This window comes from Perna viridis, chromosome 3 (genome assembly GCF_037379345.1).
Source record: "Perna viridis isolate PV_CMFRI_1.1 ecotype Kerala chromosome 3, ASM3737934v1, whole genome shotgun sequence".
NCBI lineage: Eukaryota > Metazoa > Mollusca > Bivalvia > Mytilida > Mytilidae > Perna > Perna viridis.
Window position 1 is genome coordinate 60,878,907 of NC_142447.1, and position 57,929 is coordinate 60,936,835.

Sequence of the window (57,929 nt, forward strand, 5' to 3'; positions counted from 1 at the left end):
ATGATGTTTCACCTACCATCAGTTATGGACCCAATTCTATAAAATCGGAAAACGATAAAAAAAAAATGAAACAAAACTTTTCTGTATATCACATTAAACATAACACACCATTTCAAACATCACATTTTATTGGTTCCGTGTAGGATCTAGAGTGAGTAAGGGCCGTATCTTCTCTGCTATTATGTTCCGTGTAAAATCTACAGTGAGTCAGAGCCGTATCTTCTCTCCTATTATGTTCCGGGTAGAATCTACAGTGAGACAGGGATGTATCATTGTGTTTCTTATAGCAATCGAGTAAGTAATGAGGAAATCAACATTGTCTCCATACTATTAACAGATTACACTTGCTTACAATATGATTGGTGTCGCTGGTGGAGGTTCATTCCCATTCATCCGACTTTTTGAATTTTCAGGTAATACAGGTAAAAAATAAAAGTTGGATAAATGAGATCAAAGGTCAAAGGTAATTAAGAACAAAGGGTTCTTAATTAGAGATTGGTTTAGGTGACTATTGAAATATTACTACTCTAAAATAAAGCCTGAATATTTGTCAGAATATTTTTTTCTGTACATGAAGTAACCATCGCGTGTGATTTTTGTTTCATATCGTAGATTTTTATAGTATTTTTAATACACGAGAGTACTAAATCTGTATGATAATATTATGCTGTTTTTGTAAAGTCATTTTATGGTAAAGTTATATTTTTTTTTCATTTCTTCAGGATTTTTTTCTGAGGGCCTATTTATACCGCTGTTCCATATGATGACACTTTGAGCGCTTGAATATATTGGTTTGGATGCTTGGAAGTGTAACGAAAGCCTTGATTTGTTATGTGTGATTATCACACAGAATCATTAAAAAATAATTGAAAGTGACCATTTTTCACATAAACATTAATTTCAATAAATATAATTAAAAAAATTAATTTCGCTCAATTCCTCATTTTATCATTAGTGGCATGATTACCGGTCAAAATTCAGATGGTGTGCGTTTTGTCACCGATGACACGGTGACACAATATGCTTTCTGCTCTATTTTGCATTTAAAACGTTTCTTCATATTGTCATGTGGTTTATAAGGATCGATAATAATTTTATCCTTTGTCCAAGTGTGTTCTATTTGGGTTGTTTAGCCTTTTTGGCGAAATTCATGAATATAACTATAACATTGTGATTAACTTGAAATTGTGCGCATGCGCATTTGTTAAGCGATGTGTCGTGGGTTATGGATCAGCGTGGATTTTCTTGACTTTATTATGATCCCCGTCTCGCTATCTTTTATTGAATTATATGATTGGGCCTATGTATATTTTAGATTTTGTTCACGTTATATAAATACTCTTTTTATTCTGTTTTGAGAACAATTATTTGGGTCTATATATCTATTGCACTGTAGTCATATGATTTGAAACGCCGGTTTAGTGCTGCTGACAGGTATCAAAAAGTGCTTGTTTTACGGTATACGGCTATATCATATATCAATGGAAAGATAAATCAATGTAGTTTTTGAATGCCTTACTTATCAAAGTGAAAAACGGTAAAGTTTTCTGCTATTTTGCATTAATTAGAGGAGGGGTCGAAGATCAATCCACCCAAATACACTTTGATTAGTAATTTAAGTAAAATCATTTATTGTAAGTACATGTATTAGGAAACAAGTAACATGTAAAGGTCACATATATAGAATTTAAAAAAATGTAAAAAAGAATTTTTCCATTTTATAATAAATTAGTTATCTGATTAACAATAGCAAATAATTCATTTTTTATAAAATATTGTACTCTTTAATTTTCATAAAATACTTAGTTTTTATTCCATTTTTTTTTAATGTCAAAAGGTTTGAAATTTTAGTTAATTTTATTAAAATTTAACAAGTTATTTTCTTATCAAATATTATATAAATGTTTTATACTTCAATTTTTATAAAATATTTAGTTTTTATTTCATTTTTTCTTTTAAAAAATCCCAAGAAGTATGAAATTTTAATCAATTTTACCATATTGTCCTATTTTGTGACAAAGTGACGGTGCAGACAGAAAGTAAGCCAGGCGATCAAGCAGTATCGTTAATATGTTTAATAAATTTATATAAATTGTTCAATAACTTTTTGTTTTTTAACAAGACATTAGTTCAGAAAACTTAAATGTGTTATGAGCTTTCAGATAATACCTTGGTAAAAGTCTTTTGCGTTTTTCGGTTAAATTTATACATTCAAATGTTTAGTGGTATTCGTCTCCTAATTTTTGACATGAGCACAGATGACAATGTCGGTATTCTCTATCTACATTTTGCCAGCTACCTTTTTCTATTGGTAATTAATCCATGGTTTGTAGTTCTGAACCTAAAAAAAAATATCGCGTCAATTTTAGGTAAAATTATGTCGGAATAATTTTTCTGAAGACACCTGTTCAGTGCTAAACAAACAACACCTTAATTAACCCAAAACTAAAATTGGATAAATGGGAATAGACAATTTTCAAAAGTTGGATAAATGGGAAGACACCCTGGTGGAGCAGGACATCCTTCCGGGGCACCTGATAACACCCCCTTTTTGTGAGAGTTCATATTTCTAGTGTTTACTTTTTTGTGTTACGTCTTGTTTTCCTTTAATTCAGTTTTTATATTTAGTCTATTTCCTTCGGGCCTCTACACTATGTATGTTTACCGTCTTTGTATATGTAGTCTATTTCCTTCGGTTCTCCACATTATGTATGTTTACCGTCTTTGTATATGTAGTCTATTTCCTTCGGTCCTCTACACTATGTATGTTTACCGTCTTTGTATATGTAGTCTATTTCCTTCGGTTCTCCACATTATGTATGTTTACCGTCTTTGTATATGTAGTCTATTTCCTTCGGTCCTCTACACTATGTATGTTTACCGTCTTTGTATATGTAGTCTATTTCCTTCGGTCCTCTACACTATGTACGTTTACCGTCTTTGTTTCATGTATTCACTATCTGGCTTGACGTATTTGAATAACCCCATTATTCACGCTTCCGTATTTTTGCCAAAATATAAAACAAACCAAGAGGGATACAATGGGACCTACTCTCACACATCCTATTACGCGACAAAAAGTAAATAATTATACAGTATACATCGTCAAAGTAATATGGATTTCCTGATTTAAAATCATTTTATTCAATAAATGAATTATGAAAACAAAACTTTGGTTGTAGTTGTAATTAATTATGACTTAGTACGTACAATCTAAATAAAAAATAGCTCGTGTATAAAATATAGGCGGGATCTGAGGGGGTTTCAGGGGACCCGGGCTTCCCTTTAGGTCGAAAAAAATATTAATTATATAGGAAATCACTGAGCCATGACAAAGCCGGACCCCTCTTTTGAGAATCTCTGAATCCGCCTCTGTGAATTGCTAGTATTAGTCACCCCTAATCACCGGGAGGGGTGGGCGAGGGGCTATATACCAGTATATACAGACGTGCCGTTGGAATGGGTCTGTACACTCTACACGTTGACGTACTCCCAAACAGAGTGGGGAAACGTTCTCGGACCCACGTGGGGTCTGGGAGTAGGCCAGAGCGTCAACACAACCAGTCGCTAGTAGGACATACTCTGACCGAGTTCTTCAGTCAGGTATCCCGAAGGCTGAGCTCCGCCACCAACACCAGTTGGTTCTACTAACCTACTAACATCGACCGTGAGAGGCATGTATTGGTATTCAAGGTCGTTAAAAACCCCCAATGATCACATGGGTCTGTTTTTCTAGAGTTGAAAAATATGTCATTTCTGAGGTATACTATATCAATGGTCTGTCATTTCTGAGGTATACTACATCAACGGGCTGTCATTTCTGAGGTATACTACATCAATGGGCTGCCATTTCTGAGGTATACTATATCAATGGGTCTTATTTCTACAATTTTAATGTATTAATGTATAAGACAAACTTTCCAATTGTCACCAATTAATCTTCAATTAGTGTCTGCTGTAGCTAATATCCATGGGGAAAACTTAGTAGATTATGTGACGAATTGATGAATTACAGATGAATAGGATTAGATCCAAAGATTTTGCAATTATATGCCCTTTCTGCAACCTCCTGGAAACCTTTGTTTTTATCTATGTTCTCTTAATTCAAGATGAATGTCAGATACACAGCAGTAGAATATTTGAAAAATATATAATTGGGATTCATTTTCTTGCAGACAAATATATGAATGGGGTGTTTTTCCAGCTCCAGCTGCACCCGTACCAAGTTTTAACCAAAGTGACCGCCGTGCTCCCAACACGCCGCCATGAGAGAGAAATGATCGTGAACAGATAACATCATCGTCATCGATAACATATATTTGAAGTATTGCATGCAGCTTGATCGTGAATAGAAGATGTTAAATATAGAGAACCACTATTTACCGAAGGGTCAAACGGAAGGCCAGTAACATTTTACTCGTATTGGATTACCCTTATTGTATTGAAAAAAAGGAACAGTGTCTGTCAAAATGTTGTTATATACACTACATTTTCAAATGACAGTTATTGTATGAAACCTCACAGTTTTCACAAATTCACTAAAGGCATCTGCAGCTGGTACCCCTGCGTGTTACAACACCAAAACAATGTAAACAAATCACATATTGTTCAGGGGTAAACGAAATATCAACACTTTACATATTCATTCATGACTTTCCCAATTTAATTATTACATCCATCCGTATATTGTATATTTGCAACTAAATTCCAAATATCTGACGTACTAATATAATTTTACTAAATATATTTATGTATTTACTTTCAGAAAATGAAATGAAGGGTCTAGAACAACACTAATTATGGAAATAGAAGGAATCAGTGGAAAAGTAAGAAACCCAAGCAAGCCAAACTATAGCGCAAACGACCAATTGCAAGACTAGTATTACGTGTACCAGTAAAAAATGACATGTACATGTATCTAGTATTTGACAATTATTCCAAATTCAATGCTCTAAACGAATACTTATATAAGAAAACAGAGATAAACATTACCAGACTTTGGTGACAGTCAATGCACTTCTCACGGAAATCGTAATCTCTCATAAATACGTTCAAGACGCCCTTTCATTACTAGAATCCATAAGAGGCAGTTGTAATAACAAAATGCTCTATATGGTGAAAGATGAAATTGCACTACAATTGTACATGCTTTTCAATTAGTCTCTAGGTTGGCAAATACAATAGCTTTCTATGGACAAAGGTTTAAATTTTTTACAAGACAATCTAGACTTTATTATCTTATATAAGAGAAATTTTAGAGAACACCTTATAAAGATATATATATATATATACAATGACAGTTATCTCAAATTAATCTATTTACAAAATAAAATGAAAAGAATAAATGATACCAGATACGTCATCTTAAATACTAATGCTCAATAAGTAATGAATTGTAAATTTTTAATTGCCTGAAAAACTGAGAGAAAAAAATGATAGAAATTTTGATAAGACGTGTTCTGTATTTGTAAATGTTGCAGATTTGCTGTATTTATTAAAAAGTAAAAAAAAAAAACAAAACATTTTTTAAACTGAGAAAACAGCTAATTGGTCTGTGATTTATGATCCTTAAAAGCCAGAGATTTCCGGCAAATTTTCACGATCAATCTGCAATACTTGACAAATTTATCGATCTGTTCCCGATCATTTCTATTGCTTGTAACGGTAATTGGTTTAGTTGGCAGGAGCTTTTAAAAATTGGTTGAAGGTACGAGAGCACGTCAGACCATTTTACCAATTTCAAAGTTAACGAAGTTGCATTCCCTAATATTTGTTAACCCTGTCAACTTCGCAAAACACATGAAAATTACCAGCGGTCATTATCCCATAGTCGTATTGGTCTTTACAATTTTCAGATCCATAATCTGGAATAACAAAGGTAAAATGTATATGGCATGATAACGAGACAAAACTCAGTAGTCCAAATTTCCTCTGAGTCTGACTCTACACTACAAGTTACATAACTGAAAACCCTTATGATCTATTTATTAGGATATTGATATGCCGGGTTGGCGTTGATGCAAAAACTTCATTGTCTATTGTTTGAATTTCTTTTGACCCTGGAAAAAATTTAGTTCAATCAGGACCAAAGTTTTTAGTCAAATTAGTACCATATTTTCACTACCTCAAACATAGCTTGAATGATTGACCTAAGGCAGTATTTTTTCCGGACATCCAGGCACTTCAATTTGAAGATCTAGGTGGTGTAGCTTCAAATGTGCCTTTGGTTAACATACGTAGAACCCTGTAAGCTATTTAAAAATCTGTAGCAGCTATCTTTTTGTTGATAAAAATTCTTCTTTTAAACGATCTTTTGCACAGATAATCCAAAGCATTTTTGATATTGATTTTTATATTCAAAGATATTTATGATTGAAAAATATGAATTTTTCCATCTTTGTATATGGACTTGGTGGTTCCAAATGGCTTTAGGTCAATTTAAATTCCTTCAATTGACCAATCAAATTTAAAGTAAGACGTCACACCGAAAATGAGAATTCAAGGACATAGAAGCTGCAAAATTTCTGTCCTCTCTTCATGAGAAATATGTTGTTATCCCTGTAGACAAAACCTGAAACAACATTGTTTTTGCATGTAAAGGGCTTTACTACAGATGCTAAAGTAAAGAGCTAGAAATAAAAGATAAATTTGGTAATCTTATATACATGTACACTACCGTCAACCAAAAATTTTTATTTCCCTCTCTTCACAGTGGAGTCACTCATGTCTTCCACTTTGACTACACCAGAGTAAAAACCATTAAATATACCTTGGTACATGTACATGTATAAAGACAGGAGAAGTTAAAGGAGAAGGTGCAAATCATAAATATCGAAACTAATCTGTTAAATGTTCATGAAAATTAAATTGAAACAAAATAATTTCCTTTTCTTAACTAATTAATTGTGATTTATAAATAGGAAATTTGAATTTCCTGCGCCTATGGGCGCCACCGTGATTGGTTGAGCTGTGAGTTCACAAAGTCGGTTTGTTAAGTGAAAGTAAATAGGTAATTGATTATGATGTCCAAAGAAATCACAAATTTGGGACTTTTCCCATATGATTTCAACCCAAAATAAACAGAAGAAGAGATTGAGGCAAACATGTAAGCAAATGTCAGACAACATTGACAAACAATGTGATTTGCAGCCAGAAGGCTAATATGTCTTGAGGAAAATCTAATGGCTACTTCCGAAGAATGTTCATGTTGCTGGTAAAAAAGACTTATAGAATATTTCTCTTTTATCATCTGTGTAATTGTAAGCTTGACAAGGCAGCATATTTTGGTGGTTAGATAAACAGGATCGTAGAAATATTTACGGAATATTCTTTGTTAACATATTATTTGCAGTACTTGTAACAGTATCAAACTGACTTTAATCACTTAATGACGTTATGAGCAAATTGGAAGCTATCGGTAAAAATAATGAAGTCTGCTTATGATTTTCCTTCAGATAGGAGAGTTCTGCAAGATGGCTATTCACATAGATTTCAAACTTTGCAAAACCTTTGAGCATTTTATAAAAGTGCATTTTGCATTAAAGTTATTTCTTTTTGTTTATGTGGGTATGATTTATAATAAGAGCCTAACTTAATGCAAAGGTGGTCTTTCCCTTTAATTACAAATATTTTTTGAAATGGTAACTCCACTGTGGAGAGTGGAGACACTCTAACTCTTTTCAAAATATCTCCACTGTGGAGAGTGGAGAAATTAAAATTTGTGTTGACAGTAGTGACAGTAGTGTACATATACAATACATTCAAAAAGGATGAAATCCTAGATAAGCGCAAGTCATTTATGACCTCATTAAATATTCCTTTAATTGAGAAATCTGACCTTATTTGTTTTGGATTCCAAAACTACATAAAAATATATTCAAGCAAAGATGCATGGCAGGATCATCTGCTTGTTCAACAAAAGAAATGTCTGTACTCTCCAAAATTTTGTCTGCAGTGCCTGCAATTAATATTTGAATGCAGTATAGTGTGAGGCACATTTATTAATCATTGAATGCAGTATAGTGTAAGGCACATTAATTAATCATTGAATGCAGTATAGTGTAAGGCACATTAATTAATCACTGAATGCAGTATAGTGTAAGGCACATTAATTAATCACTGAATGCAAGACAAGACAAGATTTTATTGATAGCCTCAGGCACAGTGGGTGTACAACAGGACAACAAAAAAACAAATACAAATATGTATATACATGTAAATAAGACAAATAAACAGACACAATACACAGAACAGTCAATATCATAAAATATGTGAATACAAACAGATTCACATTTATATTTTAACACATTCACTTTCATATGATATTAGCAATTTTTCGTAAAAAAGCACACACTCTTTTGTATAATTGAACATTACAGATAGTCAATAACCCACCAAATTTACTCATATTCGGTTGCCTTGAGTAGTAATCTGGGATGTAAAGAGATCTTAAATACTTAACCGTTGGATTGTTACACTGGAAGAATATGTGAAATTCATCTCCCACCCCTTCTTTACAAAGGTTACATATTCTTTGACTCCGTGGGACTCCAGACCACCTCCCAGTTTCTATTGGTAGTTTTAAGTTTTAGTTTTAATTTTGTCAAATGAATACATTCTGCTAGGGAGAATCTGAGAAGATATGGTTCAATTCTGAATTCATGTTTAAAAGTGGAATAGAATTCACCACGAGATGTGTTGTCCATTTGTAACAAACCAAGATTGATAGAATTGATCACATAATGTCTGTTTAACTGCGACCTTAAACCAGTTAATATTGACTTGAACCTGTTCGTTCCATAAGTAACTAAGACCCGTATCATCCAAGATAGATTTAATATAGTTAACCCATAAACCATAAAATTTGGAGCGCTGCTTCTCAGCTAAAGGATATTTTTACAAAATTTAAGATGCACCTTTTCAATGTTTTGCTTATTTTCAAAACCCCAGACCTCAGAGGAAGATAACAGTAATATCAAAGTATCAAATAACTTCAACTGTAAATCAATTGGTAGTGAAATATTTCTTAGTTTCCTATAGAGAGCAAAAAGAGCTTTTTGGGCTTGATCTATTAGATGCTTTCTTGCAATAGTGAAACTGCCGTTGTAATTGAAAACCATTCCTAGATATGTATATGACTACTTTTTCTATATTTTTGTTATATATTTGAAATTGAAAATGTTGTTTACACTTTCTTTCACTGAAGACAACAACTTTTGTCTTTTCAGTATTAACTTGTAAAAGATACTACAGACACTGTGAAGTCAGCCTCATATCTTGACCTACACTTAGAAATCGATGGTAAAGGAAAACTATTGACCAAACTTTACGACAAACGTGATGACTTTTCATTCAGAATTGTCAACTTTCCTTTCATCTGTGGCAACATCCCTTCGGCTCCTGCGTATGGAGTGTTCATATCACAACTCATTCGTTCTGCCAGAGCTTGCCGAAACTATGCAGACTTTTTGTATCGCACTAGAACTCTAACAAATAGGCTTCTGGAACAGGGTTATGTTGCTACAAGATTGAAGTCATCACTACAGAAGTTTTATGGTCGTCATCATGAACTCGTGGATTGTAATGGTGTATCCATCAGCACCATGAAAACTGATTTATTCAACGGGTCATAGTTTTCCTTTCCTCGTTTGTCTACACAGGACTTGACTTTTTATAAGCAACTTGGCAGGTGTTTCTAGAAAAGCAGAGGACGCTTACCCTGCTTGTGCACCTGGTCCATGCTCCCAGTTTTTAGTGGAGTCCAAGTTGCTCATCTCTGAATGCAGTATAGTGTAAGACACTCATTAATCACTGTAAGGCACATTAATTAGTCACTGAATGCAGTATATTGTAAGGCACAGTTATTAATCACAGAATGCAGTATATTGTAAGGCATATTAATAAATCTCTGAATGCAGTATATTGTAAGGCATATTAATCAGTCATTGAATGTAGTATAGTGTAGGCACTTTAATTAATTAATTAATATAGTATAATGTTAGGCACATTAATTAACCACTAAATGCAGTATAGTGTAAGACTCATTAATTGATTAATTGAGAATACAGTTTTATTGTTCCTTTAATATTTCATTTGTTTTTATGTCTTTAAGATTTGAGTGATGGCAAAAATACAATGGAAATTATTAGAATTTCCGTGTAGGTTGAAATCATCATGCTGGAGGACTATCCAGTGGATAAGGCTGTTAAGGAAGACATTGTTCTACAATCACTTTACATCCACTACAATAATCATAGAAACAGCAGCAGAACCAATGTTCTGGACAGTTGATAGATTTGCTAAATATCTAGGGCCAGTAAGTATGTCCATAGACCCATTCATGTTAACAGCAAGGTAGTTGATGAACATGATCAATATACACTTCAGTGAGGAAAATTCTTTTGTTCTAAGCCCTACCTTGATAAAGTTTAAGACATGAATAGTAATCCAAGTAAAAAAGGGGCACCCGGAAAAAATGAAGGCACGTCATATAATCATTAAACATCCATTCAATGATAATTGAATAAGAAGGATATGTCACATAAACCAATAAAAGATGGCAGGATGTCATCCCAACAAGCTGTTTGAAGGAAACACATTTTTTTTAAATATTTATGACAGCAGTTGTGTGTTTAGTATCCTCTGTGATTGTTTTATGTTTCAAATATTTATGACAGCAGTTGTGTGTTTAGTATCCTCTGTTTTTGTTGTATATTTCAGATATTTATGACAGCAGTTGTATGTTCAAGTATCCCCTGTGATTGTTGTATATTTCAGATATTTATGACAGCAGTTGTGTGTTTAGTATCCTCTGTGATTGTTGTATATTTCAGATATTTACGACAGCAGTTGTATGTTGAGTATCCTCTGTTTTTGTTGTATGTTTCATATATTTATGAGAGCAGTTGTGTGTTCAAGTATCCTCTGTGATTGTTGTATGTTTCAGATATTTATGACAGCAGTTGTGTGTTGAGTATCCTCTGTTTTTGTTGTATGTTTCAGATGTTTATGACAGCAGTTGTGTGTTCAAGTATCCTCTGTTTTTGTTGTACGTTTCAGATATTTATGACAGCATTTGTGTGTTGAGTATCCTCTGTTTTTGTTGTATGTTTCAGATATTTATGACAGCAGATGTGTGTTTAGTATCCTCTGTGATTGTTGTATGTTTCAGATATTTATGACAGCAGTTGTGTGTTGAGTATCCTCTGTTTTTGTTGTATGTTTCAGATGTTTATGACAGCAGTTGTGTGTTCAAGTATCCTCTGTTTTTGTTGTACGTTTCAGATATTTATGACAGCAGATGTGTGTTTAGTATCCTCTGTGATTGTTGTATGTTTCAGATATTTATGACAGCATTTGTGTGTTTAGTATCCTCTGTGATTGTTGTATATTTCAGATATTTATGACAGCAGTTGTGTGTTCAAGTAGCCTCAATGATTGGTGTATGTTTCAGATATTTATGACAGCAGTTTTTTGTTCAAGTATTCTCTGTGATTGTTGTATATTTCAGATATTTATGACAGCAGTTGTGTGTTTAGTATCCTCTGTGATCGTTGTTGCCTATACCTGTCTGTTACCTCAAGAGTTCAATAAAGGAGTTGAAAGATGTATCTTTCACTTGATCTTTGGTCACTGGCTGTTGGTGAATACAGTATTTAATTATGTTATGGCAGCATTTACAAATCCTGGAAACCCACCTTATGTAAGAATAATTATCAACAGTTACTGCAGTTTACAAAAAAATACCAAAAAGCTGAATATAAATATTGATCATCACTGCAGACATAAACATTGATGATAAAAAATACTGCATATTCACTCCCATTAACAACTAATGATACTAGCTAATTTTTTGTTATACAACTGCAAAATTTTTTTTAGTTGTACAATTGTATCACCCTGTCAGCATCGGCTTTGTGACATTGGCATCTGTTAACTTTGGTTTATTTACAATAACTTGAGTAAAACTTACCAGATCTTTTTGAAATTTGAACATATTGTTCCTAGGGACATGGCAGAGGGCCCTATATTTTGGAGGTTTTTGCCTCACCCCTTTTGGAAATAAGGGGCTAAGAGGAGGAAAATGGGTGTTATCATTAGAATTGATAGGAAGAGCTAATTGTTGATCCAATTTTTAGTTCACCTGGCCGCTGTTATTTAAAATAGAACAAAGGGGTTAGTCAGAAGTTTTTTTTCTCATGTATCTCCAAAACCATTAGGTTCAGGGTTGGGGCTAACATTTTCAAATGCAATCGATTACATCATGATTACATTGGGTAAAAAATATAATCGATTATGTCATGATTACTCATAATTTCAAATATTATTGTTTACATTTGATTACTTTTGTCAAAGTAACCATAATTACTTCATGATTACATATGATTACTTCAGATATTTCAAAACATGAATTGAAGAAAATAATTACGTCCTTGGTATAGGTAATGTAATGACATATTTAGCAAAATGATTTGTATAATTTTGAAGTAGAAGAAATAATTTGTGTATTATATACAATGTACATAATTTCAATTCTGTGATAAACACGACTTTTGAAAATTGTACATTGACAGTTGCATCGAAAATTTTTATTTTACTCTAATAAGTAGACCAAGTGTATTTCACTTTAATTAGTAGACTAAGTGTCTGTTTAAGTGAGGTGACTCTAGAGTCATTGTCCTTGAAAGGCAAAAGATTAACCAGATGAGCGATTCAGCCACATTGTAGCCTCATGTTTATTTTTGGTCCAATTAAAAACAAATTTTATACTTGATTTCTTATGAAAATCCCTGCCTCGGTGTGTTTTTCAATCCAGTTTCAGATATGTCTTATAAGTGATCAAACTAACCACACCCCAGGTGTTGAGTCCATAATGAACTGTAAGTGTTTCAAAAACTGATATTGTGTCCACACTTGCCCCAAGTGAACAGAGTTCAAAATTGTGTTGTCATATCAAGCTGCTGTAGGCGAAGCTCTTTACATCTAATATAGATGGAGTGTGAGTTCAAAGCTGTGTTTCAAATGTAATAAACCTTTTCAGAAGGAAATCTCTCATATTCTGGCTGGTTGAGAAATCAACCATAGCAGCATGATGATACATTATTAACAAAGTTATTATTTTGTGTTAAAATGAATGTGTTTTGACAAAAGTATCTGAACATCTATACAAAGAAGAAATGGGAAATATGTCTAAGACAATTACATGTACCAAACAATGAAAACAAATTAACATGTAATTCAACAGAGGATAAATCCGGTTTTGGTTGTGTGACTTACTACATGTATAAGCATGGGGTTCAATACAAAAGTCATCGTCAAAGCCTGAAATTATTTTATCTGGAATTATAGAATGGTTTTGTAATTATTTAGTTTAATCAAACACTCAGTATGATATTATATCAGTAATAAACAGTATAAGAATCTAACACTGTTGAGAATGCACGACAGAGAAATCTCAGACACCTACAGTAAAATTCTCTAACAAAGCTTTGCTGAGACATTGAAATCCTACCCGGAGAGTTTCTGAGATTTCCTAGTCTTGCGATGCTTTTTTTTTTCACTTTTTGTCCCCCGCCCCAATGCGGAAGGGGACATAGAAATACTGGTGTCTGTCTTTGCATCCATCTATTTGTCACACTTTGTGGACCCAATTCCTTGGAAACCTATTGACAGATTTTGTTCAAATTTTGTGGGATTGCTAGTCACCATGTGTTGTTGATCATATTATGTCAACATTTTGATTCAACAAATTTTACAGTAGTTATGGGACTTTGTTGAATTTACCATCCTACACTATTGAAACACATTGTGGACACAACTCCTCTGAAACCACTCATTTGATTTTGTTCAAATTTTGTTGGATTGTTAGTCACCATACGTAGTTGAGCATTTCGATTCAACGAATTTTACGGAAGTTATTGGCATGGTTAAATTTGAACATTCTATACTTTAGGGAGACTCTGTGGACACAACTCCACGGAAACTGTCCAACAGATATTGTTCCAATTTTTTAGTTGATCATATTGCGCTGTCATTTTGATTCCACAAATTTTAGAGAAGTAATGGGACTTTGTACATGTACATTCTACACTATAGGAGCACTTTGTGGATGCAACTCCATAGAAACTGCTCAATTGATTTTGTTCAAATTTTATATGGTTGTTTGTCACCATATTGTGTTGCCATTTCGATTGACAAATTATAGAGAAGTTATGGGGCTTTTACACTTCAACTATTTTTGCTGCAGATGGAGACATATGACTCAGGGTAGCAATATTGTTTTTATTTTGTGATTATTACACCAATTTAGAATGCTCTGTTTGCTGAAATTCCTTTGAACTAATGGGACGTCATGAAATATTTTATTGTGATGTCATAAACATTGCATGTTTTATCTCACCCATGGATGAGATCAGGGTATTTCACATGGCTAAAAATAGGAATATGCTTGTCTCTTTATAAGAAAATGTAGTCCATATTTTTCAATAAATATTACAATAATTTATTCAATTTTCGTACACTCATTGTTGAAGTTTACCAAATGCATATTACATACTAAAATGTTTGTAGTCAATATTTATGGTACACCAATAGGTTCAAAATTATTTTTTTTTTGCACATGCTACTAAACAATAATGGTATGCTTCAATATTGCTACATTTGATTTTACATAGGTTTTGTCCCCCATCACAATGCAGAAGGGGTATAAAAATACTAGTGTCTGTCTGCGTCCATTCATCACATCATACACACTATCTGGACCGAATTCCTCTGAAACCACTAGGTTTTGTTCAAACTTTGTGGGATTTTTAGTAACAATATGTATTTGATCATATTATGCCAACATTTTGATTAAAAAATTTTTACAGGAGTTATGGAACTTTGTTGAATTTGTACATACTACACTATAGGAACACTTTGTGGACGTAACTCCTTGGAAACTTCTCAACAGATATTGTTCAAATTTTATAGTTGATCTTATTGCACTGTCATTTTGATTCGACAAATTTTAAGAGAGTTATGTGACTTTGTACAATCTACACTCCTCAGAAACTGCTCAATGGATTTTGTTCAAATTTTATAGGGTTGTTAGTTACCATATGTAGTTGATCATATTGTGACAATTTTAGAGAAGTTATGGGGCTTTTACACTTCAGTTTATTTTTTTTGCTGCAGACGGAAACATATGGCTCAGGGTAGCAATATTGTTGAATTTATTTTGTGATTATTACACCAATTTAGAATGCTCTGCTTGCTGAAATTCCTTTGAACTAATGGGACATTATAGAATGATGTGATGTCACAAACATTGCATGTGTTATCTCACCCATTGATGAGATCAGGATATTTCACATGGCTGAAAATAGGAATATGCTTGTCTCTTTAGTGAGAAAATGTAGTCCATATTTTTCATTAAATATTACAATTATTTATACAGTTTTTGTAAAATCTTTGCATTGTTGTAGTTTACCAAATAAATATTACATATTCAAATGTTGGTAGTCAATATGTATGGTACACCAGGAGGTTCAAAAGTTGTTTTTTTGTTTTTTGCAAATGCTTCAAAACAATAAGCATATGCTTCAATATTGCAATATTGCAACATAAGCTACATTTTAAAGCATACACCCTATGTAACTGTACAATGCTGTTAGGTTAAAACATTATTTTAAAGCTTATGCTACAAGTCAAGCGTTGTTTAACATATGCTGTATATTTCAATAAGGCGTATCTTGTACTTAGTGTACTGAAATATTCGAATGTATTTTCAAAGCATATGTACTTTTTTGTCTATTCTAATGCCTATTCTTATATGATTTGAATAAGTTATACTTTGCTCTTCCCACCATAAATTAATAACCTTTTAGCAAGTTAAATGTAATGAACAGACTGACTGCCTATATAATGAACATTCATAACGCATGCTTTTGCCGCATATGCATGCATTTGGTACGTATAAAACTAGATGCATAAGTAACATACAGATACAACATAAGCTATAAATACAGCATATAGTATATGTTTAATATAGGGTATACTACTGTTTTTAAATGAACTGCTAAGCACATAAATATAACAAAACCGAGATATAGCATAAACTATAAAAATACATTACCAATGTTATGCAATAAAGCATATGCTACATTGTTTGTAGCATATGTTAAAATTTTTACAGCATATGCAAATAAAAGATATTTTTTAATCTCTTGGTACACCATAAATATGCGTATCTTTGAAGGGGGAGATAATTCCATCTCCCCTGCCACCTTTTTGCATTCTTCTGTCTTTACATCTGAACTGCATGCAATACTTTGAAGAATTCTAAATGATTGTCTTAAAGAAAGGATCCTGATTTCTTTTTTATTGCTTTTATTCTTTCAATTCCCTTATAACACCAAAATATGGGTACATTCCTATCATTTGCTTTGGTACAGCTGTTTTTTTCATTATATCAGAGATGAAGAGAAAATTTAATAACAACTTTTTGTATTGCAGGAAGTACCAGAAACTGTTTCTATATGTAAGAAATGTATCAGTCCAAAACCGCCTAGAACACATCATTGCAGTGTGTGTAATAAGTGTGTATTACAGATGGACCATCATTGTCGTATCCTTCTTAAATAACCATTAGTTCTGATACTATTGTCGCTTAAAGTCTACCATACTATAAAATAGAGAGATATTCATCTAAACCATACAATAAAATAGAGAGATATTCATACAAACCATTATTTAAAATAGAGTGATATTTATGTAAACCTTACTCTAAAATAGAGAGATATTCATATAAACCATACTATAAAATAGAGAGATATTCATCTAAACCATACAATAAAATAGAGAGATATTCATACAAACCATTATTTAAAATAGAGTGATATTTATGTAAACCTTACTCTAAAATAGAGAGATATTCATGTAAACTTTACTATAAAATAGAGATATTCATCTAAACCATACTATAAAATTCATACAAACTATTATTTAAAATAGAGAGATATTAGAGAGAAAAACAGGTTATTTTTCTTGACTTGGTATCAGCATGGATTAATAATTGTGTAGGTTTTTACAATCATAGATATTTTTTACTGTTTTTATCTTATTTGTTTGTTGGTGCTGTCTATGTGTGTACAGTAGGCTATGAGGCATTCAGACAACATTTCTATGGAGATTTGGTATGTATTAAATATCATAAGTGCCTTCTCTTGAGTCTATTGTCTGAGGGAAGTTGTCTTCCAAAGGACTGGTGAAGAACTATGAATAACAAGAAGGAAATAAATAAACTGTACATAAAACATTAAAAACTTGAATACAGTTTGTACTTTTTTTTTGCAGAGGTAGAAACTAATTTGTACTCCCACTCTTAGGATGTAAATAAAAATAACCCTGTCTGTGCGCATAAATTTGTATTGTGTAAGTGCAACTCCTCTATGTAAGGGACATTTTATAGGGATTTAAGGCATCATATGTAAATTAGTATGTTATGAACCTTTTTATTTTATGTTTCAGTATTATCCATACCCAGGATTCCTATATCCTTTGAACTTAATACATGAAGCATGGCATAGAACAGCTACGGTAAACAGATAAATTTTCTGTTGATATATAAAACTAGGCACATTAAAAAAAACAAGAGTGCAGGAAGATGAATAGAAATCCATATTGAATTAGGCAAAAATAATCAGATTTTATCAGCTTTTCAAATAATAATTTTGACTCACAAAATTAAATGAGTTTACCATGAAAGTAAGTTCAGATTTGTTAAAAACATATTTATCATATTACTTTTGTATATCATTCAATTATTTAAGACTGATGTAATATCTTATTATGGAAATATTTCTGTTTTTTAGCCAGTACCCTATAAACATGATGTGAGTGATTTGGAGATGGACTTCGTAGACAAATATTTCCATAATGCAGTATTATTTGAGTTTGTCCTGGCCAGTGGGGTAGCAGTGGCTGTTTCTCTCTTACTGTTATGGCATATAAAAATGATCAGTCTTGGAGAAACCAATGTAGAAGTTCACATAAATAGAAAGGAAACAAATAGACTCAGGGCTATAGGAATTGTAAGTATATGACAATAGACTTTCGGGTATAGAAATAGTTAGTATGTGATAATATACTCAGGGTTATAGAAATAGCAAATATGTGACAATAGACTCAGGGTTATAGAAATAGTAAGTATGTGACAACAGACTCTGTGCTATAGAAATAGTATGTGACAATATACTCAGGGCTATAGGAATAGTAAATATGTGGCAATAGACTCAGGGCTATAGGAATAGTAAGTATTTGACAACAGACTCTGTGCTATAGAAATAATATGTGACAATAGACTCAGGGCTATAGTAATAGTAAGTATGTGACAATATACAGTACTGAGAACACTTGATCATTCTCAGTACCAAAGAACAAATGTTCTGGTCTGTTGCATCCAACCCATTTAATAACTGTTTTATTACAGTACCTAATTTGTCTATGAGATATAATAAAGAATGGAAATGGGGAATATGTCAAAGAGACAACCATTCGACCAGGAATAGGAAATTGACCGCTCCATGTTTACGAATTGGCAGACGAGAGTCGCATGTACATTTTTACACACAAGCTTTTTTGTGTGTAAATTCCAATTCAATGAAGCGCTTAAAAAAAGTTCAACCAATCAAAAGGCTTAGATAAAGGTCATTATGGGGTCAGTGCAATAGACTCCTCAAGGAGACTATTGCACCATGCAATAGTACATCGACAGTGCAATAGATTGCCCTGCCCTGAATAAATTTTGAAAATTGAGAAAAATATGTGTACATTTAATAAACAAGATAAAACCTTATAATTAAGTAATAATAGACTCTATGCTATAGAAATAGTAAATATGTGACAACAGACTCAGGGCTATAGGAATAGTAAATATGTGACAATAGACTCAGGAATATAGAAATAGTAAATATGTGACAATAGACTCAGGGCTTTAGAAATAGTAAATATGTGACAATGGACTCAGGGCTATAAGAATAGTAAATATGTGACCGTAGACTCGGGGCTATAGTAATACATGTAGTAAGTATGTGACAATAGACTGAGGGCTATAGTAATAGTAAGTATGTGACAATAGACTCAGGGCTTTAGGAATAGTTGGTATTTGACAATAGACTCTGGGCTATAGAAATAGTAAGTATATGACAATAGACTCAGGGCTATAGAAATAGTATGTGGCAATAGATTCAGGGCTATAGAAATGGTAAATATATGACAATAGACTCAGGAGTTTAGGAATAGTAAGTATGTGACAACAGACTCAGGGCTATAGGAATAGTAAACATGTGACAACAGACTCAGGGCTATATAAATAGTAAGTATGTGACTATAGACTATGCTGTAGAAGTAGTTCGTATGTGATAATAGACTCAGGGTTATAGATTGTTTGTTTGTTTGTTGGGGTTTAACGTCCGAGCAGCAATATTTCAGCTATATTCAGACGACAGGGTTATAGAAATAGTTAGTATGTGATCATAGTCTTAGGGCTATATAATAGAATCAGGGCTATAGGAATAGTAAGTATGTGACAATAGACTCGAGCTATAGAAATAGTAAATATGTGACAATAGACTCAGGGCTATAGGAATAGTTAGTATGTGACATTAGACTCAGGGCTATAGGAATAGTAAATATGTCGCAATAGACTCAGGGCTATAGGAATAGTAAGTATGTGACAATAGACTCGAGCTATAGAAATAGTAAATATGTGACAATATACTCAGGGCTATAGGAATTAAAAGTATGTGACAATAGACTCAGGGCTATAGAAATAGTAAATATGTGACAATAGAAACAGGGCTATAGGAATAGTAAATAAATGACAATAGTAAATATGTGACAATAGAGTCAGGGCTTTAGGAATAGTAAGTATGTGACAATAGACTCAGGGCTATAGGAATAGTTAGTATGTGACAATGGTCTCAGGGTATACAATAGAATCAGGGCTATAGGAATAGTAAGTATATGACAACAGACTCAAGGCTATAGAAATAATATGTGGCAATAGACTCAGGACTATAGGAATAGTAAGTATGTGACAATAGACTCAGGGTATTAGGAATAATAAGTATGTGACAACAGACTCTATGCTGTAGAAATAGTAAATATGTGACAATAGACTCAGGGGTTTAGGAATAGTAAGTATGTGACAATAGACTCAGGGCTATAGAAATAGTAAGTATGCGACTATAGACTATGCTGTAGAAGTAGTTCGTATGTGATAATAGACTCAGGGTTATAGAAATAGTTAGTATGTGACCATAGTCTCAGGGCTATAGAAATAGTAAAAATGTGACAATAGACTCAGGGCTATAGAAATAGTAAATATTTGACAATAGACTCAGGGCTATAGGAATAGTAAATATGTGACAATAGACTCAGGGGTTTAGGAATAGTAAGTATGTGACAATAGACTCAGGGCTATAGAAATTAAAAGTATGTGACAATAGACTCAGGGCTATAGAAATAGTAAATATGTAACAATAGACTCAGGGCTATAGGAATAGTTAGTATGGGACAATAGACTCTGTTGCTTTCATCGCTTTGTCCAAGGATTCCCCCTTGTTGCTTTATAACATTGTTTTGTCCAAGGATTCCCCCTTGTTGCTTTATAACATTGTTTTGTCCAAAGGACACTCCTTGTTTGTTGCTGGCATTATTTTGTCCAAGAATAAATGATAAATCTGTTTGGTTCCTTATTAGATGTTAACTCCTTGTAGTAATTAAAACTTTTATGATAATGAATTTATTACATGATTTTAAAATAGGCAAGATAACCCAAAAAGAATTTCTAATTTTGACCAGTCCACTGGATAGATTTAAGACTGATGTAACTATTTATATTTTAGAAATTCCAGAACCCTTACAACTATGGTGTAATAAATAACTGGAAAATATTTCTTGGATTGACAAAGGGGAGGTAAGTCAGACACAGAATCTAAATCAAACCTGTCAATGTTTAGAATATTTCATTTCTTTGTAGGATGTTTTTATTTATAAACTTTCCCTTCTGAATTAGGCTTCACCAAATATCAATCTAAAAAATCAAAGTTTTTAACTTTATTATAGTATTAATTTACCTGTGTTTTGAGTTATTTAGATGTAAAGTCATTTTATTGTCCATCTTTGACAGGATGAATTATTAATATTAGAACATTAACATTTAATTTGACAATATGGTTTCTTTGTCAGGACATTTTGGAGACACATTTTACTGCCCTCATCACACCAACCTGAAGGAACTGGTTTAACTTGGCCAAAGGCTCATTATAAAAATAGAAAGACTGGTATACTACAACTCTTATGACAACAAACAGGATCAAAGAGTAACCTGTCTTCATACAACAGCTCTTGTGACAATCTAAAGATATTTTATACAAATACTTCATTGGCACAAACTCATAAAAGAAATTTGTTGTAACCCAGTTATAATATATATGATATATGTTGTTACTGGGTGATAACAAATTTCCTTTATGCTACATATAAACCTGATATAACATGTTACAGATGTCATCATAATGATGTACTGCATAAAATCATATCAATTCATTTCTTATTTTGAAACATTATAATATATATAAAGAAGTCAGTTTTAGGCAATGTACTGACTTATTATTTAACATGATTTTTACAGTAAGTTGAAACTGTTGTTTTGTATATTTTATAGTAATTAATTTGTTCAAGTAGAGTTACGCATTTTGATTAATATTCTTTACAGTGTATTAAAAAAATGCTGTTCACTTTCAATTGCTCCTTCTTTGCAAATTTGGCGTGTTCTTTCCACTTTTTCTATATTAAGATGTCTGCCCTTTTCTGTCATTAAATCATGAGTGCTGTTTTGTGTTGAAATAGATGTCATGTTTTAAAGGATTTGAGTGATTTTATTCCATTGACAAGCCTATAAATGTATGATGGTGTAATGTGATGTTGATATTAATTGTACTGTACTGTATTTTATCATGTTACTATCTAAAAATAATTTTTAATTGGATAACATATACCATATATCACATTATTTGGTTTAAATATTTTACTTATTAATTTGAAGAACCTTAGTGAGCATGCTCACAATACTCAACTGGCTCACATTTGCCCTCTTTGGAAGAGTCCCAACCCCAAAATGGGGCATCCCTTGGCCATTTTCTGTTAAAAACATTCCCTTCCAAGATTTCATTGTGACTAACAGTTTACCAATATATGGTTTTGCTCTCCAAATGACAAGCCTAGTCCCCTCTCCAAGATGTGGTCCCCTTGACAGATTTCTGTTAAAATCAATTTCATCCAAGCTTATATAACTACTAAGGATTCACCAAAGCAGTCAAAAAAATGAGCCACTAAGAAAGCGGCAAGTCTAAACCAAGCATTTTTAAACTAAGTCCCACCCCAAAAATGGTCCCCCTTGACCAAACCTCTGTGAAATTTAATCCAACCAAGCTTTTGTAACTACTAACCATTCATTTACATTTGAAGGAGATTGGTTAAAATAGGGGCGCTATCCAGGTGACAACATACTGCGACAAAAGCACGTAGAGACGGACAGGTCAAAAACATTATATTACTGCAAATAGAAAACTTGTAACATGAGTTATCTCATCCCACATATTAATGTATACACCATTGGCATTTTATTGGTTTACTTCATGCAACATTAAGATTGGTGTTTGCATAAGAAAAAAAATTAATCTTAAGTTTAAGATGTGAAATGTTTATAAGTGCAATTTTCTTCTGAATTGTTCTGTGTTAAAATAAATTTTTATTAAGGTTAGGATTCATCTGCATCTAGCAAAGGACTTATTGTAGATATAGAAATGAAATAAAAAAAAAAACCAACCAAAGTATTTGAAGAGCAAAGGACTTATTGTAGAAATAGGCATGAACTTTAGTATTTGAAGATTTTCTAACATTTTTATGAAGCTTATCAATAGGAAATGATTTTTATTTATTTATTTATTTTACTAGCCTGAACTAAGAGTGTTAATCAGGAAAATATTCTTTACTTTTGTTTTTTGTTATCAAATTATGTTTGTGGAGCTTCTATTTCTGAACTTTTTGAATAAAATGAATTACAAAAAAAACTGCTGATTATTTTTTATTTCAAAGCCTATCTTTTGTGGTATGGAACCCAGTAGTCCAGTTTCATACAGATCCATCAAAGCCTATCTTTTGTGGTTAGGAATATAGTAGTACATATTCATTAAAATCCATCAAAGACTTTCTTTTGTGGTATGGAATCTAGTAGTACATTTTAATGGAAATCCATCAATGCCTATCTCCTGTTTAATGGAACAAAGTAGTCCTGTTTCATATAGATTCAGCAAACCCTATATGTTGTAGTATGTAACCTAGTATTACATTTTCATTAAAATCCATCAAAGCCTATCTTTTGTGGTATGTAACCTAGTAGCTCAGTTTTATGTAGTAACATAACCCTATTCCAGAAGCCTATTTGTTATAATTCTAGCGCAATAGAAAAAACCTGCATAGTTTCAGGAAGCTCTGGCATAACATGAGTTGTGATATGAACACTCCATATGCAGGTGCTGAAGGGATGTTGCCCAAGTGAAAGGAAAGTTGACAATTCTGAATGAAAAGTCATCACGTTTGTTGTAAAGTTTGGTCAATAGTTTTCCTTTACCATAAATTTCTAAGTGTAGGTCAAGATAAGAGGCTAACTTCACAGTTTCTGTAGTACCCTTTATCTCAAATTCTTTGGGGTAGATGCCACATATCAAATTCCTGAAATTAAGATTGATTAAAGGTAATACATCATCTATATAGTGGAAATATTCTTTCTTACAGATTAGATCAGCTATAAAGTCAGCCTCATTAGAGTGAACAAATAGGTCAGCAAGTAGAGGAGCACAATTTGTTCCCATTGGAATGCCGACGGCTTGTTGAAAAGCACTTCAACCACACTGGACAAAAATGTTGTCAATTAAAAATTCCAGCCTATTGTAAACATCTTCTATATATTTGGAAGATGATTTGAAATTATTGCTTACAAAGTATGAGGAATCTCTACCAAGAACTCTATATTTGTATCTAGGTGTACCATCTTTTTTGGAAAAACAACAGTGTATAATGTGTAAGTCGGGATTTCAACTGAGTATGGGGAATAGAAATATACAGTGTTGATAAATCATAGGTTTTAATGGTATTATATTCTTATAATAGTCTTGAACTGATTGTCTCTAAAAGATCTTTCGAATTTTTCGTGATCCACATTGAATTAATACCACTATGGGAGTAACAAGTGTTGTGGTAGGACTGCAGACCCTCCTTGACAGCTGCGAGTATAGAAGTTCAAAATTTTGAAAGAGGTTTGGTGGTACATTTTGCAGACCAGCTATGAAATGTTGTATGGATTCTTATGGAGTTTAGGAATCCAGTTCATAGATAGAAAATCACAATCATTGTCCTTGGTAGAGTGACCAAAAGAGGATAGCACATATTTATAGTTTTCCACAATCTCTTCTTTGGAGAACATGGTAGCAGTATAGGTCTTGTCACTGCTATTATTTTCTATGTTTACCTGTGATAATAAACATTGGATGTAAAACGTTTTGCTGACAAAAACAATGTTGTTTTGGGCTTTGTCTGCTGGAACAAAGTAGTTTTCATATAGATCCATCGAACCCTATATTTTGTGGTATGTAACCTAGTAGTACATTTTCATTAAATCTATCAAAGCCTATCTTTTGTGGTATGGAACCTAGTAGTAAATTTTTAATGGAAATCCTTCAAACCTTTCTTTTGTGGTATGGAACCTAGCAGTACAGTTTCATGGAAATCCATCAAAGCCTGTCTTTGGCGGTATGGAAGATAGTAGAACATTTTCAAGGTAATTAGCAAAACTTTTCTTTTGTGGAATAGAATATAGTAGTACAGTTTCATTGAGACCTATAAAAGCCTTTCTTTTGTGGTATGAAACACCGAAGTACAGTTCCATGAAAATCCGTGAAAACCTTTCTCTTGTGGTTATGGAACCTAGAAGTCCAGTTTCATGGAAATCCATCAATGCTTTTCATTTGTGGTATAGAACATAGTATCGCATTTCCAGAGATATCCATCAAAGCATTTCTTCTGTGGTATGGAACCTAGTAATCCATTTTCATGGACATCCATCAAAGCCTGTCTTTTGAGGTATGGAACCTAGTAGTCAAGTTTCATGGAAATCCATCAAAGCCTATCTTTTGTAGTATGGAACCTAGTAGCCCAGTTTCATGGAAATCCATCAAAGCCTTTCTTTTTTGGTATGGAACCTGAAAGTCCAGTTTCATGGAGATTATCAAAGCTTTCCTTTTTTGGTATGGAACATGGTAGTCCAGTTTAATGCAGATCCATCAAAGCCTTTCTTTTTTTGGTATGGGACCTAGAAGTCCAGTTCCATTGAGATCTATCAAAGCTTTCCTTTTTTGGTATGGGACCTAGAAGTCGAGTTTCATTGAGATCTATCAAAGCTTTTCTTTTGTGGCATGGAACCTAGTAGTACATTTTCATGAAAATCCATCAAAACCTTTCTTTATGGCATTGGACCTAGTAGTACATTTTCGTGGAAATCCATCAATGCCTTTCTTTTGTGGTATGGTCTCACCAACCACTTCCGGGTCAAATGACCACCCTCCTATGTAGTACTAAAATATACTGAAAGTAGAACTATGCATTACAATTGCATTATTTGAGTGCATTCTGATCAAAAGTAGTCAAAATAAAGCTAAAAATATGTACTTTAAATCATATTTGTTATTTACTACAAATGATTATGAATATTGTTTACATATGTAAGTAATTTGCCTCCATGCTGTCTGCAGAAAAGGTAAAAATGTGGATTTTCAATATTATTTATTTATTTAAGTAAATTTTGTGAAGAATTTCCACGATCATCACACCATTAGCATAATTTTGAAACTTTATTTTCCAAGCTTTGCATTGGTATGCAACTTTAGGATGTCATTCACCCTGGGAATTCACAGTGAAACATTGAAAATTACTTTATGAACAGGTAAAATAATGGAAACATTAGAAGTGGTTAGTGAGACCTATGGTCCGAGTAGTACATTTTCATGGAAATCTATCAAAGCCTATCGTTTGTGGTATTGCCCTAGTCCCTAGTAGTGCATTTTCATGGAAATCCATTAAAGCCTTTCTTTTGTGGTGTGGAACCTAGTAGTACATTTTAATAGAAATCCATAAAAGCCTTATTTGGTGGTATGAAATATAGTAGTACAGTTTCATAAAAATCCATCAAAGAGTAATCAAGGGAACCAAGATTCTAGCCAAAGTCAAAAGAAAGTAATCCATGGACAAAGACCAGACATAGAAAACAGATGCACACAACAAAGAATATAAAATAATAGTAACCAAAATATTACATACAAAGTAACAAAAGTAAATAAGCAACTAGGACTCCACTAAATACTGGAAGGACCAGGTGAACGGTAAGGTAAGCGTCCTCCATTTTACTAGAAACACCCACTGAGTTGCTCACAAAAAGTCAAGTCCAGGGTAGAAAAAAGAGGAAAAGAAAACTATGACAAGTGCAGATGGATATACCGTAACAACCCACGAGTTAATGATGATGGCCATTAATATTTTATAGTGATGACTTCAATCTTATTGCAACAAAACCCTGTTCCGGAAACCTAATTGTAGGTAGTCTAGCGTGTTACAAAAAGTATGGGTAGTTATGATGAGCTCTAACATAACATATGAATTTGTGATATGAAAACTCCATACCCAGGTACTGAAGAGATGTTGCCAAAGATAAAAAGAGAGTTGAAAAGTCATCATGTTTGTCGTAAAGTTTGGCCAATAGTTTTCCTTTACCACCGATCTCTAGTGTAGGTCAAGATATGAGGCTGACTTTATAGTGTCTGTAGTATCCTTTATCTCTAGTTCTTTGGGAATAGATGTGACGTATAAAGTCCCCAAAACCAAATCAAGATATATCATTTGTGTCTCTTAATAAATGTAGGCCTACGAGCATATTCAAATTCTAACTTTGGCACACAAATTCTATTTTTTTAGAGATCACAAAATTATATTGTCTCTATAATTTTTTGTTAATAAATGTCATTAAATAAGACTTGTCAGAACTTAAAATGAAGACAGACAGTCAAAAGAATATGTTTATCTTGTTCCTGTAATGAGGGTAGATACAATGTAATACTACAGTAACAGTTATCTTTTTAGGATAACTTTCTCTGCCAGCCTACAATATTTAGAATTAAAAATGTACTTTCTCGGCAAACACTTAAAAAACAGTAATTATTAATATCTAGTAACAAAGAGAACAATAAACATGTATAAAAGACACCACATTATGAAGTTTATGAATTAACAATCATTCCTCACTTTTACAATAAGTTCGTCAGACTTGAAAACATAGAATTAGCTGCCCTATAAACAATTTTTTTCTCTACCAGGAACTATCTTCTTTCCTGCATACCTAAGCTAGACATTGTTTCTAGGCTAGCAAGAGCTGAAGGGACCTGGGAGTAAGCAGGTGGGGGCTGATGTCCTGGACCTGGCCCCTGGGGTGGCATCATAACACCTTGAGTTGGGCCTTGAGGATGATGAGATTGGTACACCATTTGATGTGCCCCAGTGAATGTCTGCAGTTGTTGAGAGGGTTGAGGTCCGGGTAAACTCCCTCCAGGTCCTCTTTGTATATTGTTCAGTAAAGCCTGCCATTGCTGCAGTTTCTCTTTGTTGCGTTTTATCAACCCATCCTTACGCTCAATTTCTGCTCTAAGATCATCTGTTTCCTATGAAGAACAAAGTAAATTTCCATACATAATTCTTCCTGTTATATATGTTTTTAAACTTCGAAGAAATATTTATCAATCTTCATAAGAGTGCTTTTTTTCAATTTAAACACATTCTACCAGTATTACATGTAGCTGAAATACTCAATATATTGTCCAAACAAAAGGAAGCTGCTTGTTTCAGGCCCATTTTTGGCCCCTAATTCCCAAAAAGTTCAAAGTCTTAACCACAAAAATCAATCCCAGCCTTCCTTTGGTGGTATGGCACCTTGTTATAGAATTTCAAAACGATCCATGCACTTACACATATAGTAAAGCTATTGTCTGGACATCAGGAAAATGAATGTTTTTGCCCCCTGATTTCCATGATTTTCAAATCTTAACCCCCAAAATCAATACCAGTCTGACCATTTTGGAACAACATCATGGATATACCTACATAAGTGCTTTTACTTGAGTTACATAGTTAAATTCTATAAAATGCTTGTTTTTGGTCTTAATTTTAAAAAAGTTGGGGCTATAACCACCAAAAGTAATACATGTACCAATCTTCTGTTTGTGGCTTGGAACCTTGTTATAAAATTTCGTAAAGATCAACCAACTAATATGCAAGCTATTGCACCAAAAACCAAGTGTCTACAGATGAAAATGGTGACAGTGCCATACACATTGCAATTTTTTTGCGGTCATATAAGAAATGATTATTCACATAAAAGAGTGCAAGTATCTGTTAATGTTCACTTAGATAGTTTTTAGCATAGAATAAAGAACATCCAATTACAATCTTTGATCGGTTGGTTCCACTAACCAATAAAAATTGATAATTTTAACTGATTGCACACCACTAACAGACATACTTACATCTTTAATGACTTGTTCAGATTTTAACAGATGTACTTACATCTTTAATGACTTGTTCAGGTTTCTGTTTTGATACCATTAATCTTTTATTAAGGAAAAATGCCTCTGTTTGTCTGCATAAATCTATAAATTTCTGAAAAGTTTGTTCAGCTCCTACAAACATAGCATATTTGTACATGTAACTGATAAATGGTTAGACAAATAAATTAAAATAGGGACAGAGTGGCAGCAATATCTTGCATGGGGACAGAGTGGCAGCAATATCTTGTATGGGGACAGAGTGACAGCAATATCTTGTATGGGGACAGAATGGCAGCAATATCTTGCAAGAAGACAGAGTGGCAGCAATATCTAGCATGGGGACAGTGGCAGCAATATCTTGCATGGGGACAGAGTGGCAGCAATATCTTGTGCGGGGACAGAGTGACAGCAATATCTTGTATGGGGACAAAGTGGCAGCAATATCTTGTATGGGGACAGAGTGGCAGCAATATCTTGTATGGGGAGGGGGTCTGAAACATGAATGGCTCAAAATTATTCTGTTAGAAATTATTAGTTTGGAAAAGATTGTATGACCTTTCAATGCTGGCACAAAACAGTTTCTACTGTATTAATAAAATATCTCTTAAATGAAAACAAAGAACCAAATGCATGGGTGTTAAATTACACACTTATAATTGTAAATAATTTCGAGGTTCAACTCTTACTGTGAGACTCTTATTATGTATTTAAGCATAATGTTCATACAAAAAGCTCCTTCTGACATAACCAAACCATTCATTAACATTTACAGAGTGATTACAGAGCTCCTTCCCTCATGGACAAAGCCTTCATTTACATTAACACAGAGGGAATACAGAGCTCCTTCCCTCATGGATAAAGTTTTCACTTACATTATCAGAAGGTGGATACAAAGCGCCTTCCCTCATGGACAAAGCCTTCTCTTACATTAACAGAGAGTGAATACAGAGCGCCTTCCCTCATGGACAAAGCCTTCACTTACATTAACAGAGAAGGAATACAAAGCGCCTTCCCTCATAGACAAGCCTTTCAAAGTTCAACTCTTACTGTGAGACTCTTACAAAAAGCTTCTTCTGACATAACCAAACTGTTCACTAAAATTTACAGAGTGAATACAGAGCTCCTTCCCTCATAGACAAAGCCTTCTCTTACATTAACAGAGTAAATACAGAGCACCTTCCCTCATGGACAAAGCCTTCACTTACATTAAAGAGAGTGAATACAGAGCACCTTCCCTCATAGTCAATGCCATCATTTACATTAACAGAGAAGGAATACAGACCTCCTTCCCTCATAGACAATGCCATCATTTACATTAACAGAGAGGGAATACAGAGCTCCTTCCCTCATGGACAAAGCCTTCACTTACATTAACAGAGAGTGAATACAGAGCGCCTTCCCTCATTAAACAAAGTTTTCAATTACATTAACAGAGAGGGAATACAGAGCTCCTTCCCTCATGGTCGAAGTCTTCACTAACATTAACATAGAGGGAATACAGAGTGCCTTCTCTCATGGTCAAAGCCTTCACTTACATTTACAGAGAGGGAATACAGAGCGTCTTCCCTAATGGACAAAGCCTTCACTAACATTAACGGAGAGTGATAACATAGAGTAATTGAAGAACTGTAATCAATACAAAAACTACTGCTAAAAAACGATAATCCATTTTGTCTTAATAAACAGGAGGATGATGTCTATACCTCTCGAAAAAAATCCCTGAGAGGAGTACAAAATGTACTGTACAAGTTCAGGGTTTCATTTTGAATGCATTGAATTTTCTTTGCCAACAAGGAATGGTTTAGATATATCATAGTAAAACGTAGTAATTATGAACTTTAAGCTTTGGAGCTTTAGGACTGACCAATCACACAATACATAAGCAATACATCAAAGTTAATTCAGGAAAGTAGGGGAGTTGTCAAAGCGTCTGGTGAAAACACCTTACTGTATATGATACTCGAGATTGTCACTAATACAGATAAAAGGGTCCAAACTATGGAAATGAGAATAGATAGCAGTTTGATGAAATTAAAGAAGAAAACCTAGCTATCTCTAAAAGAGTTAAATCCCTTGAAAATAGGTTCCAAAACATGGAACTGAATATTAATAAAAAGCTGGCCAAGATAAAACAATAGAACCTATCTGTCTTGTCAAGGGTGAGAACGCTTGAAAATAAAGCTGTAGAATTCAATAAAAAAAAAATAGCAGAATGCGAAACTATCTGCCAAGGTATGAGCAATTTATTTGACAAGGTAGATGAACAGTTCAGAGTAACGCGAGCAAAATCACAACTCATGATACTGAATTAAAAAGCTACAGCAGACGCCGATCGTTCAACTTGTCACAGAACCAGTTATAGAATCAGAAGAAAAGAGTCATTTAAAGCCAATATACTGGACCTCAAATGTCGCTCAATGAAAAACAATCTGATTTTTAAAGGGCAACATATAGTCCCAAATGAAAATATCAAAGAGCTTTTACAATGCTTCCTATATAATGAAGTCGGTATTGACTATTATACTCAATTTGGAAATGTGCATCACTTCAAGACTCGTAGTGGTGAAAACAGAAGGGCACCTGTTGTTGCGAGGTTTATATATCATAGTGATCTGGAATTCGTGCTTAGTGTTGCGAAATGACTAAAAGATACATTCTATGGATTATGAGAGCAATTTCTTCTGGAAATTGAGAAAAGGCCTAGATCTCTTTACCCTGTTATGAGAACCACTAGACAGGAAGGTTGACAAGCGTCAATGGTACGTGACAAACTGTACACTGACAATCAACAATATATTCCAAAGTCCATTCATGATGATCAAGCTTCAGCGAAGGTAATGGATGGTGCTGCATTTCAGGATACAAGCCACCAAACACATTTGAATGAATCTCACTCTGGAGTCAAACTCCCACCTAAACGTCAATGCCAAGGGTCGTCCCCCAATGGAGTTTTATTTACAAACAATCAAAGTACTCCATACAGAAAACGGGTCAGTGCAAGTGGACAGCCTTGAGGTTCAGTACTGAACATTAACAAAAAAGGTTATTGACCCATGACTTTAATGAAATTATATGTAATCATGATATATGTTTTTTTTTAGGAACAAAACTTACATATTTTGATGAGTTGGGTATACTTGTCAAAAATAGAATCAACTGCAAGAGAGCATCAGGTTGAATTGCTTTGGTTTTAAAACTGAATTATCTGTAGACTTGAAACTTGATATCGAAAGTGATAGTCAATCTGTACTTCCGTTCAAGATCTTGAAAAAAGCTTTTAATTCGAATGTACTACATACCCCCAGAAAATTCAAAATATGCTAATGTACTTTTTTGGTAGCATTTACATACCCCTTGAAAATTTAAAATATGCCAATGCAGACACTTTTGACGAGATAGAAAATGTACTCAATTGTTTAATTTCTGCTGAAAAATGTTATGTTGCGCTGGTTGAGGACTTCCAATTCCAAAACTGGTATACTGTCTGATTATACAATTCCAGATGATGCTATATTACAAATGTTCGTATTGATTCAGATTCAGAAATTTTAGAGTACATGTACAGTTTTGAAAATCTGACTCTTAACAATGTACCTTTACAGAGGGTGTCACAATGTAAATGTAAACCTAACACTTATGGTCATAAACTGCTAGAATTATGCAAACGTAGCAATTTATATATTGCTTACTCAAGAGTTGAATCAGATAAAAATATTGGCATAAGAACATGTAAGGACTCGAGCGTTGTAGACTATCTGATTTTGTCGTCAAATATTTTTGCTCACATTACTTATTTTATAATTGAGGAATTTTGCCTATTATATTCAGATTGCCATAGTAGTTTACATTTTGGTTTTAAGTTCAAGTCCAGGCTTGATCAAGTGGTGGTCACAGATAAAACACCGAATCAAAATTATGTCAGATGGAAATGTGAAAAGAAATCTGATTATGCAAGGCGTGTTCATGAAGACACCGATGGTATTTTAATAGCAGTAAATAACAAGTTAGACAATTTATCTGTAAATATAGAAATGTTTATATGTCAAAAGGAAGAAATGAAAGTCATTCGTCAAAAGTTCATACCTAGGTATTAAACCTGATAGAATACAAACTGAGAGGAATATTAATGTTCTGTTATGTTGAATTATACAGAAACTTGACTAATTTTCTACAAATATGATCCGGTTTTTATAATATGCAAGATCTTGTTGATGTATTTGTATTGTTTATAAGTGTATGTGTTGTGTCCTTTAGTACAACTATTTGTCTGAGGTTTATAAATAAAATCTTGTCTTGTCTTGGAATATAAATGCAATTTTTTATTTTGTATATTATTACAGTGTACCTGGTTTGAGCTCATCAGCTTCTGGGGTGTTAAAATATTCTTGACTTGTTATTGCAGCTGTACAGTTCTGGAAAAAAATACAATGTAAATCAAGAAACAAACCGTGCATGTAATATCAAGTGACAAACAATGCTTGTATTGTCAAGGAACAAACAATGCATGTATCGTCAAGGAACAACCAATGCTTGTATCACCAAGGGACAAACAGTGCTTATATCATCAAGGAACAAACAGTGCTTGTATCATCAAGAAACAAACAGTGGTTCTATTATCAAGGAACAAACAGTGCTTTTATCTTCAAGGAACAAACAGTGTGCGTATCATCAAGGAACAAGCAATGCTTGTATCATCAAGAAACAAACAGTGCTTGCATCAACAAGAAACACACATTGCTTGTATTATCAAGAAACAAACAGTGCTTGTATCAACAAGGAACAAACAAAGCTTGTATCATGAAGGAACTAACAATGCATATATGATCAAGGAATAAACAATGCTTGTATCATCAAGGAATAAGCAATGCTTGTACCATCAAGTAACAAACAGTGCTTTGATCATCAAGGAACAAACAATGCTTGCATCATCAAGTAACAAACAGTGCTTTTATCATCAAGGAACAAACAATGCTTTTACCATTAAGGAAAAAAAACAATGCTTGCATGATCAAGGAACAAACAGTGCTTGTATCATCAAGGAATAAGCAATGCTTGCATCATCAAGTAACAAACAGTGCTTGTATCATCAAGGAACAAACAATGCTTGTATCATCAAGTAACAAACAGTGCTTGTATCCAAACAGTGCTTGTATCATCAAGTAACAAACAGTGCTTTTACCATCAAGTAATAAACAGTGCTTTTATCATCAAGTAACAAACAGTGCTTGTATCATCAAGGAATAATTAAAGCAACTATTAATGACTGGAATATACTTTCACAAGAAATTAAAGAGTTAAAGAGTCCAAGTCTTTAAATATTTTCAAAGACAATATTTTGAAGATGTTGGTACCAAAATATTTTTCTATTTGGTTCGGAATGGGAAAGATTTCGACTTGAATTAAGTGGTCTTAATGATCATTTATATAAATACAATCTTATACAATATCACAAATGTAATAAGTATGACCTTGGTGTGACAGAATCCACTGATCACTTCTTACTATATTGTCCTTTTTATGGTGTCTTGTGAAGGGAATTGTATAATAATCTTAAAATGATAATTTGTCCAAATGTTAATTTCTATATTCTGTCAACTTGTCTAAGACATATATAATCAATTTACTGTTGTTCAGTAGTGAAGATCTTCGTGATGAGGAAAATATAAGAATCTTTCATCATATGTCTGAATTCTTGATAAAAAGCAAGAGATTTTTTGTTAATATTTCAATCAACTTTATAATATAAAAAGTCATTAAAATATACATATAGACATGACAGATACACTCTTCCCACACATGGCTATCTTTTTGTTTTTGTGATTGTACATTTTACATTCTTTGTCTGCAACTTTTGTTTTGTGCATGTCTTACACTGTCTTGTCTTGTATTTACATTGTATTGTCTTGTATGTATGTTGAGGAGAGCCACGAACAGCATTTTAGTACAATTTTTACCCATTTAATGGATCTAACTCATGAACTCAAGTCCCTGCGCCTTTGAACTCTTAGGGAGTGTTTACACTTGTTGAAGACATTTTGGAGATCTCTGAAAGTATTTATTATTTTGGATTTAAGTTATAATTATACACTGGATCATTTGTTGTGTTTCACCATACTGGTCAAAGAGTAATTCTCACCAACATATTTTTCCATCCTCTCCTATGAAACAAGTTAAAAATGTATGCCCAAAAAATGCTGATATTTTGCTCTCAAAAATGAGCTAGATACTAGAATTTTCATTGAGGAATAAACTTTTGGTAAGCAGATTGGCGGGAATTGTTTCTGTCTTGAAAATGGCGAGATCTACTTTCCTAAAAGTGAAGTGGTTTAACCTATTTCAAGTGCAATCACAAATTCAGATTTTTTTGTATGAAAAACAGGGGCCTGGGTGTGTGGATCATATGTCATCAAGGGCAGGTAAAGAGGTGTTAACTTAACATATTCAAACCAGCTTGACATTCCTGATATGGTATAATACTCCTTTCATAAGTTTGCCATTATGATTTATACTGTACACCCTAAAGATCCATGTATGCATTCACAGACAAATTCTTATTTTTAACATTGATTTTCAACCTACAATAAAGTAAACAGAACTGACTAATGGTCTGCTATGTAGGAGACATTCCTCAATAAAAATAGATGATTATTAAATGCATACATGACCAAGAATTTCACATCTGCACCGGAACCAGATTAAACTAAAATATTAATGGTAGTCAATGACCCTTTGTCATTCATCCATTCCTTAAGTAGGTCAGCATTTACAATCATAATATTTTCGACATTTAAAATAGAAGAATACCTGGATCTCCTTTACTTGGCGATTGCAATCTCGTATACAATACATGTATTGTATTTTTATTATAAATATTGTATTTGTTAGGAAAAAATATTAAATAAGATAATACTGTAATGACTCCAAGGTATAATTTTAATGGTTTTTTTTTATGTTTTTGGGACAATTTTTTCTATAGACGAATTGTTAAGATCCTTTAAACAAATACAAATGTATATCACATATACTTTCAATATAGTGTTTCATTAAAATTGTTATGATCTCTAAAACATTTTTAACACTTAATCCTTTAAAAAGATTAATAAAATTTCTCTAAATTGCAACAATCTTTAACATATAACATATATACAATACATGCTATTTACAGACAAGTTAGACACGTTATAGTATTGATGAAGTTAGTCAGGAGGACTCACTATTTTGTTTATAATTCTAATAAATTTACACAAATTAATCAGACTTTTGTTTGTCTTTCGGTGACATTATTGCCCTAAAACCTAAAATACATGGGCGCTTTATAAGCTCCTTGTTGATTTACAGTTTTCTCTCTGTGACAAGTGATGGACATTTCATAATAAAATGGTACTGTCCTCTATTTCTAAATTAAATAGATTACAACTTGAGGCTCCCAGGAGCCTGAATCGCTCACCTGGTTAAAGTTTGTCTTTCAAGGGGAATAAATTTAACAAGGAGTTGTCCAACAATTTTTACTCAAGAAGACATTGGTAGGACTTATCATCAGGATCATTTTAGCAACTGAAAGTTTCTTTCTATCTATTATAGTTTTCAAGATAATGGCTGAAAACAGTGAAAGAAAATGTCATTTTTCATCTTTCAAGGGCAAAAACTCTTACAAGGAGTCACCTGACAACTTTGATCCCTGAAAACTTTTGAAGGCCTTATAATAAGGATCATTTCATCAATTGAAAGTGTTTGGCTAAACATAACAGATTTGGAGATGTATGCGATGAACTACAGACTACTGTGTGACCCCTATGTTCTATTTTTAGTAATGGCAGCCATGTAATTTGACAGATCAAAAATCCCCATGTCAGTTCTATACAGGATACCCCAAGGAACATTCATACCAAGTTTGGTTCCAATTGGTCAAGTAGTATCAGAGAAGGAGAGTTTTGAAAAATTGTTAACAACAACAACGACAGAAAACCTTCAAATGAACTTTTTCTAACATATATAAATTGGTAAAACCTCAGATTTCAGAACCATATAAAAGAATAGGCTTAACAACTTTGTCGAAAAGATCTGACAGGAAATCGTCAGTCCATGAAATTTGCCCTTCTTTAATATCTCGTACATGGCATTTGTCCCCTTGTCAGCCTGTGCTTTTATAGCCTTTTTGAATGTATATGGTTTTGTTAATAGTGCTGCCAAATATTTAAAGTCCTTGACAATTTCTATGTCCATACCATCATACTTAAATGTGATATGGGCAGGAATTCTTCTACTAGAAAAACATACAATCTTAGTTTTTTGTACATTTACTTTAAGGTTCCAATTAGAACAATAATCATAAAACATATCTAACTGATGTTGCAGCTCTTGGGGAGATTCTGCCATCAACGCTGTGTCATCTGCATACAATAAAACGTACAACTTAAGTTATACATACATCTAAAGAGTTTTCGATGTCGTTACTAATAGATTCTAATCTGACACAGTTATGGCTACCCAAAAAACTCTGTAAGTCATTTAAAAATAAGGCAAAATAAAAAGGGGGACATGTTTTCCCCTTGTCTGACACCATTATCACATGGGAAAAAATCAGTCCTACAATAATTATAAACAATATTCGATTTGATATTTTTATACATGTTCTTGATTACATTTCACATTTTACCATTAACATTGGACAGATGAAGTTTATACCATAGACCTTCTCTCCATAACTTATCATGCACCATAAAACATCCAGTTAACAAATGATTTGACTTGGTCTGAGATATCTGAGATGAGCTGAAGGACTGAGAAGGCGGTAAATGGTGTGACATGTAACTGTGATATGGACTGACGGCAAGTGCCCAAGGCTGACTTGATGAAGGTAAGCAGGGTTGTGCCTGTGGTTGATGTGACGGATTTGGGTTTGACAGAATCATGAATATTTCATGATTTCAATATTCAAACTACTCATCTCCAATGAGGAGAAATATTACATGCAGAAAATGTACAAAATGTATGACTGATGTTCTCAGAGACATCGAAACGGAGGACACCATATTGTTTACAGTTTTCAAGGCAAAAAATAGTCCGATGTGGGCGGACCTTATTTTAAAAATAACTACCCAATATCACTTTACAATATTGGACATGCAATATTGGCAGAAAATGCATCCTGTGCTGGATAAATATAGAAATACTTGTATAAACTTCATATACATATATTGTTGACAATACTTGTATATATATATATATATTGCCACTGCCAAGTACAGGAGATCAGATTACCCAAGCTGTGTGTATAGAAACAAAACATGCTAATCAATTGTAGCACTTAATTTTGATTTGGGGGCTTAATATTTTGACCGCCAACGTGGGGTTAACCTCCTATTCATCTGATAACCCACTGTAGAAGAAGAGCTTTTATTATCCGTATGATTGGGCCTGTTAGGGCATGATACATTACATATATCAAAATTATAATATCACATTACATTGTACTTATAATCTTATAATATAAGCAGATAACAAAGATCTACAATGACTAATTTGTACAATATAGTATGAATATTTGGGATGTCAAACACAACAGAGATGGGTAAGGGGGGAATATATACTTGTTCCAACTACAGCTAGCTATTTATATAACCCAAATGAACATTGCCATGGTTTGACCATATTGCATAGCTATACATTTTGTATATCCGTTCTCTGGAGTCTGGTGCTATGTTGTATATGGGTCAGGGGTTTTAAGTCCCTTGTCAGAAATGGGCTTCGTTAAATATCTGTTGAATAAGAAAACCTGAAATGCAGACTCAAGCTCGTCAATCAAATGTGGCTTGCTTTTGTAATTAACATCTTTGTTTGCCGCAGGATTCATCTTTCTTTTCTTCTGGTTTCCCTTTTTAGGTAAACCAGTAATCTCCCACAAGCGTACGGTCTAAAATGTGTAACCCGTACCCGTAGCAACTTTTCCCGTACCAAAATATTGTTTTGCTAAATATTCTTTCTTACGGTATGTTAAGAACTGAAAATTTCTTGAGATGTGGGAAAGTCCGTTTCAAATCATTTCTAATCAAGAAAATGATGTGTATTTTTCTGATATTTCTTGTTTGATCGGTTTTCTGAAGTCAAGGGTCTAAAATGTGTAACCGGAAGTTACCGTACCCAACAATTTATTAACGATTCCTCACTTTCCTGTCCGAATTTTACGTTTTTCTAAAATTATTAAGTCATTTAAACTTCACCTAAAGACTTTGGATAAAGTTTTGAATGATTTGATATTGTTTTAAAGAAGAAATGATTGAGTTTGAATTCCGTACCTTTTCCAGCGTCAATCCCCGTACCAGCATGGATACAATCTTATCCAGAATGAAAAGCAAAATGTCATAAACAGAGTCTGATGCGATTTTAATTCATCGTCAATGAAAATTTTGATAATATTACGACGTTCAATGACAAATATGCAATAAATTAGTACAGATAAGAAAAAATACCGGACTTTAATTTTGGGTACGGGAATTTCGGGTTACACATTTTAGCCCTTTTGAAAACAGAAATTTTAGATTCATACTGCACGTATCGAAATCCAATTAATTGTTTGCAGTTTTACGTAAAAAGTAAAGACAAAATATAGCTCTGTATACGGTATTCAATTAACATATAGCATCAGTTCTGATGTTATAAAATTTCACTACTAAATATAACTTGTGAAATCCTTAAAATTATATCGAAAAACCCAACCAAAAATTAGTATCAATCCTCTTTTATATCCCCCAGACTACACGTGCTTTCTACAATTCAAAATAATGAATATGCATGAACAGTTGGGGTGTGGCATAACTACCATGCTTATCATGAAAGGATAAGCCAATCTGAATTGATTTGTATCAATTACACAAATATAACAGAAAATCGAACAAAATCTATCTTTTTTTCTACAAACATTTTAAAAATCATTAATTTTAGCCTTACCATCATGTCATTTTATAAATGTGTACCAAATTTCAGCTGGAAATATCGAGTAATAATGAAGAAATGGGCAAAGTAGTATTTAGGTACGGGGAAAAGTTGGTACGGGTACGGGTAAGGATTACACATTTTACACCATACTCATGATTTTCAAAAGCATGTTCTAAAAGATGGGTTGTAGTGGGGTGGAGAAATGGATTGGAATTTTCTACTTCTTACTTAGAATGCACAGGTACACGGGGTCATAAATACTTTGTCACCCATTTTTCTGATTTTTTCGTTGACAAATAAACAACTTAAGGAAAAAAAGGAATATATTTCAATATAAAGTCCGTGTGTCAGAGAATTAATCGTTTTATTTTAGTGCGCGTGGTTTCATAAATAACGCTCCATGCAAAAATAAATGACAATTTCATGATAAAAATCCAAATTTTCGAAACTTTATAACTTATTCCAATTTTGGTTCTGCAAAATGATACATTTAGATAGAAATATACATATTTTGTAAGTAAATTTATAAAGTCCCTGTTATGTTATCTGAGAAATAAAATTATAGTGATAGTCATATGTAAACCTTTATTCAACGAAAGAAACTTTATACATCATCATACTATATTTCCTCCTATAAGAGATCGACGTACATAGAAGTAAATAAAATCAAAGACTGAAGTCTCCAAAGTCGCTAATCGTCAAATATTCCCTGTCCGAATGATTTTGGCTTACTTTCAATATCTGAAATGGTACAAATGCGATATGCTTTAAAATCGGCTGACTTCCGCTAAAATCTTGGTTTCCTTGATATATATCGTACTCAATCTCTCTTACTTGAATGTTTTAAATCATCCGGAACAAGATTATACAACTGGCAATGGCTATATATATGTAGATATCGGTGTCCGGATAATATAAATGACCTTTATATTATTAATTGTAACGAACACCTGTGTTTGAATCGGAAACTGGGTAATATTACATAAAATCAACGACTGGTTGACATATGTTTATTCGAGACGTACAAAAAGCCTTTGTACAAACTTAAAGGTATACTGTAATTGCTAAGTTATTTTAACAGAATGATTGTATTTTATATTTTCAATATTTTGAACTGCTTACTTACATAAGCAATTCGTATAATGTAGTTTATCTGTATTTTTGAGAATCAGTCTTAGCAGTGTAGATACACGCACTACTTACAAGACGCAAATAGTTATTTTCTTTTTAAATGTAGTACCCGGTTGTTCTAAGCGAACTCCAGGTGTTATTATTTATAATAGTGTACGCTTTTCATATATGTAGCTTATTGTCATTACAGGATGTTTTTTCTTTCCTGTATGTCCAAAGTTGACGGAAAGTGCTCGAACTAATAAATGTAGTTATACATGTAGTATAAGCAGTTTATTTTGTTTGGCCTAGTGTCCCAACCCTACTACAGTAACGAGCCTCGGTGCCTGAACCGGAAACCGGGTAATGTTCAAAGCTAACCGATCATTTCATGTAAACTTCCCGTTCTCGTACAAGCAAGAAACACACGTATCTCGTATCTCCATCGGATCAATATGATACAGGGAAGATAATGTAAACTTATAGAAGGGTCTGGAAAATTCCCAACGATATTAGCATGAAACTGTCAAATTTGCGATGCAAATATTTGGTCGTTCCCTCTGCGGGACTCGAACTCGTACCGCTGTGACATCTATGGCAACACCGCCTGCACAAAGTCTGGGGCGCAAATTTGACATCCTTAGGAATTTTTTCAGACCCTTCTATAAGTTTACATTATCTTCCCTGTATCAATTTGATCCGATGGAGCAGTGAAGCGAATAGAGTCGTCATATTCTGAGACGTTTGTATAATATTGATTTGTTGTGACATGTATGGAACGCCTAAACTGTATGATGAGATACACATTTGTTTACGTGTTGTTAACTTTATATTACTTGCTGTGGTTTTATAATTACATGTGGTCATTTTGTATTTACGTTATGTAGGAACATCTTTACATTATGTCGTTTTGTCTTTACGTTCTGCCATTTCGTCTTTACGTTCTGTCGTTTTATGATTACGTTATGTCAACGTACATGTATATTTACATTATGTGGATTTATCTTTACGTCCAATGGTTTTCTTATAACGTGAGGTCGTTTCATCTTTACGTTATGTCGATCTCTAAATACTTTATGTGCATTTTTTTTCTTTACGTGCAGTGATTTCTTCTTTACGTGATGTGGTTTCTTCTTTACGTGATGTGGACAAAAATTTCATGATGACGTGTGACCCCGGAACTTTTCAATCCGGTGTAAACTTCAAATCCGTCCGTAAAAGGCAAAATAGACGTCACAACGCCAAATAGAAAAATGCTGAACGAAATACACTTGGGTAGTCTTTCCAGTCACTCTAGAGTATTTATTCTATTGTAAAAAAAAAGCTTATTTGTTATTTACGTTCAATATTATCACTATGGATACACCTGGGACTCTGTTGATGACTTGTGGCGATTTTCGTAGTCAGAACATATTTTTTAATTCCAAAAACATTCGACTCTACAAGTTATTGCGTGACTAAATTTAATTTTCTACATTAATAAACCACCAAAACTAATTTTGGAGACAGAATTTTCAAAAAAAATGTTAAAAATATTACCCCTACCCCTAGAAAATTGGTCCCAGTATCAAACATAATTTTCATTCATAGCATACCGACACTGTGAAACTCATATTTTAGACATTCATAATTAAGATAATGATTTACTCAACATATCTGATCAGTTCAAAACAATACTTTTTGTATTTTTGGCTACTTTTTATACCTCGTTGAGGCAAAAATCATTTTTTAGCTCACCTGTCCCAAGACCATGTTAACTATTGCCATCACTTGGCGTCCGTCGTCTTTAACAATTATACAAAACTCTTCTGCCCTGAAACTACTTAACCAATTAGAACCAAACTTGGTATGAATGTTTCTTGTGGTATTTTCCATAGAACTGAAATTGGGATTTTTGTCTCGTCGAAAAACATAGCCGCCGTTACTAATAATAATACATAGGGGTCACACACTAGTTTTTTGCATAAATCTCCAAAACCGTTAGGGTTTGCCAAATTCTTTTTATTGCTGAAATGATCCTTATTATAAGGCTTACTAAAGTATCCAGGGAGAAAAAGTTGTCAGACGTTTCCTTGTTAGAGTTATTGCACTTGAAAGGTGAAAAATGATTTTTTTTTACAAATTTTAGCCAATATCTTGAAAACTATGATAGATAGAATAAAACTTTAAATTGTTGAAATGATCCTTATGACACGACCTACAAATGTTTGTGGGAATCAAACTTGTTGGATGACTCCTTGTTATTTTTTTTTTTTGCCCTTGAAAGAAAAAAAAACATGTTTTTAGCAGTTTTCAGCCAATATTTTGAAAACTATAATAGACAGAATGAAACTTTCAAATTGATAAAAGGATCCTCCTGATAAGTCCTACCAAAGTGTTCATTGAGTGAAAATTGTTGGACAGCTCCTTGTTAGAGTTGTTGTCCTTGAAAAAAAAACCAAAAAAATAAATAACTAGGTGAGCTATTTAGGGTCCTTGGAGCATCTTTTTTACGTTTTTTTTATACTTCTAACTTCTTTTTTTTCTGCAAAACGAAGTAAATTCACATATGTATGTATCAATATGCTGCCAAATGTCTCAGCTTTACAATGATACCAAGAAAGTTGCGGTAACACTTGGGTTTTGTATCAAAATTAATACAATGGAACTCTGTCTCATAGAAATCGCTTAAATTGACATATTTTTCAATGTCAAAACCCCTAGAGTATTTATTCTTCAGTAAAAAATGGCTTACTAGTATTTGTTATTTGTGTTCGGGATATTCACAACTGATACTTCTTGGATTCTGTTATAGACTTGTGGCGATTCTCTATCCTACATAATAACACCTAGATGAACTGTCCCGTACTACCGTACATCGTGTACTAAGTTGCAGCCCTAGATTAATCCTACGAGGAGGAATGACCAGGCCAGCGAAAGCTACATTTTTATATAGCCTAGCTGGCGGAGTGGTCTAGGGCGCTGGACTTGTGCAGGCGGTGTTGCCAAAGATGTCACAGCGGTACGAGTTCGAGTCCCGCGGAGGGAACGACCAAAAATTTAACAGACCCTTCTATATAAGTTAACATTATATTAGATATGTAATGTAAAGTCTCTGTACGTACATGACGTACATGCATACATAATTTTAGCGTCTCCCCAAAACACGGAAATCCCGGAGTAGTATTGTGATTTGAATGTGGTACGTCCTAAAATGTGCAACCCGTACCCGTACCCATACCAACTTTTCTTTTCTACCTCGGACTTTACTTTTATGAGCAACTCGGCGGGTGTTTCTAGAAAAGCAGAGGACACTTGCCCTACCGGTGCACCTGATCCATGCTACCAGTTTTTGGTGGAGTTCGAGTTGCTCATTTGCTTTTGTTACTTTGCATGTATTATTTTAGTTACTTTATGTTCTTTGTTGTGTATGTGTGTTTTCCATGTCTTTGCCCCTGGATTACAGTCTTTTGATTACCGCTATAGCCATGGTTCCCTTGATTACCCTTTCTTCGTACCCAAATACTATTTTGTCAATCTCTTCATTATTACATGATATTTCCGGCTGAAATTTGGTAATTTACAAAATGATATGATGGTTAGGCTAGATTTAATGATTTTTAAAATGTTAGTCGAAAAAAAATGATTTTATTAGATGAGGTCTAAAATGTGTACTCGAAATTCCCGTACCCCAAATCAAAGTCCGGTATTTTTGTTATCCGTACAATTTTAATGTATATTTGACATAACAAAAGATAACATCATGATATTATCAAAATTTTCATTGACGATAAATTAAAATCGCATCAGACTCTTTTTATGAGACTGTTTTTCATTCTGGATAAGATCGTATTTGCTGGGGATTGCCGCTAGGTGCGCTAAGGAATTCAATTTCAATCGCTTCATTTTTAAAACAATATCACATCTTTCAAAACTTTATTAAAAGTGTTAAAGTGAAGTTTTAATGATTTCAGAAAACCACTAATTCCACTTCCCATAGGCTTCTATGCTAATTTCACAATATTCAATGGCTTCTCTGGACTTTACCTTAACTTTAACCTGCAGATGACTATATATCAGCATGATTCTACATATGTCAGCTCACAATCCTCAGAATGGCATGTGGGGTTAGCAGACTTGCAGTGCAGTACTGGTCACCGGAAGTGAAGTGTCTATAAATAGCATGGGAAATCCCAGTGTTTTCACGAGATAGGGGTATATTTAGAAATCATTATGGAGATTAGGCTTCACATCACAAGAAGCAAAATGCACCTATAAAATGTACAGAAATGTTTTTCCTTTCAGAAACTGTTTAAATTTTTTAAATGAGATGAGAACTTTTTTTCACAGCACTATGAGGAACAGGGGTAATTTCTGCGTAGGACTATTTTTGCGTACGTTCCAAATGCTCATTGGTTGAATTGGTGGTCTGTAACCTGGATAGGAAAATGAGAAATAGTCAATAATTAGTTTGGTACGGCAACTTCCGGTTACACATTTTAGACCTTCTCATTTCAGAAAACCGATCAAACAAGAAATATTGGGAAAATATACATCATTTTCTTGATAAGACATGAATTGAAACATACTTTTCCACATCTCATGCAATTTTAAGTTCTTAACATGCCGTTAGAATGAATATTTTAGCAAAACATTATTGGGTACGGGGAGAAAGTTGGTACGGGTATGGGTTACACATTTTAGACCCTACCTGAGAATGTACCGGAAGTTATTTTCTCTACCAACAGAATGAGTTCTTGAAATTTGTGAAATTTGATCACAAAAGATACGATGCCAAGGTCTAATAATGGGCGAGATGGCAGCTCAAGACGAAGTAGATCTAATAGAAGTAGGTCTCGAAGTCGCCATCGAGACAGAAGACATCATTCACACAGACGTGAAAGTAGGGGTAGACACAAACCGAGGGAAAGAAATCTAGGTGCTGCATTTTGTAGCATGATAACAATTGTGATTATGTCAACATCACTAGCAGAGCCAAACTGGATCTCTCTTAAAGGAGGTGGATGCACTGTAAATGGATTACCCCTCGATCATCTTGGAGCATTTCAATTTTTTTATCCTGGAAAATTTTTGGAACAGATTTTGCAAGGTCCAAACAACAAAAACGTTGATATCATATATAAGTTTGGACCAAAGGCAAATGATAGTATGTATCCATTTTTGTATTTATTAAAGGAGACATGACACAAAAAATTTTTTTTTCAATTTTTGGTTTATTTGATTTACTACACCTAATATACAAAATGTATATCATAAAAATACCTCTTGTAGTCACTTATGTCATTTAATTGCAGATGAATTTATTTAAAACCAATGATGACCCAAGCCATACAAATTTTAATTAGCCATGTGGTCACATGACTGTGGTATGTCATTGGTTCTCAATTCATAGATGGAGTGGTTGAAATGCGTGGGGCTTCAGCACTTTTTACATGATTTCTAAAACTGGTAGTGAAAATATTGAAAGTTTTGGTTTGCCAGTGAATATATACTTAGAGTTGTATCAATATAAATAACTTTGAGAAGAAAATGATAAACAATGACAGAAATATTTAACTATTACATGTGTGAAAACTAGAATCCACAGAGAGACGACACCACTTCTTTTCAAAGATTACATGTACATAGAAATATTTCATTATGTTCTGTCATGTTCGATTGGACTTTTTACATAAAGTAAATTTAATTCATATTTTAAGATTTAAACTGTTCTGATAGAGTAATCAAGGGAACCAAGGCTATAGCAGTAATCAAAAGAATGCAATCCAGGGACAAAGACCAGACATGGAAAACAGACATACACAAAGAACACAAAGTAACCAAAATCGTACATACAAAGCAACAAAAGCAAATGAGCAACCCAGACTCCACTAAAAACTGGGATCATGGACCAGGTGCACCGGTAGGGTAAGCATCCTCTGCTTTTCTAGAAACACCTGCTCGCTTTTCAATGAAAATATTGATATCACCCCTTTTTAGGGAACGTTACTACTGACAAGTGTATCCAGTACCCTGCAAGTACAGCTATAGGATAATACAAACGTGTATTTTTTATTGGTATTTGATAATCTTATTTGAGAACCCATAAAGGTTTCATGCTGAAGCTTCCTTGTGTTCTAAATCTTTTTTGCTAAAATTAAATATTTCAACTGACCTATAAAAAAATATTGTTCATACCAGAGAAGCTCCCTTAAACTCACCTAGGATTGCCTCTATTATAAATTGTGTATTGGGTCAAATCCTCCATGTAAATTGTTTTATTTCAAAATTCGTAAGACAAAAGAAATGCAATTATATTTCAATAATCAAGGTCATACACCTGCGTTGACACCTGTGTCATGAGGCGCCAAACCATGTAAAGATAAAAGATGCTGCTCAGGCTTCCTCTTGGTCATAATTAAATCTACTAGGCTTGTTAATTGATAAAACCCAGTGTCAAAGAAAGAACGATACACAGAGTGTCACTATTTATTTGCACCCTCCTGTTCAAGTCCTAAAAATAGTTTGCAAAGTAGTTGTGTTTTCGCCATGCGGGGATGTATGCCTAACAAAAATGAAAAGCTGACACAAAACAAGAAGTACTTTTAGTCTTCTTACTTTCTAAACAGGATTATCACATTCATACACAGATCATTTGACCACTCTGCCACGTGCATACATTTTCAATGCACCCAAATGGAGATTGAGAACTAATGATGTAGCACTTCCATATATGGTAAGTAGGTTTTACTTTCGGTTTTCATTTATGCATATTAATTAGGTCGTCGTGGTAACACAAATAAATCATCTAACTATTAGCGCTAACCTGATAAGAAAACGTTTATATTTGCATCTAAACATACTAAAGTTTTTATAAATATAAACGTTTAAAAAATGATATTTTTGTGTCATGTCTTCTTTAAAGAAAAAAATGTATCTATGTACATGTAGTAGCATTGCATTGCATAATTGGCCAGAATTTTGTAGGAGTCAGTATTTCGGGTATCCCAAGCCCGAGCTCAATTTCCCAAAGCTGAAAATGATTATTGCTGATATCTTCTTTAAAATGAGGTGAATTTTTTAGATATTTTTAAAGAAATGTCTATGAGTACAATATAAATATATTGAAATATTTAATTTACTGAGAGATAAATTTTGCTTTCAAGTGTCGAAAAATGTGTTTCAAAATGGGTATTTTTTATATCGTATAGGTATCCCATCTCGGGAAAGGAAGGTAATTCGATCTAAAAACTGCGTTAATTAAAGAGTGCAATTTCTGATGATAAACAAATCAAAATTTTAGTTTTGTTTCATTTTATATATATATATGTGTATTTTTTAAAATGTTTTTGGTTTTATATGAATTGACGGATTTTTCCCAGTGTCAAATCTAAATTATTATTTCTATTTCTATTTCTATTTATGATATATTTTTAGTTAATTTTCAATTTTTGGTTATCATTATTATTATCTAATACTGGATGTGTATATTAGTGTAATATAAAGTCCCTGTCTAATGTTAGAATATTTTCAACAAAGACAAAGCATCATGCAAGCCAATATGCATTTTAACCCATTTATGTACAATTACTACATGAAAGTTTACTCCACTTGAAAATAAAGTAAATGGAAAAAAGTACAATAAAGTCACTGAAACAAAAAATAAACAGAACAAAAAAAACCACAAAAAACAGATGTAGCCTTCCCCTATTTTAATACATGTTACAAGTATGTAAATCATGAAAGTAAATAGCTCCCTTGTCAATTAAAAAAACATTATCATTTATAGTCAATGTTTTCGGTAAAAACTTAACATTTGTATAAACTCTGACTTTTTTTCCTGTGTTCTTTTTTACTGTGATTTTTTACCCATAAATTTCTCTCTGACTTTTCCCTGTGACTATTTATATTCAAAATACAGGTGCTTGAGTTTGTGAGTTACATCCATAAAATTTCCCCCCTAAAAAATCAACTAAAATGCTGAGAAAACTCCATTTATTCTATAATATCAAGTATGGAGATACTCCTAAATATTTACATGAATTTATACCCCCTAGTATTCAAAGTTTGAATACATATCTTCTAAGATATGGCAGTGATATAATGGTACCAAGAAGATTAAGCATGCTGTTAATGCAGCTGAGGTGCTCTGCTTCATTCATGAAATTCGGCCTTTATTATGTCAACATCATTAACAATTGTAGTTTTCAATGTGGGCACGAGAGAGAAGATGTTTATCATTACTTACTTGAATGCCCCCCGTATACTGATGTGAGACATGACTTACTTCAAAATCTTAAATGGCTCCCTCAGACTACATTATAGACATCAATACTAGCGGAAATTGTGAGTTGTTAACTGTGGAACAGAACAAACTAGTTTTTAAACATGTCTATTAATATATTAAGAAAAGTAAATGTTGTCTTCTAGCTTAATAGTTGCTAAATGTTCTTAAAGACATTACAGTGTTCTAGGATTCCTATTTCCCGTTAACTGGGGCAAGTGAAATTTGGGTCAGGGGAAGTTAGGTACTCAGTTACACTTTCCCATGGCAAGTTGAAAACTTCATATGCTGTAAGGCTTTGTTTTGTTAGGAAAGCAGTCATTGACAGTGGGAAAGTTGATTTTACATGGATTTTTCCAGAGGAAACCTCAATTTCTGAAAAATCTGAGAACACTGCATTATAATTATCAATTTCAACATCATAACCGTCAACACCATCGTTGTCATTGGAAGAAATATCTGTACATGGAAGTATTTCGTTTTATTTTTCATGCGTTCTTCTGTCTATAAAATGTGAATAAACTTGTACATGTTTGTCAAGCTCGTTATATATGTTATATTAGAAAAGACTACATGAGTTGGTATAACTTGTGTCAGATCCATTACTTTAATAAATAATAAAATGTGTTTAAACATAACTGTTACTTGTTTCAACGAAAAATGCAATTTCATACACCCTTACAAGCCTGGAAGATCCATATCGGAAAAAATATTGTCAAAGGAATATACTAAGTCAGTTCTAAATGTGTTGGACTTAATATTGGATTACCTATAAATGTATTTGAAAAGACATTGACAGTAGTCCAATAAACAGACTTGTCAAATTGTCTAATTTTTAAATCATCTCAATTTGAAAAAGATATCGCAATAATCATTTTCAGGTCAGGGAAGTTGAGCTCGGGCTCGGGATATTCAAAATACTGACTCCCAAATTTTGTACCTTACTCACCTACAATGTAGGTGAATGATAAAAGTTGTAATTGAGTATTATTCTTAAAAGTAGCCTTGTTGCTAAGTGCTTCAGCTAGAAATGGTAAAGGTCAGGGCACCAGTAGAAGGAAGGACACTTTTTTCAGGTTTGAGAAAGGCACCTTTTAATTGTATTTTTTGCTGTTTCTTAAATTCTGTTTGTTACCGCCATACATTGTGCACATGTATGTACAAATGTATTTGAGGGTTTTTTTTTTGTACATGTAATTGGACCTGTTTCATTTTGTACTCAATGCATTGTTTAACGTTTTTAGCAAAAATATTTCATTATCTTTTTTGTTGATGATGTATTGTTATCAGGCATGGACAGTATAGATTCCTAGTTATTATACTAAGTTATCTTAAAAGTTTACAATTACTAGTATGCATTGATTACAAAATGAGTCCGTGAAAATATGGACATCCTCAAATACAAAATGTGGAGACAATGACTAACAAAGTTCTGGAAAAACTACATTGCTAAAAAGTGCCCTTCTCCAACTTGAGAAAGTGCCCTTTCCTCCACTGGCACCCTGCCCTTTTCAATTTCTAGGTGGAGCACTGATAAGAGATGTAACTGACATTTATGTTACAATTGTTTACACATACATGGGTAGTAGAACTACACAATTTAGACTTATTAAATTGACACTATTGGTCAAATTAATTGTGCAGTAGAAATTAATCATAACAAATGATTGGCTGTCCATAAAATTGTTATAGATCAAATCAAGGTGCATTTTCAATTTGTCAATCATCATCCAATAACCCTGATCAGCTAATTACTTGTCAATGAATTAATATATTTACTGTCCATAAAAATTTCCCTTACCTGCCTAGACAGCAATTAACCCTTTTGTCTGATTTATGGTTCTTCTAAATAAAAAAGGGATATTGAAACATGATTTTTGAGTTTTTATTTCAGGATTTTCATTTGCAAAAAAAAAAAAGCACTAAGGCTGTATGACATTTATAAGATAAAATGGTAAGAAGGGCGTGATGCCCTTCTAAATTTGGCTAATGAGACTACTGTTGCTGAAACTGTAGTGTTGTACTCTATAATTTTTTTCTTTACATTGTAAATTGTTCATAATTTATACATAAATCCTTACCGTACCAGTGCACCTGGTCCATGCTCCCAGTTTTTAGTGGAGTCCTAGTTGCTCATTTACTTTCGTTACTTTGTTTGTATGATTTTAATTACTTTATGTTCTTTGTTGTGTATGTCTGTTTTCCATGTCTGGTATTTGTCCCTGGATTACATTCTTTTGATTACTGATATAACTTTGGTTCCCTTGATTACTTTTCCATAATTTCAATTTTCCAAGAATATTTTTTTATGCAGTTTAACACAAATATGCAAGTATTGTGTGGTTTTATTAATTTCTAAATTTGGCCATGAGATTTCAATATCAATTGGTTGGTTAACGCTTCAGCTGCATATGTACATGTATAAACAATGTATAACAAATAAAACATGAATCTAGATCTGTGTGATTTTCATGCAGGTTTAAAAAGTTAGGAATTAGGGAACAAAAATCAAATACAATGTATTTTCAAAAGCTTTGATTAAATTGTTCACTTTTTGTTCAATTTCATTATGATTATGTCTTTGCCTATTCAGGTTATTTGATAAATTGAATCTAACAGTGCATTTGAATTTTCAATTTTGGACCCTACTTCTAGATTTCAAATTGGTCTTTATATGGGTTCTAAGGGTTCAAAGTTATCTCTACTATTTTGTCATAAAAAATGGAAATGCATTTAAGTTTCCATTGCAAGTTTGGTGTCTTCCCAAACTGAACTGCCATTAAAAAAAAACCAGGTATCAGGCATTTAATAGAACTGCCAGGAACAGTATAAAGTAGGCAGAGTTTTTGTTGTTTGTAGAAAATGAAAAAAAAATGTACCGGTTTCCCCTGATTAGGTCATGATAATATTCAAGATTGTGCAAAATTATGCATTTTTGAGAATCAGCCAGCTGGTACTGAGGAGAGAAACCAATGCTGGGGGACTTGTATATCTTACATTTTCCAGTAAAACATGTTCATGTACAATAAAAAAAACTTTACCGGTAAATGTTTTTTTGTACTTTCATAAATTTCAAGTGATGATTTAAGATTTGAATTATTTTTTTTTACCTCAATAAATTGCAAGGTATTATTGCACTTCAGTCTCAATAATTGCTGTCTCAAGCTTGCATTTTTATGGATTTTTATGAGAGTTATTAATTTTCCATGAAATTTTTCGAAAAAGAATATTTAACGGAGCTGAAAAGCAGTCTGGGTGGGGGCCAAAGTGGGACCACACCCTAAAAAATTAACTTCTTTATTTCTGGTTTGATTTTGATAACTTTTTTTATTGGATTACTTTTGAAAATCCCTGCCTCTATGAGCTTTAAGAAGTATGCTAAGCAAATTACCTCTGTCATTTACTGTACAAGTGATCCATGAATTGCACCCTGAAGCAGACCTTTGTACTCGAAATGAATTTAAAAATATTGTGCAATATTGTATCCAAATGAGTTGTTGTGTCCATAATGAACTGTAAGTCCCTATGTTCTTTATGTTTTAGTGTGTCAAAAACTAATACTTTGTCCACACTTGCTCCACATGAATAGTGTTCAAATGGCTACAGTCATATCATGCTGCACTCGTCAAAGGTTTTTATTATTGTTCTTGTATCTAATCACCTTTGAATTTTATACTATTTTATTTCAGAAATGGAGAATTGTGTAACCAACAAAGCTGTGATATTACTAAAGACAATTATTGCTTTTACATTTATTGCTATGTGCTGTACTCTGATTGCCTTCCTTTTGGACTTAACTGGTCCACAACACAGGGCTTTAAGAATCTTAAGAAGGAATGCCATATTTAATATTATTTCAGGTAAACCCACTAATATGTTAATTATCACTGAGATATTTATAGTAGTTTTTTTTTATAGAATATTTACATTTTATTAGGTTTCATCCTGTGACAATCTCCCCTTGTAGTCTAGGGAAAACTAATTGGGGCTTCCCAGTAAAAATGACAATCATCGTCATTAACAGGGATAATGAGGTTACACAACAATTAATACACACATAATAAAACTAATCTAAATACAATCCAATCGTACAAAATTTATACTCAATATGAAATTTCCATAGACATGTAAAGTTTAAGGTTCATTATAACCTTTTGACAAATATGGCCTGAATTTTACTGCAAAATTCACTCTGACTCCAGACAAACCTGTATATCTAGAATATTCTTAAGGCATAGCATGCCCTAGATTAGATATGTTAATGTAACCCTCCCTACACTGAGCGAACAAGTATAAAACTGACCCTACTTTTGCTGTTTATTTTTTTTTTAAATAAACAAAAACATACACATATACATGTACCTGTAGTTATTTGCTAAATGAAAAAAAATGAACAGCTCAACATACTAGTATATGTAATGATTTATGAACATGAAAGTCTATTAATAATTTAATTTTTCATTATGGTTTGTATATTATCATCAATATAATTAATTTTTGTGAAGATATTTAGCTCAAATTTAAGATCTGATCTCGTGGATTGTTACGGTGTATCAGTCTGCACCATGAAAACTGATTTATTCAATGTGTCTTAGTTTTCCTTTCCTCTTTTGTCAACTTGACTTTTTATGAACAAATCTGTGTATTTCTAGAAAAGCAGAGGACGCTTACCCTACCAGTGCACCTGGTCCATGCTCCCGGTTTTTAGTGGAGTCCGAGTTGCTCATTAACTTTTTTTATTTTGTATGTATTATTTTAGTTACTTTATGTTCTTTGTTGTGTTTGTCTGTTTTCCATGTCTGGTCTTTGTCCCTGGATTATATTCTTTTGATTTCTACTAGAATCTTGGTTCCCTTGATTACTCTTTCCACCAATTAAGTAAAGCAAACTGATTAAAACTTAAGTCTTATTTTGTAATTTCCCAATTGCTCATTTACTCAAATAAATGAAAAGATTGAATTCCATAATATGTTTCTCTCCTAATTTAAGTCCATTTAATGCATGGGGAGGGGGTGTTATTATCTTTGTGAGCTTGCTCAGTATATTTTTCTTTTTTTTTTTTTAAATCATCACATGTTCTAAACTCTGTCAATAAAATCAGATTATAAAAGTAAAATTTTGAATTTTTTGTAACAGATAAAGCAACAAATACCACTGCAGTTTGGTTCATCAAACTTTCTGAAGCAGTGGAAAAAAGTAGTTACAAAAATTACAGAAACATAGGTTTTATAATAAGCAAAAGCTACCTCCCTTTTTCAATAGAAATTGAATAATACTTTGAAGTTGTTCATCATTTGAAATTGGAAGAGTTCTGTCTGTAGATACATGTACAGTACTTAGGATATATTTCAGCAATTTAGATTGATGAACTTTATAGTTTGAGAACCTACATGTACTATGTTTTGACTGGACTCCTACCAGGGGAAAGATTACACCTGTTGCTCTCATCATTGTCACATAAACTGTTTTTCTTACTTTCTCTATTTTGTTTGTATTTTAGGCTTAAACTAATTATATATTTATAAATAGGTCATGCTACACAGTTGTAGTCTTTGAAACTGAAATTTATCAATTTATACTTGAATAAATATCACGAAGAAGAATCATACCAAGATTTGGAATCAGGTTACCTTAAAATGTGATCATCAATAAAACACACAGAGACATCATGACAAAAATAACACAAAACCATATTGTATTAAAACTGTGTTGCCTGGAAAAGTTGTGTACTGCCAAGTATTTAAAGGACAATTTTTGATAATAGGATATATTTTTTTTTCAGTGATTTTGTGTGTGATTATAAACTTATTCTGCTATTGGTTAATTGTGGAAGTATCTGGATTACAAAAGTTGACTAAGTTTCATGTTGGAAGCAAAGTGGATGTAACTTTTGATGTCAGTTTTTATTTGATAACAGCTGCTGGGGCAATGGGTGTGATAGCAACAGCAATGAATTGTTTACAGAGATATCCATCACTTGACAATCAATCAGAAGCTTTGTTAGATGACTATGATGGTGTAGAGTTTCCTATTCCTCCTACAGAACCACAGAATTTACCAGTCCCACCCCCTCCAGCATATACACCTTGATATAATTATAATTACCAATCCCACGCCCTCCAGCATATACACCTTGATATGATTATAATTACCAATTCCACCCCCTCCAGCATATTGCTGCATATACATCTTGATATAACTATTTAACACCCATCTAATGACTGAGGTATTAAACTGACTTATAATGTAGGGAGCTCCTTTTCGTTTTTATTAATATTGTAAAGTTATGGTGCTTTGAACACAGTAAGGGAAGTAAAATATATGCATTTGTGCAGCTGTTTATTTGACCATAAAATCTATTTCAAGTATGGACATCTTACCATTTAGGGTACATGTATCTTTCTTTTTTTTCATAAAAAAATGGGATTATTAATGACTTGCATACATAATATATTCTGAATTTTTGGTGTGCTTTTAATTTTGTAAAAATAACATCTAAATACAAAATGTGATTATTTTCGTGTTACTCTTTGATAGTAATTTTGAATATTTGATTTCTTTACCATGACTTGGAGTTAATGCTCTCAATATATGCTTATTATACCGCTCACTTGTAAATTCCTTCCTTTTGTTACACAGGGGGAACCCATCTCTTATCCATTACTCCTCCTATAATACTGAATAGAATTGAATGAAACTTTCACAGAATTTTTATTACATGTTTCCATTGTACACCTTTTATTTTAGATTTTGATCCGAATCAATTTTGGGGTTTCACATAGCAAAACATGGACTCAGTCATTTCTGCATATGGGGACATGGAAGGGCCCATCGCTTATCTGTTACTCCTCCTATACCACTGAATGGAATCAAATGAAACTTTCACAGAATGTTTATTACCAGTATACATGTTCCCATTGTGCAATTTCTATTTTAGATTTTGATCGGAATCAATATGGAAGTTGAAATGTGCATGTTATCAAATGGGGGAGTGTGGGGAGTGGGGGTATCAAGTAAGTGAGCATTGCTCACAGATTTTCTAGTTTTTTACTATTTTTCTTATTTTTTAGCTGATCCAGTTTTGTTTCTTTGAAAATTTTAATGAAAGCAATATGACAGTGCATGTAAGTGACTATAATTAAAACAATTGATTTGTCAAACAAGATTTACAATTGTTTCATTATTAACTTAAATTTATTATTGAAATTTTTTAAAGAAATTTCACACTTTATAAGTGTAGTTTTCCTTTTAAAAGGAAATTAAATGAAATACAGGGCATCACTTGAACTTAATTTCTAAACTATTTCTAATAAGGGTTGATTGATGACTGAATTATACTTTCAACATCTTTTAATGACATTGTAATAATAGTTACTACTATTGTCACATTCATACTGTATTAACATTACTGCTTTGTTAATAACTGTATTCCCTGTTCTGTTAGTACTTGTACTCCATGTTCTGTTAATACCTGTACTCACTGTCGTGTTAATACCTGTATTCACTGTTGTTTTAATACCTGTACTCCCTGTTCTGTTAATACTGGTACCCCTGTTCTGTTAATACCTGTACTCACTGTCCTGTTAATACCTGTACTCCATGTTCTGTTAATACTGGTACTCCCTGTTCTGTTATTACCTGTACTCCCTGTTCTGTTAATACCTGTACTCCCTGTTCTTTTAATACCTGTACTTCCTGTTCCGATCAGTAATAATTGTATTAATAGTTGCCCCTAAAATATGTGTGGCCATACCGCTCAAATGGAGCACTTTATTTCCTTGGTTTAATAGTTTTTTGTATGATATCTTTTGTATCAAAAACTATTTTTACTAATTTATTTTATAAATAAGCTTTTTATATATGACACAAGTGTATTGTAAAAAAAGATACAGCATCTGTATATGATACATGGAGGTAGGATTGTTGGTAGGATTTTTATGTTTTTATGCTGTGAACTGGTCTTTTCACTGTTGTGCCCCATTAAATTTATCTCACATTGTTACACTGATTGCATGGAGAATCCTGGGATTTATATTAAAACATTAGGTAATTATGGGTGTGACCTAAATATTACATGTGCTGTATTTGACACCTTGAATTTTATGTAGGGACAATGAGGGAAAATAAGTTAATTTAGAATTAGTGATGTGTTTTTACAGTGGTTGAGATGAGACTGGGATAAATCACAACTTTTAAACCTTTTATATTTTATAAAGTTTACTATTACTGTCCCAGAGTAAGATTTTCTCATTGACAATTGACTTTAAATGTCATTGTATGAACTCTAATATATATCAAAATCTCAATGCACACATCATAGAATAAAAATTTACCTTCAGGGCACTGGTAGTCATACCTGTAATATTATAGTGTGATCATGTTGCCTTTATTATTTTATATGTGTATATACATTTTATAGATGGATATATTTAACCATGATCCAAATAAACCATGTCTATTTTACATGATTTTTTGCTGAACTTCACCTGTCATGTAACATACAGTTGTATTATTTAAAATTAAACTATTTGAAATGTAAAAATGTGAGAAATAAAGACAGTTATCAGCATGAGGTTAATTTTTTAGTGTTAATAGGACATCTGGTCACCAAATGGAAAGCCCCTCTCGGAGGTCACCAAAAAGCCCCCTCTCAGGTCACCAATCAGGAGCCCCCTCTCACAGGTCACCAAACAGAAAACCCTCTCACAGGTCACCAAACGGAATGTCCCCTCTCAGAGGTCAACAAACAGGGAGTCACTTCTCACAGGTTACCAAACAAGTCCCTCTCACTGGTCACCAAACAGAAAACCCTCTCACAGGTTACCAAACGGAATGTTCCCTCACAGGTCATTAGACAGAAAACCCCTCTCACCAAACGGAAAGCTTCTCTCACAGGACACAAAACAGAAAGCCCCTCTCAGATCACCAAA

At 33.1% G+C, this 57,929-nt stretch overlaps 3 protein-coding genes across 7 annotated transcripts; 2 read left to right on the plus strand and 1 right to left on the minus strand.

Annotated features, from left to right (window-relative positions):
* The first annotated feature begins 5,747 nt into the window (after positions 1 to 5,747).
* LOC148623204 (palmitoyltransferase ZDHHC16B-like) lies at positions 5,748 to 22,919 on the plus strand. Of its 4 annotated transcripts, XM_088573831.1 has the most exons (10): positions 5,754 to 5,878; positions 9,228 to 9,300; positions 10,112 to 10,315; positions 11,510 to 11,701; positions 16,495 to 16,606; positions 17,041 to 17,174; positions 17,509 to 17,577; positions 17,853 to 18,071; positions 20,889 to 20,959; positions 21,232 to 22,919. In XM_088573831.1, exons 3-10 carry the CDS (start codon positions 10,121 to 10,123, stop codon positions 21,344 to 21,346), a joined length of 1,107 nt encoding a protein of 368 aa, XP_088429957.1. In that variant the 5' UTR covers positions 5,754 to 5,878; positions 9,228 to 9,300; positions 10,112 to 10,120; the 3' UTR covers positions 21,347 to 22,919. The 4 variants fall into 4 exon arrangements, with proteins under 4 accessions (XP_088429956.1, XP_088429958.1, XP_088429957.1 ...); XM_088573830.1 differs by lacking the exon at positions 9,228 to 9,300 and having other exon boundaries at positions 5,748 to 5,878; XM_088573832.1 differs by lacking the exon at positions 9,228 to 9,300 and having other exon boundaries at positions 5,748 to 5,878; positions 17,041 to 17,057.
* Positions 22,920 to 27,156: 4,237 nt separating this feature from the next.
* Positions 27,157 to 39,031, minus strand: LOC148623205 (mediator of RNA polymerase II transcription subunit 28-like). Of its 2 annotated transcripts, none has more exons than XM_088573836.1 (4): positions 38,987 to 39,031; positions 33,037 to 33,103; positions 28,711 to 28,823; positions 27,157 to 27,809 (listed from the first exon to the last, which is right to left on the minus strand). In XM_088573836.1, exons 1-4 carry the CDS (start codon positions 39,014 to 39,016, stop codon positions 27,471 to 27,473), a joined length of 549 nt encoding a protein of 182 aa, XP_088429962.1. In that variant the 5' UTR covers positions 39,017 to 39,031; the 3' UTR covers positions 27,157 to 27,470. The 2 variants fall into 2 exon arrangements, with proteins under 2 accessions (XP_088429962.1, XP_088429961.1); XM_088573835.1 differs by lacking the exon at positions 38,987 to 39,031 and adding an exon at positions 38,467 to 38,617.
* A 6,378-nt stretch (positions 39,032 to 45,409) lies between these two features.
* LOC148623206 (transmembrane protein 127-like) lies at positions 45,410 to 57,571 on the plus strand. Its single transcript, XM_088573838.1, has 3 exons — positions 45,410 to 45,882; positions 52,689 to 52,859; positions 54,782 to 57,571. Exons 1-3 carry the CDS (start codon positions 45,507 to 45,509, stop codon positions 55,087 to 55,089), a joined length of 855 nt encoding a protein of 284 aa, XP_088429964.1. The 5' UTR covers positions 45,410 to 45,506; the 3' UTR covers positions 55,090 to 57,571.
* Positions 57,572 to 57,929: the final 358 nt, after the last annotated feature.

Coding starts and splice junctions, on each gene's coding strand:
- LOC148623204 (XM_088573830.1), top strand. CDS start 10,121: ATGGCAAAAATACAATGGAAATTATTAGAATTTCCGTGTAGGTTGAAA. Junction 11,702..16,494: donor ATCCTGGAAACCCACCTTAT/GTAAGAATAATT, acceptor TTTGTATTGCAG/GAAGTACCAGAAACTGTTTC. Junction 17,175..17,508: donor AACATTTCTATGGAGATTTG/GTATGTATTAAA, acceptor TTTATGTTTCAG/TATTATCCATACCCAGGATT.
- LOC148623205 (XM_088573835.1), bottom strand. CDS start 38,544: ATGAATCCTGCGGCAAACAAAGATGTTAATTACAAAAGCAAGCCACAT. Junction 33,104..38,466: donor AGCTTGAGTCTGCATTTCAG/GTTTTCTTATTC, acceptor ATTTTTTTCCAG/AACTGTACAGCTGCAATAAC. Junction 28,824..33,036: donor AGCTGATGAGCTCAAACCAG/GTACACTGTAAT, acceptor CTATGTTTGTAG/GAGCTGAACAAACTTTTCAG.
- LOC148623206 (XM_088573838.1), top strand. CDS start 45,507: ATGCCAAGGTCTAATAATGGGCGAGATGGCAGCTCAAGACGAAGTAGA. Junction 45,883..52,688: donor TGGACCAAAGGCAAATGATA/GTATGTATCCAT, acceptor ATTTTATTTCAG/AAATGGAGAATTGTGTAACC. Junction 52,860..54,781: donor CATATTTAATATTATTTCAG/GTAAACCCACTA, acceptor TTTTTTTTTCAG/TGATTTTGTGTGTGATTATA.